General features: G+C 37.7%; 2 protein-coding genes across 2 annotated transcripts; one reads left to right on the top strand and one right to left on the bottom strand.

The window, feature by feature from the left end:
- The first annotated feature begins 30,898 nt into the window (after positions 1–30,898).
- Positions 30,899–34,062, top strand: LOC145008108 (transmembrane 9 superfamily member 2-like). Its single transcript, XM_078966728.1, has 8 exons — positions 30,899–31,001; positions 31,265–31,487; positions 31,556–31,596; positions 31,690–32,275; positions 32,380–32,529; positions 32,804–32,960; positions 33,069–33,553; positions 33,642–34,062. The coding sequence occupies exons 2-8, from the start codon at positions 31,339–31,341 to the stop codon at positions 33,859–33,861; spliced, it is 1,788 nt and encodes a 595-aa protein (XP_078822854.1). The 5' UTR covers positions 30,899–31,001; positions 31,265–31,338; the 3' UTR covers positions 33,862–34,062.
- Positions 34,063–37,140: 3,078 nt separating this feature from the next.
- Positions 37,141–38,975, bottom strand: LOC145011004 (D-galacturonate reductase-like). The gene is made up of 4 exons (XM_078969610.1): positions 38,618–38,975; positions 37,813–38,056; positions 37,536–37,715; positions 37,141–37,441 (listed from the first exon to the last, which is right to left on the bottom strand). Exons 1-4 carry the CDS (start codon positions 38,932–38,934, stop codon positions 37,214–37,216), a joined length of 969 nt encoding a protein of 322 aa, XP_078825736.1. The 5' UTR covers positions 38,935–38,975; the 3' UTR covers positions 37,141–37,213.
- Between the last annotated feature and the right edge of the window lie 33,114 nt (positions 38,976–72,089).

Here is a 72,089-nt window from a genome sequence, read left to right as displayed (position 1 = left end):
AGAACGTCAAAAACGAAGTTGAAACGAAGAAGTTATGGTCGTTTGAAGTTGGAGTGGTTCGGGTGGTTGATTGTTGACTTGTTGACCGAGCTCATTTAAGCCTCACAACGTGAACAATGAGTGCTCAGGATGTGAGGAGCATCTGATGCACTAAAACCCTAATTTTCAGGTATTTAAAGGTATGAGATGATTAGGGTCGCTCCTCCTCAGCTTCTTTCACTCCCAAGACCTCTAGAAACCCTAATCTCAGCCCCCATTAAAGTTCTTGGTCATTTTGGTGTTATTCAAGAGATTTTGGAGGCTTTGAAGCTCATTAAGGAGAAGAAGATCATTAGTATCAGATAGTTGAGGAGCTTTTGGACCTTTATAAGTCCTCAAGTTCATGCCTTCCCTTTCCTTTCTTGCTAGATCTAAGTTTCCATGCATTTTATGGCTTGTAATGTTGGTTAGCATGCATGGAATCCATAAAGTTAGCAACTTTATGGTTTATGATGGCATCTTAAGTCTTATATGTTCTAGATCTGGACTTTGGTCATGGTTTTGGACTCCAAGTTTGACTCTTGGCCCTTTTTCCTTCATTTTGACCAAGTTGGTGTTTAAGTCATGTATTGGACATATGTGACTAGAAAGCTTCGATTTTTATTGTCCTTGGGGTCAAGGAAGACCCTCTAGATTTTCCCATGTTAAGTTTTAATGAATTAGGAGCTTAATGCTCATTTTTGGTCAGATCTGTACTCACGACGTGAGGAATGAAGCCTCATAACGTGAGAATGTTTTGTGGAAGTTTCAGACAGTAATCGCGACTTCACGACGTGAGCAGCCCCTGAGCAAGTTTTGGACTCTTTGATTGTGGGCTAGCTTGGTATTGGACATATCCTTTGGTTTGGGATGATAATGGACTAAGGATTGTAGAGTAATGGACTTCTGGTTGGGCTTGCCCTAATGGGCGTTAGATGAAGAATTGGGCCTTAATGGGCCTAATGGGCTTGGACTTTTGGGCCATAGGAAAAATCATTGGTTCAGAGAAGTAAATGGAATTTAGGGAAAGGTCCATGTAAGGGTTTGGGCCCAATTTGGAAAATTGGTCCATTGATGGGTTTTTATGGATTATATAGTTTTAGACCTTAGTTATGGTCTTATTGGGCTAGGGGTAAAATGGTCAGTTTGCCCCAAGATTTGGATTATGGTTCATGGTTTAAAACTTAGTTGCTAATTGGATATTGTGTTGGTAATTGTTAGTTTGAGAAAACCATCATAGCAACAACTAGGAAGTTCGGGCAGCAAGCTTCAGCATTCGAGGTGAGTCTCCTCACTGTGTATGGGTCTAAGGCACCAATAACGATCCATTTAGTTTATGTATGGTAGGAAGACATGGAGTTAGACCTAGGCATTATGTATGAAAGATCAGGAGGTGGCTCCTGGAACATAATATGCTATTATGTGTAGTAGAAAGACCAGGGGGTGAGTCCTGGCACACTTTATGCTAAGTAGCTAAGTAGAATAGATTTGATGCCAGTTGTCTTTGTGATTTCTTGCATGGAAGGCCCGTAGGTGGCTCCTGGCACTTGTTTGTAAGACCTAGGGGGTGGCCCCCGGCTTGGTAAGAATGACCACATGGCGGCCCGCGACATAACGACAAGACTATATGCGACACATAACATCTTATTTGATTATGGATATGTTTGATATGTATGGCTCACAGTATGTATGGTATGTATGGCTTAGTGGATATGTATGTTATGTGGTATTTGGGGAATTCACTAAGCTTCGTGCTTACGGTTTACAGTTTTGGTTTTAGGTACCTTCAGTTTTCAGATAAGGAGCTCGGGACGATCGCATCGCATTCACCCATATTATTTCGCATTACGTGATCTTTGGGATTAGACTCTGCTACTTATTTTAAATGAAATGTTTTCGATGTTTGAAACAAAGTTATTAAGTGTTTCTTATATTAAAAATGAAATTTTTGGTCTTGAATTTTGGGATGTTACAAGTTGGTATCGAAACTTATAGATTCTGATAAGCTAAGTTGAATATATATATATATATATATATATATATATATATATATATATATATATATATATATATATATATATATTGATATTGTATTATTAGCCCAATGGAGCTCAACATAAATTGTATATATTCAAAGGATTAATAGAAATCAATCAATCAATCATGGGGAAATCATTAATGTGTTTCATGGTATAGAGCGATTTGCTCATATCATTCCTTGATCATGTCTCCTACTTCTTCTCTAACCCTATCTGTCACACCTTCCTTCTCTCTCTTTGGTCGGCGAAAACCCCTCATCATCAAGCAATCAGAAGTCGTATGGAGCCCATCAAGACATACATTCCCATCATCCTTGATCTCAATGAAATTAATTATGATGTTTGGCGGGAGCTTTTTGAAACATACTTTCGCGGTTTTGGTGTTCAATACTTTCTCACTGGCGATTCAAAACCAACCTTTAACAAAGATGAAGAATGGTTCAAACTCGACAAAGTGGTAAAAACTTGGTTGTATGGAACACTCACTCAATCCCTTATCAATATGATTCTCTCTCCAGCCTCCACGGCCAACCCTGTTTGGCTTAGTCTCGAGAATCTATTCTTAGATAACTAAGATGTTCGAGCCATTGAACTTGAGAAGGAAATAAGAAACATGACTCTTGGTGATCTTACTATTGCTCAATATTGTCAACGAATCAAAACTATCTCCGGTATTGAGAATCCTATACCTGAGAAAACTCTTGTCGCCCATCTCCTAAATGCTTTATCTCCCCAATTCGAGTACATTGCATGTAACACTCAGAATCAGAAAGACCAAGAAAGGAAAGGAAAACCCTAAGTCAAAGGGGTCAACTCATCGAGTCCATAGGTGAACTCGACAAGTTGGAGCAGGTTCTGTGTCCGGATTTAAGTGACCGACTCGGCGAGTCGGAGGGACTTACTTGGCGAGTCAGTTCTGGGTTGGGAAACCCTGATTCCCGGGTTTTATGCCCTATTTAAGCATCATTTCAGGCCTTCACCCCAGCCTCCATCACTCCTTTTACCTTCCCTTGAAACCTTAAGCCTCCATTGTAGTACTCTCAAGCTTTCTTTGCCATTTGAGTGCTTAGAAGCAAAAAGGAAGAAAGGAACCTTGGGTGATTCAAGAAGTGGCATTGGGCTCTGAGTTGGTGTGCTATTTCAGATCATAGGAAGGTATGGAGCTCATACCTTGGTTGTTATTCATATAGATTCCCCTTCCTAATTAGATTTTATCATTTTGGGCCATTTCCAAGGTCAATTCGTGTATTGTGCCTTTGTGAGCAAAGAGAACTTCGGATCTAGGGTTGTCTTGGCCCAGAAACCCATAAAGTATCAGTCTTTGGTGTGTTGATGAAGCATGCTTGTCTCAAACCCTAGCGCTAGAGTGTTTTAAGCCTATAGCTCCTTGTTTTCACGTAAAGTTTGCAACTTTACTTGAAGGATGGGCCTTAGAAGAGTGGATCTACTGTAACAGCCCGGAATTCCAGGTATAGCTTTAATATTATTTTGGGGCATTTTAGGAAGGGACTCGGCGAGTTGGAGCCAGAATCGCCGAGTAGGACCACAGACTTGGTCGCGGGTTCGCGACTGGACTCGACGAGTCCAGATATGGACTCGACGAGTCTATGCTGTTCAGCAGAAACCCTAGCCGTTTGGTTTTGGATCGTATATAACGCCCTATATGCCGTCATTGTCCGTCTTTTGGCCGATTGAAAAGAACCCTAAGCGTCTGTGGACATCTAGAGCAGGAGTGAAGGCTATTGGAACCTTGAAGAATTTGTTAGGCAAGAAGAAGAAGAGTTTTGGCCAAAGGAATATCAAGGGGATCGAGTCCTGAGGTTTGGGGACACAGAGAGGGTGTTATTCAGGTAATATTTCGGATCATTTCTGCTATATTGATGTGTGCACGAATTTAGGGTTTATGAAATCCATTTGGTGATTAGATGGACTATTATCTTGTTACCCAAACGTTTATAACCCAGTAATAGGATGTTTAAAGGTCCAGAAGGTCCCATGCTTGTGTATTTCGGGACCATACGTATTTCAGGAAGCAGTTTGATCGACTGCATGGCATGGACTCGCCGAGTCCAATGAACAGACTCGGCGAGTAGCTTGAAGATTGACTGGGACTCGTCGAGTTGTTCTTCAGACTCGACGAGTGGAGTCGGGGTGGCCCCGCGATTCTTCCACGAGGATCTCGTCGAGTCAAGAGGGATACTCGACGAGTAGAAAGGGAACATCAGGGAAAGTTGGGGAGGACGTCTTGACTCGCCGAGTCGCCTTTGCACTCGACGAGTCCGGTCAAGTTGACCGTTGACCGTTGACCGTTGACCAGAGTTGACCTGCATGTAATTTTTTAGGGTCAGTTGTCTTGAATGATAAGAGTATTAATAAGGGTATATGGTATTATAGGGAGTCTGCAGATCGGCGGATCGAGTGCGAGTGATTTCAAGAGTTGATAGTTTTTATTACCACGAGGTGAGTCTTCTCACTATACTGTACCCGGAAGGGCTTGACTGTGTGACCGGAAGGTCGGATATGATATGTGTTATTTATGCTATAAATAGAAAGGTAGTTGCTATGCATGCTATGTATGTTTATATGGGCCAGAAGGCAATACGTTATGTGACAGAAAGGTCAGGTATGATATATGATATATGTGCTATATGTGTTAGAGTAAATGTAATATGTGCTTTATATGTTATGGGCCGGAAGGCAATATGTTATGGGCCGGAAGGCGATATGTTATGGGCCGGAAGGCAATATGTTACGGGCCGGAAGGCGATCATGTTACGGGCCGGAAGGCAATGTGTTGTGGACCGGAAGGTCAGGGCCTGGAAAGGCGTATATGTGTAAGTCGTATACTGGGGAACTCACTAAGCATTTGTGCTTACAAGTTGTTATGTATGTGTTTCAGGTACTAGCGAGGACCGTGGGAAGGCGCCGGCGTGATGTATACACACTGGTGATATTTGAGATCTTGGGGATTTTATAAATGTATTTGATATGAAACATGGAATAAATATATTCGGTTGAATGAAATCACTTTATTTTAAATGAAAATTTTATTTGAAAATTTGCGTTGTTACAATTGGTATCAGAGCCTTGGTTTGAGGGATTCGGGTGTACCTTTGGGTGTAACTGAACTCAAACCGAGGATTTGAGGGAAAATCTTTTAAAAATAATAAAGACATAAATTTTTATAAATGGTAAAGTGGTAAACAAGAACGGAGCAGTGTGTACGATCAGCCAGCGCCCGAACGGTAAAGATCCCCAGAATACCTTACAATGTTATGTTATGCACTGAATTATGAATTGTTATGCATGCTAGAAGACTAGGTATTCATGATAGGACTAGAATGGCCTGTTTTGTGATGCCTTAGTCTAGGGAGTTTGCTTATATGAGATATTCGATAGCGTGCAGGTAGATAGTGCATACTAGAAGTAGAGTACTCACTATTCGGGGTTTGGGGAGGAAGATTTGGGACGGATACTGATACGGTGTGGTCGGTAGTATTGGGCCCGTACTACCGAAGACACCGGGTCGGTGGGAGACCCAAGTAAGAATCCCTGGATATCGGAGACTGAGTAGGGTTGCGTTATCGAGTATAATTGTACTTGATGGAGTCTCTGATAATTTTATGTTGTATTTCAGAGACATCATGGTTACCACACGTCATGGGGCGAGTTCGAGCAGTGTGAGTGATGAGGATATTCGTCAGATGATTCAGGAGGAGGTAGCTGCAGCGATCCGGGCTGAGATCCCGGAGATGTTTGGGTCTATTAAGACCACACTGATGGAGACGTTCGAGGAGCGGTACGCCGCACTGACTGAGGCTGCAGCCGCTGCCGCTACCGCAGCTGTGGCCGCTGCCAGGCCGCAAGGGGGCGATTCGTTGCTGTTCCGGGAATTCAGCAACACGAAACCCCCTGAGTTCGATGGGACGCAGGATCCGATTGCTGCGATGAGGTGGATCGCCGACATTGAGGGGTGTTTCTACACTTGCTCATGCCCGGAGCACCTGAGGGTACGGTTCGCCTTGAACCAGCTCCGTCTGGGAGCGAAGGATTGGTGGAAGTTCGTGACAGCGAACTTCACTCTGGCGGAGATTACAGCGGTGACATGGGAGAGGTTTACTGAGATGTTCAGGGACGAGTACGTTCCCCCAGTGGAGAGGGAACGATTGATTCAGGAGTTCTTGACCCTTAAGCAGGGTACTGATTCCGTTGCGGTGGTCACACGAAAGTTGTTGGATAAGGTGTCTAAGTCCATAACTATTTCTGGTATGTACTTGACCCGACCCGGCATGGTCCATTTGGGTTGCATGGCACCATGCAATTGGATAGACTAAATGAGAGAAATAACGCTTGGAGATTATTAATATATTATAAGTTCTAATATATTAATAATATTATTTGATTAGTTTGATCAAGAATTAATTTAGAATTAATTAAGTGATCAAAAGATAACTAATTAAATATATGGGTTGATTAAGTAAATCATCCATATCTTGTATAGTGGGCTAAAAGGCTCCATGGATCATCAAGTTGGGTTCCACCCATAGGATGCTCCATGGGAGTTACAAACCCATGGGTCATGGAAATGAAGAGTCATGACACACTAGGGTTTAACCCTAGATGTGTCAACACTATATAAGAAACATGTCTCCACCTAAAATCGGCTACAACATACACACACTAAGAAATAGAGGGCTTGGCCGATTTTGTGAAGTGAGTATTCTCTCATAAGTTCTTCCAAGAGCATTTGGTGTTGTGTGAAGCATTTGAGGCATCACACTTGGGGTGCTAGGCTCACAAGGTTTCAAGGAACATAAGCAACAACAAGGTAAGTTATTCTATCTATACTTTATGTTAAAATTGTTCCCCATGTATGCTAGATAGGAATATAACCTTGGAAATCAACTTTGCATGACAAATTAGACAAACATAGATCCAAGGTTATTAGGGTTGCATGTACACTTAGGAAGTGTTAGAATGCTCAAAACCCATCAGTGGTATCAGAGCCTAGGCTTGTTTGTTCTTATTTGTGCTTAAAAGTTGAAAACAGAATCGGAAATTTGCTGTCTGCGAACGGACTCGTCGAGTCTATAGGGGGGACTCGGCGAGTAGGGTCGAATGAGTGCAGAATTTCGATTCAGTTGCTGGAAAATGAATTAGAAACATTACCCTAAACTGTTTTAGTAAATGTAAACTTGTTTTTGGTGGTGTAATGTCTTGCTAATTCATTTACAACAACTAGTTATCAAAATTACAAAGTTTTATGTAATTTTTTATTGTGTTCATATTCATGTTCTTGTTCTTATGATGTTTTAGATGATCATAGGAATTATTTGTAACCTATTTGGTAGTTTAATTCTTGATCATAATGTGTTTTAATGGAGTCCATAACTTATCCTTAAGTTATGGAAAACCAAGAGTCACACTTGAGTTAAAACCATTAAGAAAACACAAGAGTTATAAAAAATGAAGAGTCTTCATTTTATGACTCTATTAAACTCATAAGTTACAAGAAATGAAAAGTTTTGAAAGTTACAAAACTTGCCCTCAAGTTTTGGAACAAGTAAAGTTAAGTTAAAACTTTAGTTCCAACCCCTAGAATTTTAAAAGTTAAAATTCAACCCTTATACTTATATTATGATGATTTAATAATTATATATATATGTATAAGAACAAGTCGTCTTACCGCTAGTACGCCTCATTCACGAAGCCGGTCTATAAGGTGGGTATAAGGTTGTTGCCTATAAAATGGTGACTTAATGGGTGAATATTCTCACCCACCGCTTGCTTGACTGGTGGAGGGTCGTTAGCCGAACAGGTAAGACAAGGACTTATAAATTCTCATTCAAAGTATGATGAATATATAAAGTAACTAAATGTTTATTAAATTCCCAATCTTAGTTACTTTAGGAAAAATGTGAATAAGGTGCTAATCCATGAAATTACACTTTACACTTTGTCTGAGTCGTTGGTGGAGCGTGTGTGGTTAACCGGCACACTAACTTAGACTTAACAAGGTAGGTAAAGGGTGACTTAAGGTTTATTATAGTATCGGTGGAGCGTGTGTGGTTTACCGGCACATCGATTGAGTGATAAACTTTAAGGGTACCAAGTGATTTGCATGGTTACTTCACACCTCGTTTTGTGATCCTCGGCATCCCAGTCACAAAACCTGGAGGGCACTCCCGAGATTGAAACATGCCTTTGAAAAGTTCATTCGATCTCAAAGATTCTAGGAATTTCTAAAACCAATAAAAACTAAATATTTATTATTTCGGTTTTCGTGGTGGAAATTGGTGAATCGTCATTCACCTACCTTTCAAATATGGTATAGCTTAGATTACGGCATACCTCTTCTAAGTTATATTATATTGTGATTGGATCCTAGCCTTAATATTACATTTGGGTGTTTTATTAAGGACTCTCTTAAATCTAAACTAAACTTGTTCTTCTTTTTCAGATGTCTTCAACTAATGCTTCTGGCTCGAATCCTAATGGCTCCTTTACTCTTATGAGTCTATGTGGGAAAGTCACCTTTGATGGATCCAACTTCAATAAGTGGATCAGAAACATCAGGATGATTACCCGCTACGAGGACAAAGAATATGTCCTTGACAAGGAGCTTAAGGAAATTGACGAGTCCACTGCAACTCCCCAGGAGATCGCTGCCTTTCATACTCATGAAAGAGATGCAACCAAGGTGGCTTGCATCATGTTAGCCACCATGACAGCTGAACTCCAAAAGTCTTATGAAGACTTCTACCCTTATGAAATGCACCAAGATTTGATGGAAAGATACCATCAAAGTGCACGACAAGAGAGGTACGAAGTCATCTGCTCCATGATAACAACCATGATGAAGGACGGAGAGTCCGTCACGAGCCACATGCAGAAAATGCAAAGGTATGTGGATCGGTTGCTGAAGCTCAATGTGAACTTCCCTGAGGAGCTTGCAATAGATATCATTTTGCACTCCTTACCATCGTGCTATGATCAATTCCGCATGACATATCACATGAACAAGGAAGAGGTCACCCTCAGCAAACTTCAGGGACTTCTCAAGACCGCAGAAACAGGTCTTAAGGGGAAGTCGGTTGCTATCACTCCTACTCCAGACACAACTCCGGTCTTGGCAATCGGGAAAAGTCGAGGGAGGAAGAGAAAGATAACTTCAAAGGGTACCAAGGCTCGGACCCTTGATGGCTCTTCTTCAAGTGGAACCAAGAAAGGTTTCATTACTCCTTCTTCTGACCCAAAAGAGGCTGAATGCTTCTATTGCCACGAAAAAGCTCATTGGAAGCGGAACTGCCCAAAGTACCAGCAAGATGAAAAGGATGGGAAAGTCAAACCCAACCATGCAGGTATTTACACTATCATTTCTAATAACTCACCCCATTCGAAATCTTGGGTCCTTGATACAGGTTGCGGAATTCATATTTGTTGTGACTTGCAGGGACTAGGAAGAAGTGAGAATGTGGAGCAAGGAAGAATAAACTTAATCATGGGGAATAGGAAAGTTACACCTGTCACCAAGATTGGAGTTTATACTTTATCGCTAAGTAGTGGGTTAAATTTAGATTTGAATAAATGTTGTTATTCGCCAGAAATGGCAAGAAATATTATTTCCTTTCATGCATTGTACAAACAAGGTTTCACCTTTTCGTTTGATAATGAAGTTGGTTCGATTAATGCTTTCTTTAATAATGTACTTTATTTTAAAGCATTACCTTGTGATGGTGTGTATGAAGCTGTATCTATTGTAGATAACTTAGGAAATAATGTTTTGTGTATTGATTCTACTAATAATAATAACTTGGATAAAGCATCATTATGGCATTGTCGTCTTGGTCATATAAGCAAGAAACGCATAGGCCAACTCCAAAAGGATGGAGTCTTGGAGTCGTTTGACCTAAAGTCAAATGATAGTTGCGAATCATGCTTACTTGGAAAAATGACAAAGTCACCCTTCACAGGCTCATGTGAAAGGGGTGAAGGTTTGTTGGACCTTATACACACGGATGTGTGTGGACCATTCAAACATGCCACAAGGGATGCTAATCGTTATTATTTGACTTTTACCGATGATTACAGTAGATATGGATATGTCTACTTAATCAAGCATAAGTCAGAGACTTTCGAGAAGTTTAAGGAATTTAAACAGGAAGTCAAGAATCAATTGGGCAGGAACATTAAGATGCTTCGATCCGATCGAGGTGGTGAGTATCTTAGTTCAGAGTTCCTCGACTATCTAAAGGAATGTGGGATTGTCTCACAATTGACACCTCCCAGGACACCGCAGTTGAATGGTGTGGCTGAGAGGCGTAATCGAACCTTGTTGGACATGGTTCGTTCCATGATGAGTCGAGCTTCGCTACCAATCTCATTCTGGGGGTATGCCTTAGAGACTGCCGCCCATATCCTTAATCTAGTCCCTACAAAGAAAGTTGCCAAAACTCCTCACGAGATGTGGACTGGTAAAGTACCTAAACTAGACCACATCAAGATTTGGGGCTGCGAGGCTTTCGTGAGACGCGAGACTCATGATAAGCTCGAACCCCGAAGCGAGAGGTGTATTTTCATCGGCTACCTACAACAATCCTTTGGTTACCTCTTCTACAGACCTAGTGACAATGTGGTCTTTGTAGCAAGAAGAGGAGTCTTTCGAGAAAGAGAGTTTATAAGCCAAGGAGACAGTGGGAGGCAAGTTGATCTTGAAGAAATTCAAGAGTCAAGTGGTGAAGGAACTTCAAACTCTAGCCCTCAACTTGAGGAGGAAACTCCTGTTGAGCCAATTGACGAATCTGTACCTCTGAGGCGTTCCACGAGAGTTAGGAGTGCACCTGAGCATTACTATGGATTCCATATTACTGCAGAAGGTGAGACACTTATTAGTGATGAGACACTAGTAAGTCAAGATGACCCTAACAGCTACGAGGAAGCCATGGCGGGCCTCGAGTCTGCCAAATGGAAAGAGGCTATGGATAGCGAGATACAATCCATGTATGACAATCAAGTTTGGAACTTGGTTGAGAATGTACCAGGTCGAAAGACTGTAGGGTGCAAATGGGTCTTCAAGAAGAAGACCGACATGGATGGTAAAGTACACACTTATAAGGCTAGACTGGTTGCAAAGGGCTTCTCTCAAATTCCTGGAGTGGACTATGATGAGACCTTTTCTCCGGTAGCCAAGATTAAGTCTATTCGGGTTCTGTTAGCCATAGCCGCATTTCATGACTATGAAATTTGGCAAATGGATGTCAAAACCGCTTTCCTTAATGGAAAGTTGGCTGAAGATGTTTACATGAGTCAGCCAGAGGGTTTTGTCAGTAACGAGTACCCTAATAGAGTGTGTAAGCTTGAGAAATCCATTTATGGATTAAAGCAAGCACCTCGCAGATGGAATCTTTGCTTTGATGAAAAGGTCAAGGAATTTGGCTTTTCTAGGAGTGAAGATGAATCTTGTGTATATGTCAAGGCTAGTGGGAGTATAGTTAGCTTTTTGGTATTGTATGTGGATGACATACTACTCATAGGAAACGACATTCCAACCCTGCAGGAAGTAAAGTCCTGGCTTGGAAAGTGTTTCGCTATGAAGGACCTTGGTGAAGCTGCCTATATTTTGGGGATAAGGATCTTGAGAGATCGGAGTAAAAGACTAATTGGACTTAGTCAAAGTACCTACTTGGAGAAAGTTCTGAAGAGATTCAGAATGCAAGACTCCAAGAAAGGAGAGTTGCCCATCCAGAGTAGCGCCAAGCTGAGTAAGACACAAAGCCCTAGCACTGAGGCTGAGATAGCAGAAATGAGTCGAATACCTTATGCTTCGGCTGTAGGTTCGATCATGTATGCTATGACGTGTACTCGACCTGATGTAGCCTTTGCCTTGAGCATGGTTAGCAGGTTTCAGGGGAACCCTGGCAAGGCACACTGGATTGCGGTAAAGAATATTCTCAAGTACCTACGAAGGACTAAGGACTGGGTCCTTATCCTCGGTGGGAGTGATGACTTGAGAGTTGTAGGGTATAGTGATGCTAGCTTCCAGACTGACAGGGATAACTTCCGCTCTCAGTCGGGCTGGGTCTTTACCCTAAATGGAGGAGCAATTTCTTGGAAGAGTTCCAAGCAAGAGACAGTGGCAGATTCTACTTGTGAATCAGAGTATATTGCAGCTAGCGAAGCGGCAAAGGAGGCGTTATGGCTGAGGAACTTCATTGGAGACCTTGGAGTTGTACCAGCTATTAAAGAGCCGATGGAAATTTTCTGTGATAGTGAAAGTGCTGTTGCCTTAGCCAAGGAACCAAGGGATCACGGGAGATCCAGACACATCGACAGAAAATACCATTTCATCAGACATCGGATCGAAGAAGGACTCCTCGTGGCAAAGAGGGTATCATCAGATGAGAATCCGGCAGATCCCCTCACGAAGGGACTGACTCGGATTAAGCATCTCCAGCATGCTCGGAGCATAGGGCTGAAGGATGATATTAGATTTAGTAGTTAGATAATCTCGAAATTTGTAAAGTGTAATTGACATTTGATGATGAATAAAAGTGTTTATTTATGAGTAAAGTGTTGCTATCTCTTGTCGATCGTTTACTATATTTCTTTTGCATGTTTTGACTTCCAGAATAATTTTGTTTGGTATAACATATTATTCAAACCTCCACAGTCGGTCATATGTCGGAAGTAGGTATGAATCAAGATTGTCATGTTTGGTTGTAGAGGTCTGGGACAAGGCTACAACAATCATGAGTGCTCATAAGTTCTGAGCATTGGACTCAACCCACGCTCACTGGAATCACTTCATGGAATTCTATCTCGAGTGATCGTGAGACGGTAATATCATATAAGTCTTTAAACCTAGAGATATGATTTGTTACTTACAAGTTGGTTATGCATTGATTGTACGAAAAACGCATTGGTAACTCGATGTTATAAAATCGTGCTCTTGTGTGTAATTCAATGAGTAGTAGAACAAACATATGAGTCGAAGTTTATCTGTTCCTTCTTGGATTAGAAGCTGATATCTGGGCCCCTCGATGATTTTGTTTTGACCTATGTACCGGGCCCGGTCAGAACTAAATTGATGTGTTCAATAAAGTTCTTTGTCAAACAAATCGGAAATCGGGAAACAAATGTTGGACAATAAGTAAGACATTGTTCCATGTATTTTTCCGACTGATATCTAGAACAGAGGATTATATGATCACTTATCTTAAATGGCGTACCATCATCTTCTCAAGTTTCGAGAAACCTTGTAAAGAGCTACGATTGTCGATCGGTTCCTGAAGTCATACTTGCAGTAATAGTTACTAGACTTATCCAAGTGGGAGACTGTTGGATAAGGTGTCTAAGTCCATAACTATTTCTGGTATGTACTTGACCCGACCCGGCATGGTCCATTTGGGTTGCATGGCACCATGCAATTGGATAGACTAAATGAGAGAAATAACGCTTGGAGATTATTAATATATTATAAGTTCTAATATATTAATAATATTATTTGATTAGTTTGATCAAGAATTAATTTAGAATTAATTAAGTGATCAAAAGATAACTAATTAAATATATGGGTTGATTAAGTAAATCATCCATATCTTGTATAGTGGGCTAAAAGGCTCCATGGATCATCAAGTTGGGTTCCACCCATAGGATGCTCCATGGGAGTTACAAACCCATGGGTCATGGAAATGAAGAGTCATGACACACTAGGGTTTAACCCTAGATGTGTCAACACTATATAAGAAACATGTCTCCACCTAAAATCGGCTACAACATACACACACTAAGAAATAGAGGGCTTGGCCGATTTTGTGAAGTGAGTATTCTCTCATAAGTTCTTCCAAGAGCATTTGGTGTTGTGTGAAGCATTTGAGGCATCACACTTGGGGTGCTAGGCTCACAAGGTTTCAAGGAACACAAGCAACAACAAGGTAAGTTATTCTATCTATACTTTATGTTAAAATTGTTCCCCATGTATGCTAGATAGGAATATAACCTTGGAAATCAACTTTGCATGACAAATTAGACAAACATAGATCCAAGGTTATTAGGGTTGCATGTACACTTAGGAAGTGTTAGAATGCTCAAAACCCATCAAAAGTTTCATGAGAGGGCGATGTTCTGCCCCGAGCTAGTGTCTACAGAGCAGTCACGGATGAGCTGGTGTCAAACTCCACCTATCGTACTTTCACTGAGCTTCAGGCGAACGCCAGGAAGCGCGAGATCGAGTTGGAGACCCAGGCCAGGGAGGAGGCCGAGTCTCGGCAGGTGGATCGGCGGCCGGCTCAGTCTCAGCCGGCAGCCAAGCGGATCAAGTCCGCTGATTCGAGGATGGGAGGTCCGAAGGGCCGCACTTGCGGAAAGTGCGGCAAGGGTCATGAGGGGGCGTGTCGAGCTGGTGGTTGCTACAAGTGTGGCAAGGAAGGACACATTGCCAGGGATTGTCCTAAGGGGTTTATGGTTTGCTTTCACTGCAACCAGACAGGCCATCGGAAGGCCGAGTGCCCGCAGCTTCGTCAGGGATCTACACCTACTACCAGGACTACTGAGACCCGACCGGCGAAGGTTGAGGCCCCGAGGGCTCGCGGGAGAGCCTTTCAGCTGACTGCGGAGGAGGTCCGCGCTGCGCCCGATGTTGTGGCAGGTATGCTGTAATTCACGTATTTACTTTAAAGTCGAAATGTTATGCTTATGTTAATGTATGTGTAGGTACTTTTCTTGTGAACTCTATGCCTGCTCTAGTGTTATTTGATTCGGGTGCGAGTAGATCCTTTGTATCTTTAGCTTTTAGTCAGCATATCAGCATTAGTCGTGAGCCGTTAAGTCAGCCTCTGAGCATTTCTATAGCGGCCGAGAGGGTGGTTTGTGCCACGGAGGTTCTTCGGGGATGCGTACTAGAGATTTTCGGGGTTGCGTTTCCGATTGACCTAATTCCTATTGCGATGGGGGATGTCTGTGTCATCGTGGGCATGGACTGGTTGAGCCGATTCAGCGCTGTCATCGACTGTGAGCGCCAGTTGGTGACTATACGAGACCCTAGTGGGGGAGTTCTTATGGTATACGGCGAGGGTACCCGTTCGGGATCAGCTTTTTGTTCGGCCGCTAGGGCGAGGCAATGCCTACAGCAGGGATGTAAAGGTTTTGTGGCGTATGTGATGGATACGCGAGAGGCTTCCGAGAGACCGAGGACAGTGGAGGAGGTTCCAGTGGTGCGCGAGTTTCCAGATGTTTTTCCTGAGGAGTTGCCGGGAGTACCTCCTGCGAGGCAAGTAGAGTTTGGTATCGATCTGATTCCGGGGGCTACGCCTATTGCGAAGGTGCCTTATCATCTTGCACCTCCAGAGATGCAAGAGTTGTCCTCGCAACTCCAGGAGTTGCTGGGGAAGGGATTTATTCGGCCGAGTAGCTCGCCGTGGGGAGCACCGATTCTGTTCGTCAAGAAGAAGGATGGTTCACACCGGATGTGCATTGAGCTGAACAAGGTGACGGTCAAGAACCGCTATCCGTTACCGAGGATCGATGATCTATTCGATCAGTTGCAAGGGGCATCTTGGTTTTCCAAGATCGATCTGAGATCAGGGTACCATCAGGTAAGAGTGCGGGATGAGGACGTCCAGAAGACAGCATTCAGGACGCGGTATGGGCATTACGAGTTCGTGGTGATGCCTTTCGGGCTCACCAATGCCCCGGCAGTGTTCATGGACCTCATGAACAGGGTATGCAGGTTGATGCTGGATCGGTCTGTGATTGTATTTATCGACGACATCCTAGTGTATTCGCGATCTAGAGAGCAGCATGAGGGACATTTGAGGGAGGTCCTTGAGGTACTGAGGTCGGAGAAGCTATATGCAAAATTCTCCAAATGTGACTTCTGGTTGCGGGAGGTTCAATTTCTTGGACATGTTGTTAATCAGGCAGGGATATTGGTCGATCCGGCCAAGGTGGAAGTAGTGATGAGTTGGGAGGCACCGAAGTCACCTTCCGAGATCAGCAGTTTCCTTGGGTTGGCGGGGTACTATCGGAGGTTTATTAGGGACTTCTCCAAGATCGCGGTACCGCTCACTAGATTGACCCGGAAGGGTGTTGCATTCTCATGGGGACCCGAGCAACAGACTTCCTTCGAGACACTTCGTCAGAGACTGTGCGAAGCCCCGGTATTAGCTCTCCCGGAGGGGATGGAAGATTTTGTCGTATATTGCGACGCATCGATTTCGGGACTGGGTGCAGTGTTGATGCAGAGAGGCCATGTGATAGCTTATGCATCGAGGCAGCTAAAGCCTCACGAGGCGAGATATCCCACGCATGACTTAGAGTTGGGGGCAGTAGTGTTCGCTCTCAAGATTTGGCGTCACTACCTGTATGGGGTTCGATGTACTATATATACGGACCATAAGAGTTTGAAGTATTTGATGGATCAACCCAACCTAAATATGCGTCAGAGGAGATGGTTGGACGTGGTCAAGGATTATGACTGTGAAATCCTATACCACCCGGGCAAGGCTAATGTGGTAGCCGATGCATTGAGCCGCAGGGCGGAGAGCACTCCATTGCAAGATGTATGTCTGAGACTGACGGTGATGACTCCGGTATTGGATGCTATTCGTGGGGCACAGGCCGAGGTTGTGAGATCCGAGATGCAGAAGAAAGAGCGGGTCGTTGGGTTAATTTCAGAGTTCGTTAAGGATGGACGAGGACTTCTGACGTTTCAGGGTCGGATTTGGGTACCATTCATGGGCGGTACGCGTGCTACTTTGATGGAGGAGGCTCATAGATCGAAATTCTCGATCCATCCCGGTGCTACGAAGATGTATTTGGACTTGAGGAAGGAATATTGGTGGCCTTGTATGAAGAGAGACGTCGCTTGGTTCGTTGAGAGGAGTTTGACCTGCCGTAGGGTTAAGGCCGAGCACCAGAGACCGCATGGTAAGTTGCAGCCCTTGGAGATTCCTGAGTGGAAGTGGGAACAGATTACTATGGATTTCATCACCAAATTGCCGAGAACTGCCAGAGGAGTCGATGCAATTTGGGTGATTGTGGATAGATTGACGAAGAGTGCACACTTCCTTGCCATTAGCGAGAATTCATCAGCGGAGAAGTTGGCGGAGTTATATGTGAGAGAGGTGGTATCTCGGCATGGAGTGTCGATCTCGATTGTTTCAGACCGTGATGTACGCTTCACTTCCAGGTTCTGGAAGAAATTCCATGAGGAGCTGGGTACTAAACTGCATTTTAGTACCGCATACCATCCCCAGACAGACGGTCAGAGCGAGCGGACGATTCAGACATTGGAAGACATGCTTAGAGCGTGTGTGTTAGACTTCGGGGGTAGCTGGGATGCGCATTTACCTTTGGCTGAGTTTTCCTACAACAACAGCCATCATTCGAGCATTGGTATGCCACCTTTTGAGTTGTTGTATGGTAGGAGGTGTCGGACTCCCATTTGCTGGGGAGAGGTGGGACAGAGAGTGATGGGCAGTACAGAGATCGTACTCCAGACGACAGAGCAGATTCAGCAGGTTAGGCAGAGGTTATTGACCGCCTAGAGCCCACAGAAGAGTTATGCGGATAGACGCCGGTCCGAGCTTGAATTCCAGGTTGGCGATTTCGTTCTCCTGAAGGTTTCTCCTTGGAAAGGAGTGATCCGGTTCAGAAAGAGGGGCAAGTTGGGGCCCCGGTTCATAGGTCCATTTCGTGTGATTGCAAGGGTAGGTCGGGTAGCTTATCGGTTGGAGTTGCCAGCAGAGTTGGGACAGATTCACAATACCTTTCACGTATCACAGTTGAGGAAGTGTATAGCCGATGAATCAGCAGTGGTTCCGTTAGAGGATATTCAGGTGGATGCGAGCCTGAATTATGCCGAAAGACCAGTGGCTATCAGGGATCGGAAGATCAAGGTTCTGAGGAACAAGGAAGTACCTCTGGTGTTGGTTCAGTGGCAGCACCCGAAAGGATCGGAGATGACTTGGGAGCCGGAGCGTGAGATGCGGGAGCAACATCCGGAGTTATTCGCAGAGTGAGACTTCGAGGGCGAAGTCTAGTTCTAGTGGGGGAGAGTTGTAACAGCCCGGAATTCCAGGTATAGCTTTAATATTATTTTGGGGCATTTTAGGAAGGGACTCGGCGAGTTGGAGCCAGACTCGCCGAGTAGGACCACAGACTTGGTCGCGGGTTCGCGACTGGACTCGACGAGTCCAGATATGGACTCGACGAGTCTATGCTGTTCAGCAGAAACCCTAGCCGTTTGGTTTTGGATCGTATATAACGCCCTATATGCCGTCATTGTCCGTCTTTTGGCCGATTGAAAAGAACCCTAAGCGTCTGTGGACATCTAGAGCAGGAGTGAAGGCTATTGGAACCTTGAAGAATTTGTTAGGCAAGAAGAAGAAGAGTTTTGGCCAAAGGAATATCAAGGGGATCGAGTCCTGAGGTTTGGGGACACAGAGAGGGTGTTATTCATGTAATATTTCGGATCATTTCTGCTATATTGATGTGTGCACGAATTTAGGGTTTATGAAATCCATTTGGTGATTAGATGGACTATTATCTTGTTACCCAAACGTTTATAACCCAGTAATAGGATGTTTAAAGGTCCAGAAGGTCCCATGCTTGTGTATTTCGGGACCATACGTATTTCAGGAAGCAGTTTGATCGACTGCATGGCATGGACTCGCCGAGTCCAATGAATAGACTCGGCGAGTAGCTTGAAGATTGACTGGGACTCGTCGAGTTGTTCTTCAGACTCGGTGAGTGGAGTCGGGGTGGCCCCGCGATTCTTCCACGAGGATCTCGTCGAGTCAAGAGGGATACTCGACGAGTAGAAAGGGAACATCAGGGAAAGTTGGGGAGGACGTCTTGACTCGCCGAGTCGCCTTTGCACTCGACGAGTCCGGTCAAGTTGACCGTTGACCATTGACCGTTGACCAGAGTTGACCTGCATGTAATTTTTTAGGGTCAGTTGTCTTGAATGATAAGAGTATTAATAAGGGTATATGGTATTATAGGGAGTCTGCAGATCGGCGGATCGAGTGCGAGTGATTTCAAGAGTTGATAGTTTTCATTACCACGAGGTGAGTCTTCTCACTATACTGTACCCGGAAGGGCTTGACTGTGTGACCGGAAGGTCGGATATGATATGTGTTATTTATGCTATAAATAGAAAGGTAGTTGCTATGCGTGCTATGTATGTTTATATGGGCCGGAAGGCAATACGTTATGTGACAGAAAGGTCAGGTATGATATATGATATATGTGCTATATGTGTTAGAGTAAATGTAATATGTGCTTTATATGTTATGGGCCGAAAGGCAATATGTTATGGGCCGGAAGGCGATATGTTACGGGCCGGAAGGCAATATGTTATGGGCCGGAAGGCGATCATGTTACGGGCCGGAAGGCAATGTGTTGTGGACCGGAAGGTCAGGGCTTGGAAAGGCGTATATGTGTAAGTCGTATACTGGGGAACTCACTAAGCATTTGTGCTTACAAGTTGTTATGTATGTGTTTCAGGTACTAGCGAGGACCGTGGGAAGGCGCCGGCGTGATGTATACACACTGCTGATATTTGAGATCTTGGGGATTTTATAAATGTATTTGATATGAAACATGGAATAAATATATTCGGTTGAATGAAATCACTTTATTTTAAATGAAAATTTTATTTGAAAATATGCGTTGTTACATCTACAGTTTGGAGCCCCTGCATGGCTCGAAAAGCCACAATATGGATTAAGAACTGAAGCTACTCAGCGAGTCTGTTCTTGGAGTCGACGAGTTGTATGAAGATAGGCAGGAACTTAACGAGTTGGAAGAACAACTCGGCGAGTCTGTTGAAGATTACCGTGGACTCGGCGAGTCTGTTCTTAGACTCGACGAGTTGGATCTCAGAACCTCAACCTTTGCTGGTTAAGACTTAGATCGGTGAGTTGAGTGGTAACTCAGTGAGTTGGACAGCATGGGACTCGGAGATCGTTGAACTCGACGAGTCGACATGGTGACTCACCGAGTTGAGGCGTATTGTGAGAGTTTCTGAGTATATGGACTCGACGAGTCAATCGGTTGAATCGGCGAGTAGAGTCAGTTAAGAAGGTTGACTTTGACCATGACTTGGACTTTTTCAAGAGTGGACTTAGTTGTCTTCTAGAGTTCAGTTTGGATCTAAGTGATATATATATATATATATATATATATATATATATATATATATATATATATATATATTGATATTGGTAGCTCGGGGAGCTAGTGGAGCAGCGGTTTAGAGAATTGTCGGACAACAGCCAGAGGGTTACCAGCAAAGTTCAGCAGTGCATGTGAGTTTCCTTTTGTGTGAATGGGTCTACGGCCACAATGCTGGCCCATGTAGTTATGAGTAGGAAAACCCTGGGGTTAGCCCCAGGCACTATTTGCTATTATGATATTCAGGACCAAGGTCCAATGTCGGGCGGGTGCCTAAGGAGTTGTTTGCATGATAGAGTATACTTGTTGTCTGTGTGATGCATGTATGTGCCTGGTAGGGAGGTGAGTGTGGGTGAGGTCCCGTATCTCACCAATAGCAAGGTATGGATGGTGTTCCATATCTTATTAGTAACAGAGAAGGGGCGAGGCCCGAGATAGATATGGAGTGAGTGTGGGCGGGGGGCCCGTATCTCACTTATAGTAGGAGCTTGGACGGGGTTCCATGACTCACTAGTAAGACGATAGGGGCGAGACCCACGACAGGCAAGGCCTTAGGACAGGAATACAGTAGAGTATGTTTTTTTTATGTGTTATATCCTATTTTGTATTATGTGGTTAGCGGGCGGGGCCCAGAGACATGCGGGGCCTAAAAGAAATAGATATGTATCCGAACGGGGCTCGAAGCCAAGCGGGGCCTGGAGCGGCGGGGCCGTTGTAGCGGGAAAGGTCCAGGGTAGGGGCGAGGCCCGAAATAGCGGGTGTGGCCCAGTATGTGCTATATGTGTTTGTGCAGGGTATGTGGTAGGTTGGGTAACTCACTAAGCTTCGTGATTATGGTTTTCAGTTTTGGTTTTAGCTACTTCCGGTAGCGGAGGGAGAGCTCGGGGTGATCGCATGGCACACACCATTAATTACACAGCCTGGGATGTTTTACTCTGATAATGAGAATATGTTTTGAATTAATACTCTGAATGTATGTTATGAATTATGACATGGCTTTTAGAAATATGGTTTTAGTAATGTTTAAAGAAAATTTTCAGTCGTCATTTTTGGGACGTTACATTGCAACTCTCCTTCACCACTGGAACCTACCTGCCCCTATCATTCCTTTAAGCCGGTTCCAAGCTTCTTATTGAAAAGCAACGATTCAATACCTCTCGTCCTACTCACCAATCACACTTGGATCACGCCTCTTTACCATATGTCTGTTAGCCACAATAACAACCAACCCACCACTAACTCCTCTCATGGTGGTCTTCGATCAAATAAACAACGACACAACAGAAGAAACACCAACTCCTCTCATGGCAGCCTTACCCAATGTCCTGGCAGCTGCCTCCCTGGAACTTTCTGCAACATTACTGGACTTACTCTCGGCCAAACAGCTCCAATGAATAGTCTAATCAAAGACAAAAAAAATAGGTCCATATCAGCAGCCTAGCATTCTTGACTTACCTCCAGCTGTTGCCTTGCCTCAAACATGACTAACTACTCAAGTTTTGCATGCATCAATAACCCCAACTCTATAACCACCATGACAATGATTCCCATCAATGTCTCAAGACTATCCAATCGACTTAACTATAGCCTTCAACTCAATATCGGTTAATAACGGGCCAGATGCAAATTGGTATATGGACAACGAGGCTACATCTCATTATGCATCCGATACAGGTAGCCTTCTTTCTATTAGTTATAATAGTAAAATTAAATATGTTCTTGTTGGCAATGGTCACCCCATACCCATTACCCATACTAGTGACTCACAACTTCATACCACCCAACGGCCTTTACACCTCCATAACATCCTTATCATACCTAATATCATTGAAATTCTGATATATATATATATATATATATATATATATATATATATATATATATATATATATATGCATGTTTTTCTTCTGATAATAAAGTTTCCATTGAATTTGATCATTTTGGTTTTTCCATGAAGGATTTGGCAACTCCTCAGGTCATGCTTAGGTGTCACATCATTGGAGATTTATACCCAACCACTCCTGATCCCCGGCCATCCATAGCTCTGATTACTTCTATGTCGTCTTTATTTCATCAATGCCTCAGTCACCCTAGCACTCATGCTTTCAATAAGTTAGTTTCTAGTCTTTTTCTTCCTTGTAGTAAGACATCTTCAAATGTTAATTGTTTTGCTTGTTAGCTTGCAAAACACATCAAGTTACCTTTTTATAATTCCAATTCCCATGTTACTAAATGCTTTGAAATTGTTCATTTTGATTTGTGGGAATCCTATATCCCAAGTATAAGTTGCATAAAATACTACATTATCTTTCTAGATCATTTTTCACATTTCTTATGGGTATCCCTTACAACAAAAATCTGATGTTTTTAGCAAATTTCTTCATTTTCACATATATGAGTAAAACCAATTGAACAACATGGCATTATATTTTACTTTTCTTATCCCCATACATCCAACAAAATGGGAAACTGAAACGCATGATACGTACAATAAACAACATTATACACACCCTACTTTTTGAAGGTCGCCTTCCACCCACATTTTAGGTAGAAGCTCTACACATGGCTACCTATCTTCTCAACATAACACCCTCCTCGTCCATTCAAAATGAGATACTATTCACAAAACTATACCAAAAGTCACCCGCCTTCTCTTATTTATGTGTGTTCGGATGTCTATGTTACCCACACCTTCCTACCCCATATAAACTTTCTCCTTGATCCACCCAATGTGATTCCTTAGTTACCCCACCAATCACCGAGGATATCGTTGTTTCGATCTTGCCAGTTGTAAAATCATCATTTCTCACCATGTTGTATTTAAAGAAAACGTCTTTCCTTTTTATTCCATGACTCCCGAAAACCCACCTTTTTATACCTTTCTTGATGATCTGTGTTCTATCTCTCCCACCTCTCATTATTTCCTTATGTCTGGCCCTCCTTAAAACGAACCCAATCCATCTTCACCTCTTCAATCCGACTGAGAACACTACTCCTACTCCTCTTGGTTCTCCCAAAAATGAAATATCTACTCCCTTCGAACCATTCTCTCCTATCAGCACTCAGTCTCAACATTAAATTCCATCATTCCTCCTTCTCCTCACCCCATTGTCAATTGATATCGGGTAGGTCTTTCCAAACCTACTCAACATCTTAACCTTGACACTACCACCAAATCACCCATGCCTAAATCTCACATTCAGTCTCTCTAAGGCCCTAAGTATACCATTACCATGAAGGATGAATTTAATGGTCTTATTACTAATAGAACTTGGGTTCTTATCCCCCGTCCTCCCGAGGAAAATATTGTGTGGTCTATGTGGTTATACCAAAAGAAATACAAGGCAGAAGGACCTCTTGAGTGCTTAGTTCGAAATAGAAAACTACAATGACCTGAGATTGATTGTGATGAGATCATCAACCCGGTTGTTAAACCAACATCTATATGGATCATTTTGAGTCTAGAAGTTTCTCGTAATTGGCCCATTCATCTAATGTGAAGAATACATTTCTTCATGACCACTTGAATGAAACTGTCTGCACTAGCCCCCCAGTTTCAGAGACCCAAATCACCCAGATTATGTATGTTGTCTTTAAAAGTCTCTCTATGGTTTGAAACAAGCCCCTCAAGCTTGGTTTTAAGGATTTGTCACCTATATCACACAGATTGGATTTACTCACAGTCACTGCAACTCTTCACTATTTATTTTTTGCAGGGGTAACGATGTCGCATATTTACTTCTCTATGTAGACGACACCCTTATCACATCATCCACAACTCTATTACAATGTATCATCTCCCTCATGCCCTCTGAATTTTTCATGAAGGATTTGGGTGATTTATCATACTGTTCGGGTATTTCTGCCACTCAAGACAAAAAGGGCATCTTTATTTCTCAACAATAATATGCGCTAAAGCTTCTTGACAAGGCAAATATGTCAAACTATAACCCATGTCGAACTCCCGCTCACACTCAGTCTAAAATGGACAATATGAACTCTTTATTTTCTGACCCCATGCTCTATCGTAACCTGGTGGTTGGACTTCAATATCTCACATTCACCCTTCCAAACTTATCATATGTTGTGCATCACATTTTCTTATTCATGCATGATTTGCGATAACCACACTTTCACGCTTTAAAGTGCATTATTCGCTATGTTCGTGGTACTCTTGATTATGGGCTCCAACTTTATCCGTCGTCCACAATATGTAAATTAGGGGGAGATGCCTCACTACTAGATGCTCTACTAGTGGTTACTGTGTATTTCTTGGTAACTCCCTCTTATCTTTGTCTTCCAAGCGTTATAAAACTATCTCTCGATCTAGTGTAGAGGCGTAATACAGAGGTGCTACCAATGTTGTAGCTGAAACCTGCTGGCTCCGCAACCTTCTTCGACTATATGGCTTGTGTCCATCTCGAAATATTTTTGGTACTGGGAAGTATGAGTTTCCGTTCCTCATTTCACTTAGTCCGTTACCTGTATGCAACTAACATAACGACATGTACATTTTATTATGGAATTTCTTGTGATATATTTATGTTGGTTAAAATTAGGATAAACGCAAGGACATTACATATTCTATATAACTTATCCGACGTTTATTTCTCCTTTTAGAATTGATCTCTCCTATCATATGTCTATATTTATATAAAATCATAATGTCCTTTTAATGTTTTATCTTTAGGTGTTAGAGTGGTAAATATTTTATTACTTGTTGTAGCATCAAGAGTGTGTTCAACAAATAATTTTTAAAAGCTTCTACCTTTTAGCTAAACAAAAAGCTTCAAATTCAAAAGTTACTTCCAATAGAGTTTAACAAAAAAAACTCTTTTATAAGTTTACAGATTGACTTAATTACCCTTTTTAAAATCAATGACATGTTTTAGATAAGCTATTTTAGTCCCTAGATTTATTTAAGGAAAAGCTCTATGTTAGGAAAAATGATGCCTTTCAAGCAAAAAGGGTAGTTTGACAATTTTTTGCCCTAGGTTTATTTAATTCCCTTTTAAATACTATTCTCATCTTATTATTATTATTATTATTATTATTATTATTATTATTATTATTATTATTATTGCTGTTGTTGTTGTTGTTGTTGTTGTTAATTAAAATTCTTGATTTCTAAAAATATAGTAAATAAATAAAAAACATGGGATATTACAAAAACATAGGATAACAGATGGTAGACTTTCTCTCTAACTTGTCTGGTCAAACCGAAGCTCGAGCTCCAAGTGAGAGTGTGTTTCCTAATCACTAAGGATCAAAGAATGATATACACCAAAGGTGAAGTTTAAGTGATGAGTTTGCTCTTGTAACTTCGCCTTTTTAGCAGCTTTATTTTCATTAAGCATCACTTCATAGCTGTCTAACCGTGGCCAAGACTTTGCTTCATGCCAAAGCTTTGCTTTAACAGCTTTGTTGTTTAGATCAATGGTAAATCTTGTAATAAAAAGCATCAACATATAATACACAGTAAAAATAATACGTTTTGAATAACTTGAGTGATTTTAACAGTAAATTGTATAAAAATAATTAAATAAATAAAAAAAAAAAAGCTGTTTATTAAAAATTATTTTTCCTACCATAAAAGCCATAAGTTTTACACCCCGAATCTAAATTAGCCCGAAATGAATTTTTTTTGTTTCTAATTAGCAATTATGTATGTGTTGCCTTTTGCCTCAAGCCCTGTTAGCCGATTTAGCTGGTTTCAACCAGTTACCCCTTTACAAATAGGGGTTTTACCGTTAGAAACCCATCTTCCGCCTCCTAATTCTTCCTTCTCTGACTTGTTCTTCCACGTAACAACTTCTTCATGGCTAGTTCATCTACAAGGTCTATAGTGTCAATGAGTTTAGGATTACAAAATGTTAATTTTAATTTCATGAACAGAAACAACCGCACGGTTTTTGTGTCATTGTGGTGTTGAGGCTAGCTTCTCAATTTCCTGGACGGACAAGAATCCTGGAAGGAAATTTAGAGGATGCACGAACTACAAGGTATGTTCTTCACTCTTTAATCCAATATAAAGTTTTGTTATAGGATTAAGGGCAAATATGTCATAAAAATATGCAGGATCCTTTCAGGTATTGTAAGTTCTTCATGTGGATAGACCCATATTTGCCTAGTGAAGATTACAAAACCTAATGTACCAAATGCATTTAGCTCTGGTTGGTATGGTTGATGGCAATGCTTAGTTGGAACAGGTGAATGTGGATCAAAATAGAAGCTTGATGTTGATAATGAAGCTTTTGTTCATCATAGTCATGCTATTTATAGTGATGTTGGTAACATGGCTTGTACTGCTGGTGAAAGTGTAGGAAGTTAGGAAGTAAAGTTTAGTCTTTTGTGAAGTTGTTGGTTAGGTGAAAGTTGTATTAAATGCTTATTTTGGGAATTGGGTATTACATTCCTATGGAACAGTTCTGATAGCATCTGAAAAACATTTTGAAGGTTGTAATATGGGTTCCCTTGTAATATATAGTCATACGGGACAATTACTATGAAAAGCATTAACCAGAAATTTACAATGTACTATTTATTACAAACTGACATTGAACTTACTACAAACCACAATCTTGATAAACATAATATCTAAATACATACATGAAGGTTAACAATCAGAACCAAACTTCCAATTTTACAACAATGTTTACAAGCCAAAATATGATTTCCCAAAATGACAATGTACTTACTACAAATTACAGTCAAAAGATAACATGTTGTCAAAAAATTGGAAGCTTGTTACCAAAAGACGCTTTCATAAAAAAGGGCTATCAAAAGATTTATGCCCAATTAACCCCCCATCCATAACAACATCAATCCAATGTAATTATTTTCTGAGTTGTTGAACCACCTCCATCTGGATCATGCACTGCTTTTTTCAACTTGATCTTGATAATTCTTTCTAAGGGCTTCCTTTTTCATACCAACAGATCTTGTGTTTCTTGAATGGTCTCTTGGTCAACTATACTCTCAACCAATATTTCCTTCCTCTCTTTTGTCAACTGTGAATAAGAAATTAACATATTATCACATAATGTTCAATAAAATGGTGTTAATCACTAAATTTATAACTACACACCTTATTAAACGCTTCAGCAATTTCCCCATGATCATATCCAGATGCCTACAAATCTTTAATAGTTTCAAAATCTTCCTGGTCAAGCTTTTCATGGCAGGTAAGTACAACTTCATCAACACTTGCCACAGTTTAACTTAAACTACCATGCACAACCCCTATTCTCCCTACATATTTGATCTTACCTCCCCTCCTTGCCATCATCTTCATTCTCTTAAAAGGAGCAATAGACTAGTCAACATCTATCATCTTACCTGTTTCTTTTGATGTGCCCTCAACAACTTTCATCTTTCACTCACTTGCTTCTTTTTATGTGCCCTCAACAACTTTCTTCTTTCCCTCACCTGCTTTCCTTGGTGTCTTTGCAATGTTCACAGCTTAATCCCCCCCCCCCCCAAATCTCCCTTTGGTCTTCTACATTTCCTTTTAGGGACAAGATTACTTGGACCTTCTCCATTCTTACAAGACAATTTATTATGACCAAGTTCCTTACATTTACCACACCTAACAGTCCTGATAACCTTTTCCTTTTAAGTGTTGTTGTCTTCTTTTTGGTGGTGAGGACTGAACTTTCACTTTCTTTAGGAACTTAGAATCATGAGCTTCTGAGGCATGTCTTATTCTCTTTGTTTTTGGCCTTACAAGCATTATCCTAAGAAGGGGTGGTAAGGGCTTCAGATATTCAGTATGGGGCCACATATTACTTCCATTAACAGTTAAGATATTGTCCCTATAAGTCTCTATGAATTTGTCCTTATGGAACCAAAAGGAAATAAAATCAACTGGATTTATATGTGTGAGATTGATTGCAGCTTGAGCATGGACACATGGTAACCCTGATATCTCCCATAATCTGCATTAACAAGAATGAGCATCTAAATCCACATTGTAAGCTAAAAATCCATGCCTTGTCTCAAATATTGCCCCTCCAGTTGGTATTACTATCTAGAACCTAAAACGGTTAGTGTAAGTAATTAGTAATGCACATGTATATACTTAAGATCAAAACTAAAATAAAATAAGCATACCTCAGTTGCTTTCAAACTCCTTAATCTTCTCTAAGGTGTTTGGGCCATAGTCACCTTTCCATTGAGAAACTATATCAGCTTGATGATAAAACATATTCATCAAATAAATGCTTATTTGCTCAAGCATTGTTAGAAGTGGTTTTTTCTCATTTGGAATGATCATCAACCATTCATAACCACTGGGAGTTATGTGTTTGATTTTTTCCATTGTTGCTATAAAGTCCCCTTCCATAGTACTTTTGGCAGCTTCCCGAAACAGGTTCTTAAGCTCTATTCCAGTGTATTTCTTCCTAAAGTTTGCATAGATATGCTTGTCACATTATCTATGTTCAACATATGGAAGTAGTTCTGTAACAGCTTGTACTAGACCCTAACATTTAATAAACAAAATTAATATAAATGTGTAATAATTAAACAAAATTTACATTATAATTTACCTTGTGTTGATCGGAAATAACCACAAGACCCCTACCACAATCAAGATCAACTACTAGCTTGTAGTATACCCTGACATTTAATAAACAAAATTATTATAAATGTATAATAATTAAACAAAATTTACATTATAATTTACCTTGTGCTGATCGGAAATAAGCACAAGACCCCTACCAAAATCAAGGTCAAGATCAGCAACTAGCAACTCAAGAAACCAATTCCAATTATCTTTGTTCTCTACATCAAATATTGCCCATGCTATTGGATATACATGATTGTCTACATATCTTCCAATAGCAGTCAAAAGTTCTCCCTTGATCTAACCCTTTAGGATCACACGTCTGTAACCCCTATTTCAACCATCCTTAAAATCCTTTAAGCACACATAAAACCTTTTGAATTAGTTCATGCTAGTTTCATCTGAATCTACTCCCACCTTACAAGTGCTCCCTGGGTTAGACCTAAGGATTTCTACAACATAGTCCCATACTTGTGCATAATGTTCTTCTAACTTACCTTCTATCATCTCTCTTGCCTTTGTCTTAGCCCTGTGACATTGCGCCATAGATACATCTACTGAAAACATCCTAAGTACATCTTCCTTCATCTCAGTTAATGTCATCTTTGGCTTCATAATAATATCCTTCAGGTAATGTTTGGCTAACCAGTTGCAACCAACCAAAGTTCCAAAATTACAATTTCTAGCACATAGATGTATGTCACATATAGATTTAATCTGAAATGTTCGTTCATTATACTTCCAAGCAACATAAACTCTAAAGGGACATGGGTCTTTTTTTATATATTTTCCCACACCTAGCAATCACTCTATGCCTATCACTCTTCATAAACCACAACCGATATCCATTAGCTACTGTATAGTTAGTTAATGCAAACCTGAGTTGAGAATGGGGCTCATAACACTCTTCGCTTCATTTGTTTCTAATAGATGTCTGGATCATGAACCCTGTACTCTACACCCACTTCACCATCATTTTGATCATCAATATGATCAAGTTTTGAATCCTTAACACCAGCTTCTTGATCTTCATCTCCCATTCCATCAAGAGTCCTCCTTAGCACATTTTCATCACATAATATGTTGAGGAATGGGTCATCAGACAGGTTTGAGGTTGGTTTAAAGGTTTCTGGTGCAAAATCCAGGAAACGGAAATCTATGAGATCATCATCAGAGTCCTCATCCTTTACATAAACCTTTTCAGGCCCTTTCACATTTTTACTTCCAAATGATGAAGCCATCTGTTCAAGATGAAAAATTAAACTTGTAAGTGACACTATGGAACTCGATTATGGAAGATAAGAACACACATACACATCAATTTCTTATTGGCACCCCACATACCTTTCTACTTCAGTGTCTTTCAACTTCAAAATAGAAGTTTTTTACATGCAACAATGGTGCAAGAAACCCTTTTCAAACCCTTCTTCTTCCTAAGACCAACTACATGAAACCCTTTTTTTATGTAAATAAATTTATGTAAAAAGGTGATTTAAGTGATGTTTGGTGGAGTACGGACGATTTTTCAAAGATCGAGTAGTATAGGAGAGTGGTGACCGGTTGGATGTCTAATTGTCCAGGCGGTAATAATAGTATCTTGTACCTGAACCGGTGGCTCACTTTTTCTAAGTAATGGGGAAGAGGACCGAAACATGCTACTGAAAGACTCTACTGAGACAAAGATGGGCTGTCAAGAACGTCAAGAACGTAGAGGATGTAGGATGAGCAGTTGGTCAGATCTAGTATGGATCGTACATGGATGGTAGTTGGAGTTGGCGGCTCTCCTAGGGTTCCCTTATCGGGGATCCCTGGGGAAGAGGATCAAGTTGGCCCTTGCGAACAACTTGACGCACTATCTCCCTTACCTTAACTTGTTGTTAACCTGTTGATAATATGATTTTGAAAAATGGTCACAATTATTTAGGTTAATTAGAAACAAAAAAATCCATTTAGGGCTAATTTACAATACAAATGTAAAACTTATTATTTTTATAGTATTAACACTTTTGGTAATTACTATTAAGGTTACATGAAAAGAAAAAATAAATAAAACTATAAATGTGAAAGGCGCATACCAGAATAGTGCATTTAACTGCCAGCAAAGTCAAAATCAAAGTCGTCTCTCCAACCCCAACACTACTTCTGGTTCTAAGCAGCGAAGACCTTCTCGATCAAGGCAACCTCCTCGCTAACTGCACAAGGTTCTCTCTTTTTCTATCATCCATCTCCATTCTTAATCTTTATCTGACAGCTATAGTTTTGTGTTTGATTTTGTCTTCTATCTTAGCACTCCGGTGAATTGCAATCACAATTACAATGGTTTTCCGATAATTACTTGTGTCTGATTGTTCATATCTTGATACTTCCGATTCACTTTGGATCTTGGTTTTTGTTTATTATTAGAATGTAGTTCCCCCAACACTTAGATTCATTAATCGAGTACTCCATTGCATTGAAAAAACAGGGGTTGACTCTGAGCATTTTAATATCCAATCTGGAACGAGTTAGATCAGCCATTGAATTACTTCGACAACAGGGATGACACTGCTACCAAAAATCGCTTTTCTCAATCTTCTAATGATCTTCCATGGAAACCAAGTAGAATCAGATGCCTCTAATCATCACTACAAAGATGGAGATATTGTCCCCTTGTATGCTAACAAAGTTGGCCCATTCTCTAATCCTCGGTTAGTCATATCTCCTCCAAAGTTTTTATTTTTATTTTTCAACTAATTCTTGTTTAAATTGTTTCCAGGGAAACATATGCTTATTATGATCTTCCCTTTTGTTCTAAAGGTACTTCTTTATTGCATATGTTGATCTTCCTTTTGTTATCTTTACAACTTACTAAAAACTTTTCTAATTCCTATATTGTTTTTGTAATAAAAGATATTGTGAAAGAGAAGAAACTTAATCTAGGGGAGATGTTGAATGGAGACCACCTTGTTTCAACTCCTTATAAGCTTGAATTTCTTGTGGAAAAACATTTCGAAGTATTATGCAATAAGACACTGAGTAAAACAGAAGTTTCTAAGTTCAGAAAGGCAATAGAGAAGGATTACTATATGCAATTGTATTACGATGACTTGCCAATGTGGGCTTTTATTGGAAAGTTCAAAAAAGATCATATCGATGAAAAGATGAAGAACAAGTATTTTCTTTTCAAACATTTTGATTTCGAGGTTCTTTATAACAAGAATCATGTTATTGAAGTCAGTGTCCGAGTGCGTAAGGATTTATTCATAGATGTAACAGAAGACAAGGAAGTTGATGTGGGCTTCACATACTCTGTTATGTGGCGCCAAACACAACTATCATTTGATACGAGAATAGATAAATACATTAGTTCTTCGATTGCACAAAACCATATGTCTGTGCATCATCACTCAGTTACATTCTCAAGTGTCACACTCCTCATTCTGATCATTTCCCTACTGACATTTTATGTTTTTGTCCTTCGCAAAGACATTTCTAGGTATTGATTCTATTAATAAAAAAATAAAAATCTAAGTTTGTGTTTCCATTTCATAAAACCCTTATGTTGCGTTTGTTGTTTCCCCAATGCATGAAAAACGAAAGGAACTTAGCTGATGTGGAAGAGGATATATTGAGTTATAATAAACAAGAAGAGATAGGATGGAAGAATGTTCATGGTGATGTATTTAGATTCCCACAATACAAGTCTTTATTTTCTGCGGCTCTTGGTGCTGGAACCCAGTTACTTATATTGTTAGTACCTCCAAATAACGTGACACTTATTTGAGAATTATATGTTTTTTCGAAAATTATAATTCTTTTCAATTTGAAGATTTTTGTGGTGGGGACCATTCAAAAAGAAATTTCGTAACGAGATGTGTTCGGAAATTGGTGGACATTTTGTTCAAGGAGTTATACCGTTTTTGTCATTTTGTCATTATCCCTTTATTTTATTGTTTTTTATATTTGACTTTTTGGTCATATATCTGAAATTACTTTTGTACCCTTTCTTTTGTTGGATTTACAGGAGCATAGCAATTCTTGGTCTTGGTGTCCTAGGTTTTTTTCAGCCCTATATGCAAGGAGTACTCTGGAAAGCACTTATCATTGTATATGCACTTACATCTTTGATCTCGGGATATACTTCTGTTTCCTTCTATTCTCAACTCGAAGGAACAAACTGGGTATGTGAAAATATCAAAATTTAGTTCGAAACTTATATATTTGAGTGATTTTTATTTATATAAAAAAAAGTTCAATACTGATTGACTCTCTTGTTTTCTCATTGACAGATGAAGAACCTAATACTTACAGGAGGATTATATTTTGGGCCACTCTTTGTTACTTTTACTTTCCTAGACATTGTTGCAACATTTTATGGATCAACTACTGCATTACCATTGAGAGCAATAGTCATGTTATCTCTCTTGTGGATATTCATAGCATCACCATTGCATCTTTTAGGAGGCATTATTGGGAAAACCAGAATGTCTGAATTCCAAGCTCCCTGCAAAACCGCTAAAATTCCTAGAGATATTCCTAAGCCGCGTTGGTATAGGGGTGTTCTTCCTCAGATGGCTTTGGCAGGAATTTTGCCTTTCAGTGTCGTATATATTCAGTTGTACTACATACTGGCAAGTGTTTGGGGACTTCGCTTTTATACAGTTTATAGTATTCTGTTCATTGTCTTCTTTCTTCTTCTTATCATGACTGCTTTAGTTTCTGTCGCACTGACATACTTCCAGCTTGCTGCTGAAGATCATCAATGGTGGTGGAGGTACGTTTAAATATATAGTTGGTGTGATCGATAGTGGATGGATTTCTATACGGGATTAGAACTAATAAGAGTTTTTTATTTGACACAGGTCATTTTTGTGTGGTGGATCTACTGGATTGTATATATATGTTTATTGCATCTATTATTATTTCGAGAAATCAACTATGAATGGATTCATGCAGACGTCCTTTTACTTTGGATATATGGCTTGTGCATGTTTGGGAATATTTCTTATACTTGGAAGTGTGGGTTTCAGTGCCTCGTTGCTCTTTGTTCGTTATCTTTACGCGGCTATAAAATGTGATTAGCAGAGTAGCAGGTGCTTTTTGATATAGAATTTTATTTTGATATTATTGTGTTATAAATTTAGCATAAATGCAAGTACATTGCTTGTTCTGTGTAACCTATCCAATGTTCATTTCTCTTTTTGGAATTGATCTCAATAATCATATGTGATATGTACGAATCTATATAAAAGGATGTTGTCCTTTTAAAGTTTTATTCCTTAATTATTATGTGTTGTAGTGGTAAATCTTCTATTATACGTGTAGTAATATATAAGTTAGTAATAATTTTTTTCCTTAAGCCATCTTTGGCTTATTTAACATTGGTGATCAAGTCAATTAATTAATCAAGGAAGATAATTCTTAGGTCACAAAAAGACCGCACCGAAAGGGACTGGTTTGAAAAAATACCGGACCGAGAAAGGACCTGCTCACGAGCGTTCGGAACTGATTCAGAAAAGAAAAAAAAAATCTGAACCAACCCAAGACCAGTCCTAGACTATAATTTTGTTTTTGTTTTTGTATATCATAGATAACTACTGATAAAAAGAATTGAGAAAAAAAAACTCTTTTAAGTTTAAAAAGAACTAGTTTATATAAATTTTAATTTATTTACCAGCCTATAGATTATAAAAAACAAATAATCTTATTCTTGCATACGGCATACCTTTAGTTCACCCCTTCTTCTGCAGTGTTATACTGATATGATCCACAGACTGCAGACATTTTATATCGTAAAAAACCAAAAACAGTGATAAGGTGTTTCTAAAGACAAATCATTAGTATGACTCAACATGGTAGCATGAACGGGTTTCAAATAAAAAAAATACAAACATGCTACGAACAGGAAAATTTATGAAATCATCTTATGTGAAATCACCCCTAAAAAGAATTAATGGAAAAAAACTATATACATTAAACCATCTATGGGAAAATCGAAATAAATGATTTAGAAGTAATAAACACAAAAGTAAGATGCATTGTTAAAATCCTTAAACATATGAGAATCGAGTCGGTTAAACCGATACTAACATCACATTAGTTTTGTTTTTCCCAAACTTATTATATGTTAATATTTATATTAAATAATGTTGTTTTTATGATTTTTGTCTTTTTGTTTAACATGTTTTTATACTTTAAATATATTTTTGTTGAAAGCTTTAAAAAATGAAGTCGAAGGTTTGAAGCTTTTAAAAAATTTAATATGTTTAATCCTAACTTTTAATTTGAGAAAGGTAATTTAGTAATATCATATGCTATTTTGGATTTTAGTTTTGACATAAATTCATTTTATAGTTTTAGACAGATCTATATGTAGTTTTAAAATTTATAAGGAAATAAAAATAATAATTAAAGTTTATAATTATATGAATGAAATTATGCATTTTTTTTAATTTACCAGGATATCGTAGACTTGAAAAGAGGTGATTCCATATCTTCTAAAAAACTAACAAAATGTTTTAGGTGTGCTTTCTAAATTTTAAAACTAAGTGAACCTATGCTACAAGGTGAGGGTGTGCGCACTATGGATGAAAGTGGGTCCAAACCCGAACCGGATGGACCCGAACCCGGAAAATCCGGAACCGGTTAACGGGATTTTAAAGAACTGGAAACCGGACCAATATCTAGGAACCGGTTCCGGTTCGGTTCCAGCTACGGTACCGGGTAAAGTGGGTGTAGAACCGGAAAATGCAGAAATCTCAAAGTGGGTAAGTTGGAACCGGATAAAGTGGTTTTAGAACCGGAAAAACCGAAATTTTTTGGTAATTACTTACTACTTAGTGGGTTGAACTTTGAAAATTTTCATATTGATATCCCGGCTTTGGGAGACTGTAACTAATTGAATATGAAACCAAAACTAACAAAATTATAATCTAAAATCATGTTCAAACTCTAAAATACACTCTAGAAAAAACCGTATGTCAATCCGACTTTAAACGAATGAGATATGCATGTGTTAACATTTTCACATAATACAAAGTACAAAAACAAATAGCTAAAAAGTTAAAAAATTTCAGTTTTGATATTCCGACTTCGGAAGACTGTAAATCATTAAATATTAAACCAAAAATGACAAAATTATAGTCTAAACTCATGTACAAACTGTAAACTACAAGTTGGAAAAAACCACATGTCAATCCGACTTCAAACGAATTAGATATGCATGTTTTAAAACTTTTACCGAATACAAAAAAAAACCAAAAAAACTAAAAACTTTCAGCTTTGATATCTCGACTTTGGGGGACTGTAAGTCAATGAATATAAAACTAAAAATGGCAAATTTATAGTCTAAAATCATGTACAAACTCTAAACTAAATGTTGGAAAAAACCGCATGTCAATCGGAGTTGAAACGAATGAGATATGCATCTTTTAAACGTTTCACAAAAACTGGTTCCGGTCCTAAAAGTGATTTCGGTTCCAAACAACGGTTCCGGTTTTTAGACCCAGTTTACCCGGACCCGATGGACCCAAACCCGGATTACCCGGAACCTAGATAAAGCCAATTTTCAAACCTAGAACCGGAACCGGTTTTAGATATTCCGGTTCTAATGGTTCCGGTTCCGATCCGGTTTTCCGGTTCTAAATCTCATCCTTAGTGCACACCTTTTTAGGTGTGCATTCTTCTAAAAAACTAACAAAATTTTGAAAAAAAAAAAAACACAAACATAACACCTAAGATTATGTGGTATAGGCAACTTGAACTGGTGTTATAACAAGAAGCAACAAGATGAGGGGGTGGTGTTCATAGTGTTATAACACCATGTTAAGAGGATATATATATATATATATATATATATATATATATATATATATATATATATATAATTTGGCAGCCAATAGGTGATTACGTTTCTTCTTGTCATGGAGGCAACAAGATCGAAGCACCACAACAAGATGCAACAAGAAGGAGGGGTGGTGTTTTTGATGTTATAACGGTGTTATGGGTTGCCAACTCCGTCACAACAAGAAACAACACGACCCACACTGTATGCTCTAAATGGTCTCTCTCGTTAAAACTCATTGACCCTTGAGGATGTAATTCCCCTTAAACAAACCATTTTTATGATTTTTTAAAAGATCGGTTAAAAAAACACTCTATTTTTCCTATATGGACCCTCAATTTGATTTTTAAGATATTTTTAATAAATAGATCCAAACTCTTTTTTGACCTATTGTTCAATCACCATTTATATTTTGTAGGATTATATCGAACCGACCATGCATTTTCATAAAGAAGGCCATGCTAAAATGATTAATTATCCTTAACACAACTACACATCAAAGTTTAACGCAATAATAAGAAATTAACAATGTCATTTTGATTATACGACCAAAATGTAGTTCAAGAATTCTGTTGTATTAGATAAAACTACTTATTGAAATGAAAGATCCGCGTCAATCTCAGCCATTACATCATTAGGCTCAGTCACGAACGAACCAATCAGATAAACATGTTTTCGTTGCGGAATTTGGCTGATTTTGTTCAACTCTTCCTCAGTCAACGACCAATCAAATATTTCCAAGTTTTGCTTCATCCTCTCCGTGTTAAAACTCTTTACCACAAAACTCACACCTTGTTCATATATCCATCTTAAAGAAATCTGCATATAAATACCTAAAGATCAATATATGAACTTATATATTGCTTAGTTTTTAATGTTTTTGAAGAGTAGGGAAGAACAAAAATCGTAGTACTTGGGCTACTGTTTTCCCTTTAGACTTGGCAATATCTTGAAGAACTTCACATTCCATGACCCTGTCGTGTCCCCATTTGGTGCCAGATGCACCTAAAGGCGAGTAACCAGTGACAAGTATGTCATTCTTTTTGCAAAATTCATTGAGTTTTTTCTGTTGCCAAAGTGGATTCATCTCAACCTTTAAAAAGTACAAAAGAAAAAACATCGAGTAAGTATATATGCTATAAACATCATGACTCAAATTGAGAAGAAAGAGTTGATAATTAAATGATCACTTGGTTGACAGCTGGTGGAATTTTGGCAAAGGAAAGGATCTCTTCAATTTTTCGAGGAGCAAAATTACTAACACCAATGGACTTGGTGAGTCCAAGAATTTGACACTTCTCCATGCCTTCCCAAACGTCCTTGATATTGATTGCAGCTATACACTCTTTTGGAATCGGGAGTTCGAATTCTTCTTGGTTTAGCTTTAATGGCCAGTGTATCAGATACAAATCCACGTAGTCTAGTCCCAAGTTTCTACATTAATTTATAAATCATCAATATCTGGGTTTCATATATGAGATGATACATGTACGTACACCACCTTCACTTTGTTTTACAGTTATAATAATTGATTATCTTTAAAGCTTAGTATCATAAAATAAAACATAGTTTCAAAAATATTATGTTTTCTGTTATATATATGTTAGTTTTGTACACCACATATCATTTAAGTTTAAGTTGGGAATATAATGTTTCACAGTATTCGTTTTAGAAAATACCTGTCGATTGTTCATGTAAATTTAATTTCACATATGGCTTTGATGTACAATATTTTTGATACTAATCATGCCGGCATGTACTTAGAAAAAGCATAATTTAACTATTTAAATTTTTGTGTGTGTCCTTTAATGTTAAAAGCATCTCCACGAAAGGTTAGTATTTCTTATTACCATTTAAAAAACTTTTGCAATATCTTTTTATTATTCAAGTAAAGATTTTCAAAAACTTTATACACAAAAGTTTAGTAAATATTTGAAAAAGAATAACTTTTTAAAAGAAAAATAAATATGTTGTTTGTGGAAGTGGTGATCTTACTGCAGACTTTGTTTCATGGCAGGTAGGACAAGATGTCCCTCGGCGGAGTTACACCACAACTTGGTGGTAACAAAAATCTCCGCCCTAGAATTTATGAGACCCTGTCGCAGAGCTTCTGTGATGCCTTCCCCAAGAGCTTTCTCAGTTCCATAAAGCGCCGCCGTGTCGAAGTGGCGATAACCCACTTTGATGGCTTCAACAACCGCTGCTTTCACCTTATCACTGCCTTCTACCAACATTGCCATACCCATCCCAATCAGCGGAATAGGTCGACGACCATTGGAGGAGCTTATGGTCGTCTCAGGAATGCTTAACATCTTTTTCTCTACACTTCCTTTCTTTTGTGAGTAAGTTTATATGACTTGTAAGCTAATGGCTGGCTGTATTTTTTATTTTTGATATATTATTATTATTATTATTATTATTATTATTATTATTATTATTATTATTATTTGCATTTTTATAGGAAATGTAAGATCGTTTCAAGCTAAACGACGGATTCGTATGCGGAAGCAGTCTTTACATTTTTCTAAACAAATCACTATCGAACCCAGACTACCTAATTCTCGTGTTTCAAGGATATAGTAATATATTTACTGTAGCTTCTTTTCCTTTCTTGATTCATTTTAGTCTAATTATCTAGTGATAATGATTTAGGAGGGTAATAACATCATCTGTTTGTTTATTTTAGGTCCCTAACGTATTTTTTATGCGTATTACACCATTAAGGTTATTATAACTGTTTACAAATAGTCCTTTTAACAGGAAGAAGCCGGTAAAAAGATTATTTATAAACGGTTATAACAACATTAATGGTGTAATATACACAAAAAATACGTTGGGGACCTAATATGGATAAAAGGGAAACGTTATTACCCTCCTAAGTCATTATCCCATGAAACTATAAACTCTTATAATAAATTTTTACTTTTTAAATAACAAAACTTATAGGTCTTGGGGTTCGTAGTTTGGATGTTTTTAACCTCGGCCTTCTTTATAAATGGAAGTGGCGGTTTCTTAATGACAAGGGAGCTCTTCGGGTTAAAATTGTCAAATTTTATCATGAGGAAGGTGGTCGTTTTTCGGAAGATTCGAGAATAGGAATTGGAGGGGGTGTTTGGCAAAGGATTGTAGGATCCATTAATCACCTCCATGAGAATGGTTGTATTCATTATAGTTACATGTATAGAGTGGTGGGGGGTGAGACTCAAACGAGGTTCTAGAAGGATGTTTGGTTCTTGGATATTCCTCTTAGGGAGCGGTTTGGGAGGCTCTTTGCTTTGGCCTTTAATCAAGATGCTCGAGTAAGTGAATAATGGGATCCGGAGGGATGTAATTTTCATTGGTGTCGGGGGATTAGAGGAGGGGCCAATGAAAATTACATCCCTTCGGATCCCATTATTCACTTACTCGAGCATCTTGATTAAAGGCTAAAGCAAAGAGCCTCCCGAACCGCTCCCTAAGAGGAATATTCAAGCACCAAATATCCTTCTACAAGATAATCAAATAGGATTGATTCAACCCTTCCTCTAATCCCCCGACGCTAATGAAAATTACATCCCTCCGGATCCCATTATTCACTTACTCGAGTATCTTGATTAAAGGCCAAAGCGAAGAGCCTCCCGAACCGCTCCCTAAGAGAAATATCCAAGCACCAAACATCCTTCTACAACCTCGTTTGAGTCTCACCCTCCACCACTCTATACATGTAATTAGAAGGAATACAACCATTCTCATGGAGGTGATTAATGGATCCTACAATCTTTTGCCAAACAGCCCCTCCAATTCCTATTCTCGAATCTTTCGAAAAACCACCACCTTCCTCATGACAAAATTTGACAATTTTAACCCGAAGAACTCCCTTGTCATTAAGAAACCACCACTTCCATTTATAAAGAAGGCCGAGGTTAAAAACATCCAAACTACCAACCCCAAGACCTATAAGTTTCTTATTTAAAAAGTAAAAATTTATTATAATGGTTTATAGTTTCATGGGATAATGACTTAGGAGGGTAATAACGTTTCCCGTTTGTCCATATTAGCTCCCCAACGTATTTTTTGTGTATATTACACCATTAAGGTTGTTATAACCGTTTATAAATAATCCTTTTACCGGCTTCTTCCTGTTAAAAGAACTATTTGTAAACAGTTATAATAACCTTAATGATGTAATACACACAAAAAATACGTTAGAGACTTAAAATGGACAAACATGAAACGTTATTACCCTCCTAAGTCATTATCCAAATTATCTAAAGTAGTTTTTCAACGCCAGGTTCTTGAAATTGTGGGACATGCTTAGAGCACGTATTTTAGGAGAGTATTTTCGTGAGTTTGTTTCTTGATTGAAAAACATAAAATAAAAATGATATCTCTGGTGTGGTATGTATTTTTTGGGGTTTTAGTCCAAACCTAGATTTTTTTGGTTTTGTGGTCCTTTTGATCATGTTTGTTTGTGATTTTAATTTCTTAAAAAATTAAAAAGACTAAAATGCTCTTTCTGATATACTTTTATGTTTTTTCATTTTAATTTAATGGAAAAAAAAAGGAAAAAGAAAATAGTTAATTAATTTAGGCCGACATCTCTCTCTCTCTCTCTCTCTCTCTCTCTCTCTCTTCATCGCCCACAAAAAGACGAACCTTCCCTCTTCTTTTCAATCTCCACCTTCTCCCCATATTTTTTTATACTTTTTTCAATATAACAACCCTAATTCCACCGTTATGATGCGAAACTGTTCAAAATTGGTTGTTGATTTTATGGTTCGTAATCAAGATCGAAAATGATGAGTTTGAAGCCAATAGTTATGAGATTCAAGAAATAAGGAGACCAACTGGGATATTATCAGAAACTTCAAAATTCAACTCATGTTTGTTGGGTCTTCTGTAAGCTTTAAAGAAGACGAAGCTTTCCAGGCGAATAGGTAGTGACGAAGACAATGATTTTCAAAACAAAATCAGAGCTGATAACCCTCCCCTTTCTTCTCTGTTTGTTTACCTGGGTTCCTCTCGAACCTAAAAATTGTTAAAACCCTTGATTAATTCCAGAAATAAATCATCTCAGATGTACAAACATAACTCCTTAAAACGTGAACTTTTGGTTGATTTTATAGTTTTATTTTCTGATTTGATTTTCTGCTTGAATTTGAATATTTTCTTCCTTGTTGATTTTTAATATTAGAACTTTGTTTTTGGTTTTTGAACTTGATTTTCTGGTTGAAGCTGAATGCTCGATTCTCTAGTTAAAGTTGATTTTCAATTTCATAAGTTCAAATACAACCCACCATCGCAGGTTTGGATTTCTAGTTGAAGTTAAATATTGAAATCATCTTCTTCTTTTTTTGGTTGAATTGAGTATCTGGTGGTCCTCAGGTTTGATTTTTCTTTGTCCTTCTCATCCACAATCGCTATTGCCACACAGTCCTATTTCTAGAAACACGAATCTGATTCTGAAAGAAAACAACATGGGCAATTTTGGCATGGGTGTTTTTTTCTTCATCTGGGTTTGTTTATCTAGGACTAAATTCGTAAGAAGAAGATGGATAGTTGGAATTAAGAGAGAGAGAGTGTGACAACCCAAGTTGTCCCGTTACATTTCTCCGTTACCGTTAACGGAATTTTCCACTGTTCAAAAGTTCCGTTAATAAGAAACCGTCAAATTTAATAAACATTTCAATTGTGTATGTTTACATGTCGTTAAGTCGTGAAAAAGGAAATAAAACACAGGACACACATTTTCATTCATTTGGAAAATGTCAAGTTTTATTATTACGACCACTAAATCGGGTGCGACCAAAAGCCTCGTTTAACGGCAGTATCGGGTAGACTTCCACTGTGTCCCAACTCAAAACCCTATATAAGGGTGAGTGGAGTCTATTGGAGACTTTTTACACTCTCTCTCTATACTCTCTCTCTAGACCCGTTTTCGCCCCGAAACCGCAACCAAACGCTTACAAATAGTAAGTCCGCTTACCCTAGCTTATTCTAAACATATTGAATTGAGTTTATAGCCCAAAAATCGGACTTAGAAGCAATGAAAAAGGAGTTTACGGCCTAAGAACCTCCTTAGGCCGTAAACACCCAAAATGAGGCCAAAATGACCCAAACTTGTCCCAAATGGCTTGGAAATAAATAGAAGAATTAGCCTAGGAGTGTTTGCACATTTAAAACAATCATTTTGTGGCATAAAAGAGAGTTTACGGCCCAAGCACATGCTTAGACCGTAAACACCTCTAAACCTTGTTTAAATGTCTCAAAAACACTCCCAAACCACACTAGGGCTTAACACATAAATTAAGGGCTTATTCCTTTGGGTTTGGATCACTTAAACACATCAAAATGAAGGATGAAAATGAGTTTACGGCCCAAGCACATGCTTAGGCCGTAAACTCCCCAAACATGCCCAAAATGTTGGTTTTTGTCCCCCAAATGGCCTTAGACTATTTCTATAAAATGCTAGGAAGGATTTAAGGACTTAAACACAATGAAATGAGGCTTGATTTGGAGTTTACGGCCCAAGCATTTATCTAGGACGTAAACTCCCCAAAACCCCCTCAAATGTTGGTTTTAATCACCCAAAATAGCATCAAACTTCATAAGAAAATTCTAGGAAGGCAATAGGGGCTTAAAACTTCACTAAACTCAAAGGTTGAGAGTTTACGGCCGTAAACTCCCTTGGGAGAGTTCCTAGGCCGTAAACTCTTGTTTAGTACCCTTAGAGGCCTCAAACCCACACATACCTTTTAGGAAAAGTGCTTGGAATAATTCTATGAACAAGCTAGAAGCATCAAACACCCAAGAAATTGACCTTGGGAGTTTACGGCCGTAAACTCCCTTAGGTTGGGCCGTAAACTCCTTGTTTGGTCCATTTTGGTGTTTTAAATCCATTTACACACTTGATATGTGAGTATAACAAAGTCCCACAACTGATAAGAGACCCTTAGCACCCGTAAACGCTACCCGGGACCCCAAACACTCAACCAAAAGTGTTTTCCACTCCTTTGAGTGTGTATAATTGTTTAATTAGTATATTATATGCTAATTGTATGTGAACATATGTTATCATATGTTAAAATAGGTCTTTGTGTGTGTTCAAGTCCTTGCGTGACCCCGAACGCCCAATCGGCACTTTCGTCGGACCTACTTACACCAGGTGAGTTCATACCCCTGAATGAACCTTTTAAATGCTTTTAAATGTTTTATAGGGGGGAATACAAGTTAAACATGCCAGTTATCATGTCAATCTCATATGATTGATAACCCGCATGCACAAGATTTTACCACTTTACACTGTTTTACCGAGTGGGACACTAAAATGACTTTTACCTGTTTCATAACTTTTACTTATACTGATTTATTCAAATTCATTCTAAACTGGTTTATGAAAAATCCTCTAAGGTTTTAAACGTATTTTACGAAGGAATACAATTTGTGATTTTCTCTGTACATAAAAAAAATTTCATTAAAGATTTCCCTTTTCGACGTATACTTTTACTTATAAAATACTGCTGCTTCACTTATACTTATTTTATACTCTGACTCGGTAACACTTTCACTGATACCTATAGTCGCTTATACTTGATGATGCTTATACTTATTCACGCTCTTACTTAGTGATACGATTTCTCTTTCACTTATACTGGATAACGACTTTACTCCACTTATACTTGATAGACGTTTTTACATCACTTATTGTCGTCTCTGCTTCGTGATACACTTATACTTCATGGTTCGATTATCCCACACTGTACACGTATACTTCACGACTCGGATGTTCCACTGTACTCTTATACTTCACGACTCAGATGTTCCACTGTACACTTATACTTCACCGTATGATACACACTCAAGCGTAGTTAGATGTATGTTTATGCTTGTATAGATGCATATAAATAATGATTGAAGGACTTAGGAAGGCTTGTCCGCCCTATTTCCTTTTCTTCGTTGAGATGTGGTCTGGTGGGATCGGATGTCCATCTGAAGGTCGTTCGATTCATTAGTTATATATTACGTATACGAGCATAGACATACGAGTTTTCTTCAGTCAATTCAGTTAAGAGTCTATACCTCTAGTCTACACTTACATTAGAAACCCACTCCCTCCTAGTAACACACTATCCTCTATTTGGGATGCATCTTCGGGATGCGGCCTTCTCTGTCGTCTAGTTGGTAACCAGAGTCTCCTGTAGGGAGAGCGGACATTGTGTGTATAGGCCTATACGGGATTGACAACCCCGCACCCTGACTGCTAGCTACAGTCCACGGCCTACCAAGCCAAGGGGTGACAAATGTCACATTATATAGATGCTTGTAGGGCGTCTAGTACTCTAGTCAGTATGGTTACGAGTATCCTGGGTTGCCTTATAATTCATGGCTTTAAGGTAACAGTATTTCGTCAGCGATTTACACTGTATGCTGATGTCACCTTTTTCAGAGTCACACTGTTTTGACCTTGCTAGATGTATCTTTCATTTGATACCGTCTGGGGTTTGTTATCTCTGTTTGACCTTACAAGATGTATCTTTCATTTGATACCGTCTGGGGTCTGTTATCTCTGTTTGACCTTACAAGATGTATCTTTCATTTGATACCGTCTGGGGTCTGTTATCTCTGTTTGACCTTACAAGATGTATCTTTCATTTGATACCGTCTGGGGTCTGTTATCACTGTTTGACCTTGCAAGATGTACCTTCCATTTGGTATCGTCTTCGGTCTGCGTTCACTGTTTTAGACCTTACCAGTTGTACCTTTCATTTGGTACCTTCGGGGGTCTGTTTCTCCATTTGTTAGACTAAACCAGGCGTGTCGTTAGTTCGATACTTTCCTGGAGTCTAGGACTCTTTTGCCTTAGTCAGCAGTCCTCACTGCTGAGGCATATGTTATTCCCTGATGCCTCTGCTTTCTTTAATAATCAAATTCAGTATTTTGATATTATTAGCAATTAAGGGAAACTTCTTCTTACCACATTACGCTGACCAGTCTTGGTAGAAGGCTGCTTTTATTAAAGAAAATATAGGATTTTCTGGAAAGAACACTAATACACTGAAATCACTTAAACTACCGCTTTATAAAGTTATTTGACTAAATGACACTAAATACTTATGAACTCACCAGCATTGTAAAAATGCTGATACTCGCTTTTCAAATAACTTGTATTCTCATGTTAGCATTAGACAGGTACATCCCCGGAGCTGTTGATGAAGATAGCTTAGTACCACGCTGTATTTATTCTATTACTTGTATTACTTTAAATTGTTGTAATGTAACCTTGTAAAACTATTACTATTAATGCAATGTTTTGTTGTATTTTGATTACTATAATGCATGTGTTGTGATACTTGACATGACGTCATCCACCCCAGAACGTTTCCGCCGTTCCGGTTTTGGGGTGTGAGAGAGAGAGAGAGAGAGAGAGAGAGAGAAAGAGAGAGAGGGCCCTATATTTTAGTTTAATAAAACATTAAATTAAATAGATAAAAGATAAAATAATAATAATAATAATAAATACTAGGAGGGTATATTAGTCATTTCAGTTTAACAAGTGACCAAAATCATAACCAAAGTAGCTCAAAATGACTACCAATCCAAATAATTCGAGGTTTGGATCAAATCTCAGAAAAAATGCATACCACAGAGACCATTTTTGCAGTTTTGTCTAATATTTATTACATTTTCTACTTTACATATATAAATATAAGTATTATGTGTCTTTTAATTTTAAATTTTGAAAAAAAAAACAATAAATCGATATGTGTATATTATTTATTTAAAAAATATCACAAAATGACAAGTGACAAAACTTATTAAATATTCACATCTGGCAAAATTATCTTCATTTATCATAGTAGATTAATTTCTTTTCCACATGTTATTTTATTGGTTTTCTATTTTGATAAATTCTACATAATACTTTAATATAATAATTACAATAAATGTAATAATAAATGAATATCAATTTCATTAATGTACTTACCTTCTTATTTTAAAATTCTCAAATTAAAACTCATTAGTTTATTTTGTTTATTTATTTAAATTTAAAAGATAAAAAAAATCAATTTTGATAATTTATTATTTTTCTTATTTTCTTATAATCCAAAGCTTTAAATATTTAGACTTTTATATTTAAGTTTTTTATAATTAACTCATTTAACACATGAATCTTATACCTAATTTTTACAATAAAATAGTGTTATTTTATGTATAATTGTTTCTTTACCAACATTTAATTTTGTTTCTTTACTAATAAAACTGTGTTATTTTATCGGTTAGTTTCCATTTAATTTTTACAATAAAACAGTGTTATTTTATCAGTTAGTTTCTTTACCAACATTTAATTTTGTTTTCATCCTTGTAATTGTTTGTATAAGTTGTTTTATGTATAATTGGTTGAAAACTGACTCATCACGATCATATTTTTGAGAAAAGTTCGTGACAAAAACTATAAATTTACATTTCCTTAAGATTTAGGTTAATATATATATATATATATATATATATATATATATATATATATATATATATATATATATATATATATATATATATATATATATATATATATATATGTTTAAGCTATTTTGTTTTACTAACTATTGTGTGTTAAAATGCACAAATCTTAATCATTGGATACAATATAATCAATGGTTCTGATCTAAGAGTCTATGATATTAAAGTAAGGTAGCATTTACAATAATCACATAATTTTCGGCATAAGGGTATTTTGGACAATTAACTATATTTAAAAAAAGGAAATTTTCAGAAATTTAGGGATAATTAATTCTCCTAATTTTAAAAATCTGAATTTTTTAAAGTAATTCAATATTAATTTATTTAATTCCAATGTATTTTTTATAATAACCAAATTTATTTTGTCAGAATAACATTTTGTTAAAATAATATATTCTATGAGAATGCTAGAATACATATTCGTATAGAATGAATATCAGTTCATATATTAAAAAATTCTTTTAGTTCAGGTCAATGTAACAGAACACGTTTATGAGTATCTTGAAACATTTTTGAATAATAAAAGAATATATATTCTGACAAAATACATATTTTGACGGAATGGACTTCTTGAAAAATAACAAAGTCTTGAACCAACAATTGAAGAATAAAAACAAAAATTATACTAATTCTTAAAGAATATAGATAACAATTGCTAAAAATTACATTTATTGTTAAAAAATAAAATGAAAAACGGTTAAAAATTGAAAAAAAAAACATCAAAATCTAACAAAAGACACAAATACATTCTAAAAGAATATTGTTGGTAAGAATCTCTTTCAATTTTGCAGTCTGTTCTTCAAGCATCTGTGAAATGAAATCTAATTGAAGTTTAGAACCCAATAACACATTAACAAATGAAAAATAAAAAACTAAAGTCTTTTGTACAAATCTGAAGACTGTGAATTGCTCCAAAATCCATAACCAATAATTGTAGAAAATGCAAATATTAGTGATGAAATATCATGATTCTATTGCAACAGAATTGAAATTCTTGATTCCATTCCGATAGAAATGGATTCAATTCTGGCAGAATGACCCCCACCAATATTATATATCAATGCAAAATGAAAATTTAGAATGTTAAACAAACCAAAAAAAAACTGGATTCAATCCTCGAGATGTGAATGCAACAAAAAACTACTATATTAAAGCAAAAGAAGTGACCAAAATTTTATTGTGAATCAATAGGTAAAAAATGAATTCTTAATTGATCAAAATCATTTTGAACATCAAAATAAAATTCATAATTTGAAGGGTGAGGATTTAATTGTATTGGGTTTAGGAACGAAGACTTTAAAGCTTCCATGGATGATGTTTAACAACACCTCAGGGGCATGGATGTTTAACATCTAGTAATGGAACTAACATATTAATGATTCAATGATATTACGTAATTTAACACTTTTGACAATCAAAACAAACATCTCGAGACAAACAAACTTGTATAAATAAATTGTTGCAGAACAACTAACGATTAAAGAACTACCACTTAAATCAAGACAACAGGAAGAATATTGATCAGAAGGTTTACGCCTCATATAGAGAAACTATAAGAAAGGGAAAAAAATCAATATACCTAGTTGCGAGTGCGACTGAAGAACAGTAGAGTTGTCGATTAAGAAAGCGAAGGCAGCCGATGTACTATCCAAACCTACAACTATTCGGTACCTGCATAGTTTCTTGAAGCCATTAGATTCCTTGAAGAACGAAAAATTTGGTGGTGGTGTGTATGTACGAGTGGTGATCAGCGATGGAGATGATGGTGAAACTGTGAAGCCAACTCCTTTCATTTCTTTTTCTTTTGTAGGTGAAGAAGACGTGAGCTAAAAGAGAGGGATTAGGTCAGACCTGATTATTTTGTTTCCTTAATTGAAGGGATTTAATTAAATGATCCCATTAATTGAATGTGTCAAAAACCCAAAAATACCCTTATGCATTCAATAAATTATTTAATTATTTGCTAAATTATGATTGGTGCATTTAGGAACACAATATTTGTTAGAAACATTTGAACCTAACACACACTCTCTCTCTCTCTCTCTCTCTCTATATATATATATATATATATATATATATATATATATATATATATATATATATATATATATGATGAGGTTAAATAGAGAACCATTATTAACAAGGAGTCAAAAAACCAATTGTGAGTGTTGAAATCATAATGATTAATGGTCAAGAGAATGGATATGTACTTGTACATTGGACATACATATACTTGATTATACCAAAAACACACTTCTTTTATACGTTTATTATTTTTTAGACCATGTTTTTATCGAGAAAAAAAATTGAACGAACATTCACTTGATTATACCAAAAAACTCACTTCTTTTGTTCATTTAATTTTTTTAGACCATGTTTTTATCAAGAAAAAAAATGAATATACGATTTTTCATACTCTTCCCATATAGATCAATGTTGATATATGAAAAAAAAAGTTTTGTTTGAAAAAAAAAACTCACTTCATTTTGTTTTTTTTTTTCAATATTTAAGTTTATTTTTATCTTAAAAAACTAGCTATACTAAAAATCTCAATTGTTGTCATCTATTAATTAACAACAACATCAATTAAAAAAACATCTATAGATTCAAATTCACAGTGTGAATCTGAAATGCAATATTTCAATCTTAACATTCACAAGGTGGATCTCACCTACTCTTTCAACTATTTGATTACTTACAAATTAATTTAATGAAATTATTATGAATTGAAATCAACAAATAGATTTATTAACAATGTAAATTCGAACTATATATAATTTAGTTTTCATAATTCACAATGTGAATCTGACTTACTATTATTCACACTATGAATCTAAGCAAATTTGCAAGCTGAATCTGAGTAGATTCACTTCAAAATATAAATATATGTTTAAAAAGTATCAAAAAATATGAATTTTGATATATTTATAAAAAAAATTTCGATAACAAATAGGCATTGACTTTTCAAAAAACAAATAAATGAAGTGGGTTTTCTTGAAAAAAAAACATTTTTTGTATATCAATATGAATCTCTATAGAAAAACGACGTAAAATCATGAATAATGGTATATTCGTTTATTTCTTCGATAAGAAACATGGCCTAAAAAAATTAAACAAAAAAAAAAAGGAAATGAGTTTTGTTATAATCCGGTGCATGTGTGTTTATTGTAAAAGTCTACAACCCTTCCTTTTGCCGTTAACCGATTTAAATTCCGATATTTTAGATTTGTTTATTGATTAATAATGGTTCTCTATTGAATATATATATATATATATATATATATATATATATATATATATAGAGAGAGAGAGAGAGAGAGAGAGAGTTAGGTTCATTTGAGACCACTTATATTTTGTGAGACCGTGAGACGCATTTTTTTATTTTTTTTAGTTAATTCATGTTCCGAAAATAATATTTAAATAAAGAATTTTTTGATTTTTCCATTTATTTTGCATTTTAAAATTATTTTTAGAATATGTACAGTGTAATATTCTATTTAAAATATTTCACGTATTTTTCAAAAAAAAATAGAATTTTTTTTAATTTTTTTTATATTTTTTTTAGTTAATTCAAGTTCCGAAAATAATATTTAAAAAAAGAATTTTTAGATTTTTCCATTTATTTTGCATTTTAAAATTATTTTTTAGAATATATGTTAGTGTAATATTCTATTTAGAATATTTCACGTATTTTTCAAAAAAAATAACGGAATTTTTTTTATTTTTTTTATATATATATTTTTTATTTTTTTAGTTAATTCAAGTTCCGAAAATAATATTTAAAAAAAGAATTTTTGGATTTTTCCATTTATTTTGCGTTTTAAAATTATTTTTAGATTTGGTCTCACGGTCTCACAAAATTAGAATGGTCTCAAATAAACCTGAACCTATATATATATATATATATATATATATATATATATATATATATATATATATATATATATATATATATATATATATATATATATATATATATATTCAAGGGCTATTTAATTGATATAAAAGTAGAGCCTATATATTGTATTTTTTTTTCCGAATATGCTCTTTGACATTTAACGCCAAACTTTTTTGGATTCGGTATAGCGACTGATATCTTTCATTAACATTTTCACATCACGAGCTTTTTCCTTACCTTTCGTAACACTCAACTATTGCTCCATGGTATTTTTCAAGTTTTTCATCTTGTTATTTCATTTTTTCTATGTCACTCAAACTACTTGCAACCTCTTTACCCTTTTGTTTTGTTTGGTCTCTTCCCATGGGATGACTAGGTATTTTTAAACCTTAATAGGCTCATCTTCGTTAAGGTCCACCCCACATGTGCATCTGACAATTGACTATGAGTGGTTTAGGATGTTTTGGTAGTTTTAGAACCACCCGTTTATGATTCTGAACTTTTAATATCTTCCCAATTTTTTGAATCCATTACAATATATCCAAAAATTAATAAATTTGAAATGTGACTCCTTATCACTTCGGTATAGTGCTAGAGCTTTTTCAATATTGTTTTATCATTCGCACCACTTTGCCACTCGTGCTTTACACTAAAAAATATTGTGTTGAGCTCTATGAAAAGTTTGTTGGCATTCCTCCACTTTTAGTAAATTTGATCTTTTTTTGGTAGTCTCCAAGCTTCATTTCAGAAATAAAATGTCTTGTAACTTTTCGATAAAAAATCGACCCATATTGGTTGTTCTTGAATTTTGGGTCTTCTAGATAATCAACCCATGCACGTGCCAATGCTCTTTATTCCTCGGGTGTCTAGTTCTTGCAAGGTGTCTTTCCTTCTTTCTTGGGTTCTGGTTGAGGTTGAACATCTTCAAACTTGGAATCTATTTTAGGTATGATTTGGGGTTCGGATTGGAACACGGTTTGTAAACCATTCATCGATAAATCCATAATAGTGTTCATAGATGACATTTTAATTTATTGAACCGGTAGGAGCATGGCAAGCACCTGCGAGAAGTATTAGAAGTTCTAAAGAAGGAGAAGTTGTATGCAAAGTTCTCCAAATGTGACTGTTGGATTCGAGAAGTCCAATTCTTGGGTCATGTGGTTAACCAATAAGGAATAATGCTTGCCCATCAAAGATTGAAGCTGTGATGAAATGGGAACGACCAAAAAGTACCAAGGAGATTCAAAGCTTTCTAAGATTAGCTGGATATTACCGAGGGTTTATCCAAGGTTTTTCTTTGATAGATGCTCCATTAACAGCTTTGACCCATAAATGAGCTACATATAAATGGAGTGAGAAACTAAAGAAGAAGTTGTGTGAAGCACCAATTCTTTCTTTACCTGACGGAGTTGAAGACTTCACAATCTATAGCGATGCATCTGGAGTTGGGTTAGGTTGTGTTCTAACCCAGAGAGATAAGGTGATAGCATATGCATCTAGACAATTGAAAGAGCACGAAAAGAACTATCCCATTTACGATCTGGAGTCAGCAGCGGTAGTATTTTCATTAAAGATATAGAGGCATTATCTTTACGGTACAAAGTGAAAACTCTTCATTGATCATAAAAGCCTCCAGTATCTCTTTGATCGGAAGGAATTGAATATAAGGCAACGACACTGGCTAGAGTTACTCAAGGATTACGATTGCGAGATACTTTACCACCCTAGTATCATAAGGATAGGGACCCCATTACTAGCAGCAGATGGTTGGCAGATGTTACCAACACTTTCCGCGCGAGCCAGTGTCCCGAGGGGGACAAGGTCAGAATCGCCTCCTATCTTCTGAAGGGCAGAGCGCAGGATTGGTGGGAGGAGGTTGTTCATGCCTTGGGGGATGATGCCAAATTGGATGCAATGTCGTGGATTGATTTCTCAGCTAGGTTCAGGGCTGAGTATTTACCAGCTATTAAGGTGCAATACTTGGCACGAGAGTTCCAAGATCTTCAGCAGACTATTGAGGCGGTGGCGGTGATCACCGCCAAGTTCTGGGAGAGAGCTCTCTTGGTTTCGCAGTATTTGGCAGACGAGGAGATGAAGAAAGCTTGATATCATGAAATTAGGAAGGCCCAGTGTCCGATTTTGTTTTCGACAGTACAGATGATATCACATGTCCCTGCCACTTTGAGGATCATTGATGGCCATCAGGGCCGGGTAGAGGCGCCTGCGATGGGAAGCAGTGCTTTTCAATTGTCTGCAGTGGATTCGCGAGCTGTACACCAAGAACTACCCAACAATATTGGGATAGTAACTAAGCTTCAAGGTCAGTTAGCGACTACTCAATCGATTAATGAGGTAGTCAGGGTAGCTCGGGAGAAGGTTATTGGTTTGGATGGGCAACACGGTAAAAGGAAGTGAGCACTTATTTTAGGATAATTGGGAAGAAATGAAGAGTAATACTCAATTGACTTGGGTGTTGGAAATCAGGAAGACCTTGAGGTGTGTGGTAAGTGTGGAGGAACTCATGGGTTTGGTTGTCACAAATCCAGGTGTTTCAAGTGTGGGGATAGGGGGCATGTGTATCGAGATTGTAAGAAGGATCAGATATGTCTTCATTGCCACCAGCCTGGTCATTTCAAGTCTTGCTGTCTTGTTTTGGTGGTGGAGAGAGTCCAGGTTCAGGTGCCCATTGTTCCGCAGGAAGTCAAGATCGAGCCGCACTAGATTGCAGTAGCGGTAGCAAGTAAGTGTGAGACTTGGTAGCATCTCACTACCTTCGGGAAGGTGTGGTTTGGGTACAGATTGGTTATATTCTAGCACGAGGAGCACCTGAGGGAAGTGCTAGAGACTGTGAGGAGGGAGAAACTTTTTGCAAAGTACTCCAAATGTGAGTTCTTGTTGTGCGTGGTGAAATTGTTTAGGTACCTTGTCAATCAAAAGGGTATTCTAGTCTTTCCGGCTAAGATAAAAGTAGTGATATAGTGGGAGTTTCCGAGGTCTCCAATTGGGATTCGAAGCTTCCTGGGTCTAGCAGGTTATCACCGGAGATGTATTCAAATCCTTGGAAGAGGTGTAATCTCTTGGACTAGTTAGTATTGGCACACTAGTAATGGTAAGCGTGGTTTTCAGCAGATTACGCATAGAATGGTAAGAAGTATTGAGAATACTTCCAGTATTGTGTGTTGTAATGCGTTAGTTTAATCAAGTGGGGGAGAATCATCCAAGGATTCAGAAGTAGGAGCAGTTTTGAAACTGGGATAAGTTTTGCATCCTTGTCAGAAAAAGGAGACAACCCAGGCAGCTGTATGATTTGAGGATAGTGTGAGAGGGAAGTTTGGAACAACTTGGAAATAAGGAGGTCGTGTTCCCATAATGTTTTCTAGCAGTCAAATAGTGTTAGAGTGTTGTAAGTCTGCGGGTGTAGTCATAGCATTCACTAGCAGCCATATAGTGTTAGAGTGTTGTAAGTCTGCGGGTGTAGCCGTAGCATTTACTAGCAGCCAGATAGTGTTAGAGTGTTGTAAGTCTGCGGGTGTAGCTGTAGCATTCACTAGCAGTCAAATAGTTTTAGAGTGTTGTAAGTGTACGGGTGTAGCCGTAGCATTCACTAGAAGCCAGATAGTGTTGGAGTGTTGTAAGTCTGCGGGTGTAGCTGTAACATTCACTAGCAGTCAGATAGTATTAGAGTGTTGTAAGTCTGCGGGAGTAGTTGTAGCATTCACTAGGTTAGTAGACAACGTGAGTCCTGTTGGGTTTTGAGCATTCTAACACTCCTGTGGTGTGCATGCAACCCTATAAACCTTGGATCTATGTTTTCTCTATAATACATGCAAATAAGAACTTTCCAAGACTTTAATCCTAACTAGCATATTATGAAGCACTTATACTACAAAGTACTAGTTAGATGACATACCTTTTGATGTAGCTTGATGTCTTCAAGCTTTAAGAGCTTAGCCCCAATAGTGTGGAAGCCTCAAGTGGAATCACAAATCACCAAAACCACCTTGGAAGACTTTAGAGAATATGGATACTTGGTTCTCTCTAGTGAAATTGGCTAGCCCTTTTTAGTGTACCACACTAGTGCCGATTTCACCAACCAAGGACATCTTTATATAGTATGGAGACTAGGGTTAAACCTATGACCTTTCATTTCATATGATCCATGGGTTAAACACTCCATGGAATATCCATGAAAGCTTAGCCCAACCTAAATGAACTGGGCCCATTCCATATATATAAGAGTCCATATTTAATTAGTTCATTTTGATCACTTAATTAATTCTAAATTAATTCTTGATCAATACTAATTAAATAATATGATTCCATATTAATATATTAGAACTTATAATATATTAATATTAATCATAAATATACTATTCTCAAAAGACTATCCATATAAATTGTGTTGGTGAAGTGCAACCCAAATGGACCATGCCGGGTCGGGTCAAGTACATACCAAATATAGTTATGGACTTAGACATTAATCCAACAGTCTCCCACTTGGATAAGTATAAAACTATTATTGAGTATGACTTCAAAACCTAACTGGCAATCGTAGCTCTTAAAGCCGCTGTCGAACTTTGATCTTGTCAACGAACTTGTCCATTAGATAAGGGATCATATATTCCTCCATTCTAGATATCATATGGACTGAGACATGGATTATAATCATTCTCTCTGTCCATTTGTTGTTTCCGATTTCCGATTTATGACGACTGACTAATTGAACAAATCAAATTTGTCCTGGCCCGGCCGAGCACTTCCATTTGTCATCATCAAATCATCGAGGGGCCCACAGATATCACTTTTATCTCGAAGGTAAAAGGAATAGATAAACTTCGACTCATATGGCTTGTTCTACTACTTGTTGAATTATACACAGAGGCACGTTTTATAGCACCGAGTTACCAAATGCGTTTTCGTGCAATCAATGTACAACCAACTCATAGTAACAACTCATATCTCTAGGTTTGGAGAATATAAGATATTATCGTCTCATGATCACTCATGATAAAATCCATGAAGTGATTCCAATGAGCGCGGGTTGAATCCAATACTCAGAACTTATGAACACTCATGAGTGTTGTAGCCCTTTGTCCAACACCTTAGACCTCTACAAGCCAACCCATGACAGTCTTAATTCATATCTACTTCCAACATATGACTGACTGTGGATGGTTTGAATAACTTAGTCATTCCTAGTTTATTCGGGAAGTCAAAACATGCAAAGTGAAACACAATAATAATTGAATCCAATATGGTATCAAAACCTATGAACATAAATAAAACACCTTTTATTTATCACCATATGATTACACATTATTCATTGTATACTATTTCAACTATCAACTTTATTCTTGAATTTAAAATAATAGTTGTCCCATGCTCCAAGCATGTACACTATGTTTTCTAAACACTAGTCATGCCATACACCAAGTATACATACTATGTTTGTCTATGATCTTTACTTTGTGAACTAGATCAATTGAACATAACTTCAATGATTCTCTTTTCACACTCCCAAATCCTTACTGCAAATGCAAGAATTCCAAATTCATGCCATTTACTGAAATCTGTTAGATTCTAAACTTATATGCATTGTTCCTCTTGTAATGATTATGCACAAAGTCAGAAAGACTTGACAACAATCATTACAGAGTATTCCAAATCAGCTCCTTGGAAACAACCTTCTTGCATTAAGTTTCCTAATCTTAAACAGATTGAAAATTCTAACTTTGAAACATTTCCAGATTCCATTTTGACTATCACTTCTGAACAAGAGTTGCCTCCTTCCAGATTATGTCAATATGGTCCTTCCAGAATTATCACTATACTTCCAACTATCCTTGAGTAACCAATCTTTGGTAAACCTTAGATTGTCCTCGACAATTGTTTAATCCTTTTAGTCATATCCAGTTCTTAACCTTTTCCCTTCTTAATGCCCTAGGCATTTGGAAAATTTTAGAAAGGATGAATATAACACATGTAATCGATCCTATATTCGAAGCATATGGGACACGATTCATGATGTCTCACATAAAGACTAAACCAGTCATTTGCTATAACATTTCCATTTCAATTTGCCAAGTTCTCCTAATTCAGATTATGAAAAGGGATGTCGTAATCATAATCGAATTTTAGAACGCAAATAATGGACCCATATACAGAATTTCCTTGGGTTTTGAGCCATTCCAACATGAAATTCATATATATATATATATATATATATATATATATATATATATATATATATATATATATATATATATATCCTTGACTAAATGATTAAAGCCTCATGATCTAAGCTTATAGATTTGAGATGAAGTATAGTTTCCTCTCCCTTAATTATAGCAAAACAACTTTTCCCAATTGAAACCTTTTGTTTTCTATAATTAACATTGCTAGCTTGCACTACTTATCATAATTATCATGCTCCCACTAACATGATGATTATTAGCATAACACTTATGCTCCCACTAGCTTTGACATGTACTCAGAAATCAGCTGACTTTCTTACCAAAGTTCAGATTTCTGATACTAGATTGTTTTGATAAAACTTTATCAAAATCATACACATTCCCTTAGATAGCACACTTGCGTATCTAAACAATTATGAAGAGGGATGCCATAATCATAATGGTTAGACCTTTTTGCCACTTCTCACAAGTCCAGGTTAGTGTGCCAGTTAACCACACACGCTCCACTAACGACTTTGAGAATGCAAATATAACAATTTCTAACTAGCTAAAATCTACTTAGTGAAAGTGTTTCCTCACCATCATTTTCATGAATCGGAGAGAAACCTTATGACACTTAGATTTAATGGTGTATGTGTTCTTATCCATGTGAATTGTCAAAACCATAGTCACAAGACAAGGATAATGACAAATCCAAACTCATATGGACTGAACTCAATCTTAATTTCTTGCCACCTGGCAGCTCAAGGGCCTGCCATTGCTTCCAAGTTGTTGTGCAACAAATTGAGAATTCTAAGAACTCATATGCAAAGCCAACTTTAACTAGAATGGGCACAGAATATGTCAACACGATAGGTTATAAACCTCAAGTCGTGTGCTAGTGAAGAACTTCAGGTTTTATTCTTGATTAGTTCTTGAGACTTTCAAGACCTTTAAGACTCCCACTGTCCTCTTGACATATAAGACTCCCTTGTCAAACATCCAAGAGATAGTGTGGATTCTATTCAAGACAATCACTTCACATAATTGGCCTTAGTTGGTCTTTGTTTTATCCAAAACATCACAACTTACCAATTTCAAATGTACAAGAGTAGAAAACTTTTACTCTTACATTTGACAAGTGTTTTAAACCTTCTTTGAGACATGTCACTCAAGTTACAATCTTAGAGTATAACTCTAACAATTGTTTTGGAACGAAGTATGACTCATCTTCTTGATTTAACCACTTCAACAATTCAAGTTTCTCTTCTTAGTCATAAGAATGCACTAAGATTTTCCTTAGAGAACTAATTGTGCTATGGTTTCTTAATCATTAAGATGATAACAAAACTGATACTAAAGTACTCTCCCATCTTTTTAGATTTGAGAAACTTCTATCCTTCTGCCTAATTTAATTCTTCTTATTCGCTCGATCATACATTGGAACCTTTTTCCAATGTCTCAGAATTAGACTTAAGCTTGTAAGTATAATAATATTTACTGAGCTTTAGTAAACTATGACGAATAGTTTTATCAATCTTTTGTGGTGGACTTAATCAGTGCACAATGATGTGCACTCGATCCCTTAGTCCTTTACTTGACTCACACATCCATGTGAGCAAGTAATTAGTCTTAATTTTCCAATACTTGAAGGTTCTTGTTCATCATACTATACAACTTGCATGATTCCAAGTTCTGATCCAATTGAAACTTGGGTGATGAGAATCTTTCCTTATTTGGTAAATCTAGACATTACCACAAATGAAAGAATCAATTTCATATTTCCACTCTTGCTCTTAATGGAATCATATAAGCAACAATTTTTCCTCAAATGCCATTGTAAGGATATTTTAAAATAAATAAAATCAAAAATTTCCTTTTATTTTAAAACTTTGCGTAAAACCTTATCCTTACAATCCATCTGAAATCTTGTTGTTATCTATTCCTAAGCAATATGTCATAACTCCTAAGAAGTAGCTCAAGAATCCGATCTTTAAACTACGCGATAGAAATCCATCTACTCGATCAGATTCGGCATATTCTTTCTTTAAGTTTCTTCATTTTTCTTTAATTCTTAAAACATCACCATGTGACCCAGTCACATCATGTATCAAGAACCTCAGAATAGAAACTTAACAGAGTTAGATAGTGGACTTTACCTGAAGTAGAGTCAAACTTATTGACTTTAACATCCTTAGGTAAATTTGGAAACTTCGCAACCAATGCCCCTTCCTTTGGCAATATAAACATATGGACCCTTTTGATAATGGTACACGAGACTATCACAGACTTAGTTTTTCTCTTTACCATTTGGTCAACCGAGTTGACTATGGCCGATCCCTTTCCACTGGGAAGAGAGAGCTTTACTAGATATCTAATGTCATCATTGTCAATGTCCATAAAGTTTTAGGAAGTTGATCTTAGCAAATAGATAAGATCATTAAGGGTCTTGTCATAGTCTGTTTCATAGGTGTTCCAAAAGAACTCACTATGTGACTTAGAAAGTAGTTAAACCTACAACTTTCTCAAGACTTTGACACCCAACTCTCCCGACTTGTCAATATGAGACTACATCTCCAAGATGTGATCACACCTAGACCTTGCCTTGCCAATAGGGCTTGAGTGACCTTAAACTTTTCAAGAACTTATGGGTTAGGGAGAATAATCGGAGGAGGTGAAAGAAGTATGATTTCCATGGGACATCATCTTCATTTAGGAAAGCTGGTTTCAAGAGATTTGGGAAGATCATAAATGTCTAAACTAGACATGTTATGGGAGATATTCAAGATAGTTGATTTATAGTCCTTAATATGACACCCAATATGAAATATTAAGGCTAGGACCCAACAAACTATTTTATAACTTAGAAGAGGTATGCCGTAATCCAAGCTATAAAATATTTGAAGGTAGGTGAATGACGATTCACCAATTTCCACCAAGATAAACGAAATGTATTATTAGGTTTTAATTGGATTTGAAACTCCTAGATCTTTGAGATTCATTGAACTGTTCAAAGGCATGTTTCAATCTCGATTGTGCCCTTCAGGTTTTGTGACTGGGATGCCGAGGATCACAAAACAAGGTGTGAAGTAACAATGCAAATTACTTGGTACCCTTAAGTGTTTACCCCTCAATCGATGTGCCGGTAAATAAACATTAAGTTACCCTTTGCCTACCTTGTTAAATACGAGTTACTGTGCCGGTTAACCACACACGCTCCACTAACCGACTTAAAACAAAGTGCAAAGTGTAATTTCATGGATTAGCACCTTATTCACATTTTCATAAGTAACTAAGATTGGGTATTTATAAATGGTTTAGTTACTTAGTATTTATCATTAATACTTTTAATGAAGGGAGAATTATAGTCCTGTCAAACCCGTTTGGCTAACGACCCTCCACCAGTCAAGCAAGCGGTGGGTGAGAGTGGACACCCATTAAGTTGCCATTTTATAGGCAACAACCTTATACCCACCTTATAGACCGACATCGTGAATGAGGCGTACTTGTGGTAAGACTGACTTTACTCTTATACATACATATATATATATATATATATATATATATATATATATATATATACATATATATATATATATATATATATATATATATATATATATATTATTAACTTATAATATTATAAAGTATAAGGGTTGAATTTTAACTTTTAAAATTCTAAGGGCTAACTTGGAATTAAAGTATTCATAAGTGGAAACTTTTCAAATTCCAAAACTTGAGGGCAAGTTTTGAAACTATTCAAAACTAATTAATTCCATAACTTATGTGTTTAAAGTAGTTTTAATCCAAAAACTCTTCAAGTTCCATAACTTGAGGACAAGTTATGGAAGACTTTAAACTAATAAAAGAATTAACTTATCTTTATTTTATAACATATGGAATTAATTAAGGTTACACTTTTTTTTATATTTATTATTTAATGAAGAGACTCTTGGTCCTCCATAACTTGAGGACAAATTATGGAGTCATAACTCCAACTAATTAGAACTAGACTCTTCATTTTGTAACCTTTGCCAACTTTTATGAGTTTTATGAAACTTAAATGTGACTTTTCATATAACTTGAGGAAAAGTTACAAAAACACATTTTAGAATCAACTCTTAGATTAATTTGGATTGAAAACAACTATTTCACTCAACTTTTCTATTAATCTAAGCAACTCATAAGAACAAGATAATTCAAATCAAACTTTTTCATGTAATTAGTCTAACCCTTAAATTAATACAAAACATGAATCTATTGACAATTATCTTTGAAATTGGATTTGCATGAACATTACCACACCAAAAACAAGTTTATAAGTTCAAAAACCTCTTAGGGTAATGTTCCTAGTCCAATTCCAGCCAAAAAATTCGAATTTATGCTGTCTGGGGGTCCAACTCGTCGAGTGGATGAACCAACTCGGCGAGTTGGATCGATCTTATCACCTTTTAGGCATGGACTCGCCGAGTCTCCTGATGGACTCGCCGAGTCTGATGATCAGACAGCAACAACTTCGTTTTTTTAAGTAGTTTTGCAAGTATAACAAGAAAACAAGCCTAAGCTCTGATACCACTGTTGGGTTTTGAGCATTCTAACACTCCTATGGTGTACATGCAACCCTATAAACCTTGGATCTATGTTTTCTCTATAATACATGAAAATAAGAACTTTCCAAGACTTTAATCCTAACTAGCATATTATGAAGCACTTATACTACAAAGTACTAGTTAGATGACATACCTTTTGATGTAGCTTGATGTCTTCAAGCTTTAAGAGCTTAGCCCCAATAGTGTGGAAGCATCAAGTGGAATCACAAATCACCAAAACCACCTTGGAAGACTTTAGAGAATATGGATACTTGGTTCTCTCTAGTGAAATTGGCTAGCCCTTTTTAGTGTACCACACTAGTGCCGATTTCACCAACCAAGGACATCTTTATATAGTATGGAGACTAGGGTTAAACCCATGACCTTTCATTTCATATGATCCATGGGTTAAACACTCCATGGACTATCCATGAAAGCTTAGCCCAACCTAAATGAACTTGGCCCATTCCATATATATAAGAGTCCATATTTAATTAGTTCATTTTGATCACTTAATTAATTCTAAATTAATTCTTGATCAATACTAATTAAATAATATGATTCCATATTAATATATTACAACTTATAATATATTAATATTAATCATAAATATACTATTCTCAAAAGACTATCCATATAAATTGTGTTGGTGAAGTGCAACCCAAATGGACCATGCCGAGTTGGGTCAAGTACATACCAAATATAGTTATGGACTTAGACATTAATCCAACAAGTCCGTGGTTAGGACGCAGGAAGGACAATAGTACCCACCAGTTCGGGTGTACCAGTGAGGAGATGGAAATGCACAGATTGGATTTTGAAAATTTACTCAGACGGATGAGATCTGGTTAAGCTAGAGATAAGACTGTAAAAGCGCCACTTCAACTATGAGAGCAAATAGCAGTGGACGACTTAAGGTCATTTAAGACAGAAGGCTACAATTGGTCATGTAGCAGTCATGTTTAGCCATCGTCTGGTAAAATCAGGATTCGACCCACATACTTGATCGGCTGGATCAGGAGGTTGTTAGAGTCTCAGTGACGGGATAACTAGTGGCAACTAGTTCCATAGAATAATTTTATTCAGAAATCGTGCGAGGCGACTAAATAGGGAGTCCTTTGGCTCTGCAGACGGGCTGGAACCCGATATTTCAGATGACTGACAAATGAATTGAGACCAGGAAGTTCTCGATTGATGTTGGAAAGCAGCCATGTAGCAACATGGTGGTTCAAGCAGTTCAGTGTTTCAGGCAATCAGTGTTCCAGGCAGTTCAATGTTTCTAGGTAGGTAGTGTTTCAGGCAATTTTGGGTATCCAACGATAATGATATTTGAGGATATTATGTATGGTAAGCATAACAGATTGTTGAGTAATGCTAAGTCATCCCCTGCAGGGTTCATCTATAATGATTTAGTATGAGTGGTCTGTTAGGGATTCATACCATCTCGTGACAACATATTTCAGACGGAGTAGATGTGATCTTGTTGCAAGGAATTCGTTCATCTGCAGAATTTAAGGCCTTACGAAGGATGGCCAGTTGAGTAAAATGATTTCTCATAATCGTTGACGGAAATTAGAGTTCACTTGAGGATTGTTATCTGCAATGATTAGTTTTAGTCTGAATGACCGGGTGAAAGGTCAATGGGAGTGGCAAACGGGAGTTAGATTCTTCCGGCAGCAGTGTTGGAAGAAGATTGCAGAACAGTTGGACGTAGCGGACTTCGAGGACGAAGTCTAGTTTAAGTAGGGGAGATTTGTAACACCCATAACCCGAAATACCAAGAAAGGAAAGAAAAGCCCTTAGTCAAAGGAGTCAACTCATCGAGACCAAGGAGGAACTCGACGAGTCGGAGCGTGACCCGTGTCATGGATTAAGTGACCGACTCAGCGAGGACTGACTCGGCAAGTCTAGTCTGGGTTGAGAAACCCTAATTTCGGGACTTGGTACCCTATTTAAGCATCTCATTATCATTTCTAGGGTTTCTTTTATAGCCTCCATTGTCCAGAGACGAAACCCTAGCCACCCAACTTCATTCTTGAGCTTGTGTGAGAAGATTAAGGCTCTTGGAGTGCATCTTGAAGATTATGGAAGAAAGGGAGCAAGGAAAGGAGTATAGATCAAGAGTTTGGGTGACATTCCAGATCATTTGAAGGTATAAAGCTTATACCTTGGTTGTTAATCATCTAGATCCGTTTTCTAGCTTATCTTTTGTTACATTTGGACCATTTCCAAGTGGAATTCGAGTAATAAGCCTTGGAGGATGGTTTGGACATTAGATCTGGACACTTTTGAGCTCCAAAAGCTCAGAGTTGGTGGCTTTATCTAGCTAAGGCTCCATGTCTTGACCTTAAACTTCTTATTAGCTTGGATTTGGTGTTATAGCCTCATAACCCCTTGCATGCACGTAAAGTTAGTGTGACATCCCCATTTTCACGACCATAAAAGACCGATTTGTTTATGCTTTGTTTGATAAAATCAGAGTAATCTTGTAAAGAAAACGGTTGCGGAATTTGTTCCCAAAACAAGATATGATAATAACTTATCAAAACATTTCTCAAAGAGAATATATTTTCATATAATAATAAAACCTCGAGATGTCATGTTCCGATACAGACATATAAGCATAAACAGAACTTACATTCAATTACACTAAAGATTTACATCTCCTTTAATCTCTCAGTGCAAAGCAGCTTCGTATCGATACTTGAGATACAATTAAACTGAGTGGGTCAGGCTTGGGAGCCTGGTGAGCATATAGGGTTTTCAACTCACAATAATATAATTATTATATTCAATCATCAAACAATCAACCAAATTACCCATCCCCATTATCTTCTTTTAATCTTCCCTAAAGATATTATCCTAAGGGTCATCTGCTATATCATATTTACCGCTCATCTTCTTACATCTTATATCCTTACATGCTTGTTCCTAAGAACTTTTCCTAAGGATCATCGCCTGTATCATATATACAATGCTAATTCGGGGATAACTCCCTCAATATATGTCTAGTAAGGGTTAGGGTATCATCGCATGATTACACAGCCACGACATCGCCTGGACTCGTAAATCATAATAAGGGTTAGACTAGCATCGCATGAATACGCAGCCACAGCATCGCCTGGACTCGTAATTCATAATAAGGTATAGACTATCATCGCATGAATACGTAGCCACAACATCGCCTGGACTCATAATTCATCACATATTTATCATCACCTAATTATCATCACCATTATATCCTCACCTTTCTCTTATCACATTCTTTCAACACACATCAACTATTTCATCTACCCATGTTCTACCCAACATATTTGTAGATATAAATTACATATACAACTTATTTAAAAACTCATATAAAACATTCATTCAACATCCATCTCAAGTAAACAAACAATGTATAAACACATATCATGTATTTCATAGCAAATACTTCATATCTATGTGTAAGATGAAAGTGACTATACAATCACACATATAAAAAACTTTATATTATACACATAACACATATTTCGTATAAAATACTTCATAATTATGTGTTAGAAGAAAGTAACTACACACTCACTTGATCAGAAGATGATCGGACAACACTACGGCTTGTAGAAGTAGTATTCTTTGGTAGATCTGGAAGATCTTCACAAAAATCGGACTTCTCACGGACAGAGCTTCGGCTCAGGAATTGCACTTCTCGGGATCTTTAGGGCCTTGGGACTTGCTTCGGGGCTCGAGAATGATACCGGGACTTCGGGATGATTCTTGCACGAAAAACAATGCAAAAACGCGAGAGAAATGGAAGAAATGAGCAAAGAACTCGGCTGCCCTCGACACCCTTTTATAGGGGACTGGAAACCCAAATTACGCTGGGCGTAATTCTAAATTACGCTGGGCGTAACGTGGATCAGATCGTTGACTCCCCCCATGGATAATATCGGTTAATTTAAAATTAAATTAAATATCGAAAATATTTAATAAAGTTCAAAAATTCATATCTTCCTCATAAGAACTCTGTTTTCGACGTTCTTTATATCCCCGCGTAGGTGAGACTATGATCTACAACTTTCGTTTAGACTCCGTCGACTAGTTTTGAATTTATTTTTATTATTTATTTTTAGTAGGCCGGGACAGGAAAACTCCGTTATAAAATCATAACTTCTTCATCCGACGTCCGTTTTCGCCTATCTTTTTATCGTTTTACTACAATTAATGAGATCTTTGATTATCATTTAGATTGTTTCGACTAAAAACCGCTCGGTCTCAAATCGAGTATTCGGGCTGCATACCGCTAAGTTGAAACTTCGAAAAAATCATAACTTCCTCATACGAAGTCAGATTTGAGCGTTCATTTTATGCACGCTCACGGTTTAACGTATTCTAAGACTTTCATTTAGATTTCTAAGGCTAAATATCGCTATAACGTAAATTCACTTTTTACGTCGCGCTGTGTCGTGCCGGTTCTGTCGCGAAAGTTCGACAGGTCATAACTTCTTCGTTATAACTCGGATTTCGGCGTTCTTTATATGTACGGACTCCTTGTAACATATATTACAACTTAGTTAAGATTATTAATTCTAAATAATCTTTCATCAAAAATTCATTTTTGACGCCTATCGTCTCTAAATTGACTAGCCCTGATCTACGGGAGTTACAGTTAGCAACTTTACGTGTAATACTAGCATAAGGAGTCCAGATCAATGAGTTGGAAGTGTGATATAGACTAAAATCGACAGATTAGAGTTGTCATTAGGAGGACTCGGCGAGTCGGGTCGCAAACCCAAACCCTTCTGTTTATGAGTTGGATCAGTGAGTGGAGTTAAAGAAGGACTCAGTCAGTCTGTGTTTGTGTTGGACATGAATATCATGGTACTCAACGAGTTCAAGGAGGAACTCTGCGTGTCCAAGGAAATCTCCTTAGCTGATGAAGATGGACTCAGCGAGTTGTAGAACAACTCAGCGAGTAGGTTGAAGATAGTCCCGAAGTGTTAGATGAATGAGAACTCATCGAGTTCTCGCTAGACTCGACGAGTGGAGTCAGGGGTTGTTTGGGATTCGAGGAGCATGGACTCGGCGAGTTGGTAGAACAACTCGGCGAGTCGAGTCAACTGAAAGGTTGACTTTGACCAGGATTTTGACCAGAGTTGACTTAGTTGACCTCGGGAGGACAATTTAGTCTAACTGTTATTATTTGTATTGGGAGCTCATCGAGCTAAAGGAGCAGCATTTCGGAGAGTTGTCGGTTAGCAGCCAGAGGGTTATCGACCGAGTTCAGCAGTTCATGTGAGTTTCCTTCCACTAGGAACGGGTCTACGGCCATAATGCCAACCCGTTTAGATAGTAGTAGTTCCAGACTTTGGTCTGATGTAGTAGTTCAGTATGCTTGATGTTTTTGTGATTCGGGCATGTTTGTGTGTTAGTTAGTCTGGACCTTGGTCCGATGCAGTATGCAGTATATGTTCTTATGTTATATGCTATGATCATGTTATGCTGTGTTCAGTTAGTCCGGATTTCGGTCCGATGCAAGGGTCAAGGCCCCAGTTAGTCCGGAATTCGATCCGATGCAGGGGGAAAGGCCCCAGTTAGTCCGGACTTCGGTCCGACGCAGGTGGCAAGGCCCCAGTTAGTCCGGACTTCGGTCCGATGCAGGAGGCAAGGCCACAGTTAGTCCGTATTTCAGTCCGATGTAGGGCAAGGCCCCAGTTAGTCCGGACTTCGGTCCGATGCAGTGGGCAAGGCCTAGTATGTGCTTTATATGTTATTGTATGGTATGTGGTAGTTTAGGGGAGCTTACTAAGCTTCGTGCTTATAGTTTTCAGTTTTGGTTTCAGGTACTCAGTTTTCAAAAGAGGAGCTCCGGAAGATTATAGTGCACACACCATTTGTTCAGCTTGCGATGTTTATACTCTTATATTCTTGACAATTGTTATAATATTTGGGATACATTGTTTGTGATTTTTACATGAGGCTTATCGACTATGGTTTTTATTATTAAATTAAACAAAAATTTTAGACTGTGTTTTTGGGACGTTACATCTTGTATGGTCAGAGATGTCATACCCAAGATTGTTTCAGGGAGGTTGGTCACAAGGTTATAGGAAGGACCGAAGTAGGACTTCAGACCACAAAGCTTATTTAACGGATCAGGCAGAGATTCAAGACCGATCAGAGTCGGCGGAAGAGCTATGCCGACCAACACCGATCATAGTTTAAGTTTCAGGTCGGTGATATAGTACTCTTGAAGGTCTCACCCTAGAAGGGTGTGATCCACTTCAGGAAGAGGGGAGAGTTGGGTCCCCAATATATTGGGCCTTTTCGAGTAATTACCAGGGTTAACAAGGTTGCTTATAGGTTGGATCTACCTAAGAAGCTCAATCAGATTCACAACACTTTCCATATTTCGCAGTTGTGAAAGTGCATATTGTATGATGAGACAGTGGTCTTCTTGGACGATATTCAATTCGATGATCACCTGAGTTATGTTGAAATTCCAGTAGTTACTTCATAAAGAAAGATGAAGGTCTTGCGCAAAAAAGAGATACCTTTGATAATGATACAATGGTAGAATCGGAGAGGCTCCGGATGGACCTAGGAGGCGGAGGCTGAGATGCAGAAGCATTATCCTAAGTTATTCGTTGCGGAAAACTTCATGGATGAAGTCTAGATCAAGTAGGGGAGAATTGTAACATCCCGATGTGAGGTACTTCTAAATTAAACCCTTTAATTCATTTATATTACATTTGGTCCCAAAGTTCAAGAAATGTATGTAAAAATGGCCTTAATGTCATTATGGTAATTTGAGGCCTTCGGAGTATACCATGCTTACGTGGTGTACGTTGGGCGTACATTAGTGTACGTTGGGCGTACACGCTAAATGAGGAAACCTTAGTTTTTAGGGTCTGGCTGGTATTTAAGCATTATTATGGCCTCTTTTCCCTTCGCCTTTTCATCCTCCACCCTCTCATTCATGTTTGTAACCTTAGATCACCTTGAGAAGCCATTTCTAGCCTAAAAGTGTGTGTTTGTGTGCTTAGAAGAAAAAGGAAGGAAGCCAAGCTCATCTTGGAAGAGTGAAGGACTTTGGATCTGGGACTTACTCTTCATTTGCAACCCTTCAAAGGTATAAAGCTTTCAACTATATCTTTCAATCATCTAGATCTAGAAATGGCTGTTTTAGTGATGCTTTTTGGTCCCAAATGGCTTATCTTGAGCATGGCATGTAGATTTAGAAATGAAGTCCCAATGGTTAGTTTTTCTCCTTGCATCTTGTAGAAGGTCTTAATGGATTAAGACCTTGAGTTAAGCACTTAATGGGAAGGTAAAGTCATAATGTCAGAAACTTTATGACTCTAGAGTATATTTAGCCTTGGATCTGAAATATGGATGTAAGTTTTTACGCCATTAAGCACTTAATGAGTTGTGAAGTTTGGGAGCGTACGCCCTATGTACTCATAGTACGTCATGCATATGCGGTAAATCACCCTGATGGTGGTCAATATGTGAAGCTGAGTACGCCCCATATAACTTCAGAGTACTCCCCGCATACTCGCTTTGGGTCGATCCGATTGAGTTGACTCAGTTGGGTTGACTCGACTTGGTTGACTCAGTTAACATGGTGGGTTTGACCAGTTGACTTTAACTTTGACCGAGTTTGACCTTGATGGGTATTTTGGGTATTTTGGGATTTTGATGGAAATTAGTCATTGATGGGATTAGGTTTCGATTAAAGAGCTGAGATTCGAAGTCGATACCTCATCGGCTTATGTTTAGTTTGCGAGGTGAGTTTTCCTCATTGTACTTGCGGATCGAAGGCACCAAGGTCGACGCTTTCAATTTGATATCCTGTTATGTATACTATAGTCTTGTAGTGATTTGTTAGATCGGTATCCTGGTATATAGGATGTTGTTATTCTTAGTGACCGGTTGATCTGTCTGTTGTCTGTTGTCTGTTGGTTGATCATGTGTTCATCTTTTATGTATATGTACACATATTTGGTTGGTGGTTGAGGCTTTATAGCTGTGTGCATGAGCCAAGAGATTGGGGGCATTCCAACCCAATGTTTGAGTGGGCCCGAGGGTATTCCATCCCGTGGATGAAAGTACCTGTTGTGTATTGGCATACTAACCCGATAGTTGATTGGCATGGGTATAACTGATGGGTTTTAGCCATAAGAACTTTCCTATGTGCGCATGCAAAACCCTAATGCTTGGATCTAGGCTTTCTAATTAAACATGCTTTGAATCCAAGATTTCTAATGGCTAATTAGGTTAAATAACAACATTGAAATAGATCTAGAATCATACCTTTGGATTCCTTGTTGATCTTGTTGTCTTGGAGCTTCTAGAGTCACAAATGTCACTCCTCTAATGGCTTACAAACACCAATAGCAAGAAGGATGATTTAAGAGAGAGGAGAGGGGAGGAATTCGACCAGAGTATCTCTACTTTTGATGGTGTGTCGAATTCCCTCACCCCTAGGGTCAATTTATACTTGTAGACTCCTTAAGGATTACAGCTTTAACCCTAATTGGATAACTTAGACTTTAATTTGATCCATATCCTTCCTTGATAACCCTATGGACGATTTTGGCTTATCCAAGCCATAGAAATCGTCCAACCTATCTTGGATAAGGATTTATAGTCTAAAGTGTAACTATCAAACAATTGACAGTTTATACCCTCTTATTTAATTAATCTCTTTAAGTCACCAAATTAATTCCAATTAATCTATGACTTATATTAATCAAATAACCAAATATTATTCCTTATAATACTTACTCTCTCTTAACAAATCATCCATCAAGTTGCTCTGGTGAAGGCAACCCAAAAGGACCATGCACAACCGGATCAAATACTTGCCTAATATAGTTGCAGCCTTAGACACTATTCCAACAGTCTCCCACTTGGATAAGTCTAGTAACTATACAAGTACAATTCGGTTTGCAATCGTAGCTCTCAAAGACGCTATCAAACTTTGATCTAATTAATCTTGTCCTTTAGATAAGGTATCATACAGTCCTCTGTTAGATATCATGCTGACAATCCTATGGAATGGTTAGTCTAGCATTTGATTTCTCGATCTCTGATTTATTCGACACAGAACTTAATCAAACACATCAATTCAGTTCTGACCGGGCCCGGCACATAAGTCAAATCAAATCATCGAGTGGCCAAGATATCTCTTCTACCCTCTTAGGATAAAATTTACAGATAAACTTCGACTTATATGCATTTACTTATTCATTAACCAACTATACACAACAATGCGTTTTATAACACCAAGTTACTGATGCGTTTTCGCATTATCAATGTACAATCAATTAACAAATAATAAACCATATATCTAGGTTTTAAGACTATATGATATTATCGTCTTGCGATCACCTTTTATATTGTATTCCATAAGGTGATTCCAGCAAGCGTGGGTTTGTTCCAATGCTCAAAACCAGTTCATAAGCACTCATGAACGTTGCAGCAACCCTTTGCTATGTCTAACACCATTTAGACAATCTACACACTAATTCATGACAATCTTCATTCATATCTACTTCCAACATATGAACGATTGTGGACAATTTGAATAATTCGAATATTCCTAATAAATTCAATTATTCTGGAAGTCAAAACATGCAAAGTGAAACAATAGTTAAACAAATTAACATATGATAGTAACTTTACTTATAAATAAAACTCCTTTATTTAATCATCAAATGTTAATTACATTTATCTATTATATGTTTCTAAATGCTATCTAATCTATACTAATATCATCCTTCAGTCCAATACTCCTAGCATGCTGCAAGTGCTTAACCCTACTCAGTCCCTTCGTAAGCGGATCTGTTGGGTTATCTTCTGATGATATCCTCTTAACTATGAGTTGTCCTTCTTCTACACGATGTCTAATGAAGTGATATTTTCTGTCGATATGTCGAGATCTACCATGATCCCTCGGTTCCTTGGTCAAGGCAACGGCACCTTCGTTATCACAGAAAATCTCCATGGGCTCCTTTATGGCAGTCACAACTCCAAGATCACCAATGAAGTTCTTTAGCCATATCGCCTCCTTCGACGCTTCTCTCGCTGCGATGTACTCTGATTCGCACGTTGAATCAGCTACAGTTTCTTGCTTGGAACTCTTCCAAGTTACTGCTCCTCCGTTTAGGGTAAAGACCCAGCCCGACTGCGAACGGTAGTTGTCCCTATCGGTCTGAAAACTGGCATCACTATACCCTCGCACCTTCAAGTCATCACTCCCTCCAAGGACTAAGAACCATTCTTTCGTCCTCCGAAGGTACTTAAGGATGTTCTTCACCGCAATC

Source organism: Lactuca saligna, chromosome 8, assembly GCF_052625555.1.
Source record: "Lactuca saligna cultivar CGN05327 chromosome 8, ASM5262555v1, whole genome shotgun sequence".
Classification (NCBI taxonomy): Eukaryota; Viridiplantae; Streptophyta; class Magnoliopsida; order Asterales; family Asteraceae; genus Lactuca; species Lactuca saligna.
Note: the sequence above shows the minus strand (reverse complement) of the source record. Positions and strands in the feature narration are given on the sequence as shown.

Excerpts from the sequence above, each read along its gene's own strand:
- LOC145008108 (XM_078966728.1), top strand. The coding sequence starts at position 31,339 with ATGACACTGCTACCAAAAATCGCTTTTCTCAATCTTCTAATGATCTTC. Across the intron at positions 32,276-32,379 it reads CTTCGCAAAGACATTTCTAG|GAACTTAGCTGATGTGGAAG; the intron begins GTATTGATTCTA and ends GAAAAACGAAAG. Across the intron at positions 33,554-33,641 it reads GATCATCAATGGTGGTGGAG|GTCATTTTTGTGTGGTGGAT; the intron begins GTACGTTTAAAT and ends TATTTGACACAG.
- LOC145011004 (XM_078969610.1), bottom strand. The coding sequence starts at position 38,934 with ATGTTAAGCATTCCTGAGACGACCATAAGCTCCTCCAATGGTCGTCGA. Across the intron at positions 38,057-38,617 it reads GCCATGAAACAAAGTCTGCA|AAACTTGGGACTAGACTACG; the intron begins GTAAGATCACCA and ends AAATTAATGTAG. Across the intron at positions 37,716-37,812 it reads TTCCACCAGCTGTCAACCAA|GTTGAGATGAATCCACTTTG; the intron begins GTGATCATTTAA and ends TACTTTTTAAAG.